The sequence below is a fragment of the Nuphar pumila genome, chromosome 13, assembly GCF_984573655.1.
Source record: "Nuphar pumila chromosome 13, dmNupPumi1.hap1.1, whole genome shotgun sequence".
Taxonomy (NCBI): domain Eukaryota; kingdom Viridiplantae; phylum Streptophyta; class Magnoliopsida; order Nymphaeales; family Nymphaeaceae; genus Nuphar; species Nuphar pumila.
This window is the reverse complement of record NC_143261.1, coordinates 30,199,267-30,271,355: the sequence shown is the minus strand read 5'-3', so window position 1 is coordinate 30,271,355 and position 72,089 is coordinate 30,199,267. Positions and strand designations below refer to the sequence as shown.

Sequence of the window (72,089 nt, the reverse complement as noted above, 5' to 3'; positions counted from 1 at the left end):
CACAAAATCGAGCGAAGATGCCTGAAGCCCATCTACACACAGGTGGATTTAAGACATTTGGAAGCCACCTGAAGAAAATGGTAACTCATCAATATATAATATTAATTTTATAAGTATTGTTGCAAACTTGTGTACTAAATCTTTTATCATTTAACTTCGCAGGAAGCAGAAAAAGAAGGCAGTGTACCATATAAGGATGTGTTTGTTGAAACACATAAACGGAAGACCACAGGAGTCTTCGTATCAGAGAAGGCGAGAACAACAACGGTATGTATTTATTCTATTAATAATCATTGCAATATGCAAGTTATCATAATGTTATCATTAATTATTAATGCATACTTTAAACATTATTTTGTAGGAGGCATATGAGCAATAGATGATAGAGCGATATGGCGATGACGCTACTCAGCATCCATTATTTGATCCTGCAGCATGGGTGACTGCAGCAGGTGAACCCAAAAAAGGTTGCGTGTTCGGGTTTGGGAGTAATCTGAACACTTCACCAGTTATTGCTTCTTCCAGTTACAGCTCAAATGCTACTTTCGCCGACATAAGCTTCAAGCAGCAGCCTATTCTTTCCGGTGATGATGTACGCCAGATCATTAAGGACATATTGGATGACTACTTCCATGACACCGTCGCCCCCTTTCTCCGACATGAGATCAACAATCTTGTGCTGAACAGGGGATCTTCGATTGCAGGTCCCTCTCAGGTATAATCACATATTCAGTTTTTTGACTGCCTTAGCACACATATGAGCATGATAAAATCACATATATAACTTTTTGTCTGCCTTAGAACACATATGAGCATGATAGAAGCACATATAGAGTTTTTTTATTGCCTTAGAGCACATATGAGCATGCTATAATAACATATAGAGTTTTTTTATTGCCTTAGAGCATATATGAGCATGCTATAAGCACATATAAATTTTTTTGCCTGCCTTAGAGCACATATGAGCATGCTATAAGCACATATTCAGTTTTTTGACTGCCTAAGAACACATATGAGTATGATAGAATCACATATAAAGTTTTTTTGACTGCCTTAGAACACATATGAGCATGCTATAATCACATATTCAGTTTTTTGAATGCCTAAGAACACATATGAGCATGTTATAATCACATATTCAGTTTTTTGACTGCCTTAGCACACATATGAGCATGATAGAATCACATATATAATTTTTTGACTGCCTTAGAGCACATATGAGCTTGATAGAATCACATATAAAGTTTTTTATTGTCTTAGAGCATATATGAGCATGCTATAATAACATATAGAGTTTTTTTATTACCTTAGAGCACATATGAGCATGCTATAAGTACATATATAACTTTTTCGCCTGCCTTTGAGCACATATAAGCATGCTATAATCACATATTCAGTTTTTTGACTGCCTAAGAACACATATGAGCATGATAGAATCACATATTAAGTTTTTTTGACTGCCTTAGAACACATATGAGCATGCTATAATCACATATTCAGTTTTTTGACTGCCTAAGAACACATATGAGCATGTTATAATCACATATTCAGTTTTTTGACTGTCTTAGCACACATATGAGCATGATATTTTTTTGCTTTGCCTGCCTTAGAGCACATATGAGCATGCTATAATCACATATTCAAGTTTTTGACTGCCTTAGCACACATACGAGCATGATCGAATCACATATATAGCTTTTTGTCTGCCTTAAAGCACATCTGAGCATGGTAGAATCACATATAGAGTTTTTCTAGCTACCTTAGAACACATATGAACATGCTATAATCACATATTCAATTTTTTCACTGCCTTAGCACACATATGAGCATGATAGAATCACATATATAACTTTTTGCCTGCCTTAGAGCACATATGAGCATGATAGAATCACATATAGAGTTTTTTTATTGTCTTAGAATACACATGAGCACATGATAGAATCACATATAGTGTGTAATTTATTTAATTATATTTTGTTTATCAATATTGACTGTTCTTTTCTTGTGTAGGCTGCTAGCGATAATCAGCGTAGCGGAGCTGAAGGGACAGATAAAGGCAATGAACAAGAAGACGCACAAAATCTTGGCGATGATTAGAGAACTGTGTTGAAGAAGTTCTACTTTTTTATGTTTCCTAATTGTAATTGTTGAATTGTAAATAATTAAACTTGTTGATTTTAAGGTGGAACGATTAATTGTTGTAGATTCTTTTTATATGGAATTTTTTGTGTGGTTTGTTTTTTATTTACATGAAATATAAATTGTACAGGAAATATAAATTGTACCGTTCTCGGTATTTAATTTTCAAATAAATTTTTTAAAATTTTTTTTCGTGTTTGCGACGGATTAGCGACGGAACCATCCGTCGCTATTCATATAAATCTAGCGACGGCCTAGCGACGGACGTAAATCCGTCACCAAGCCGTGGTCGCCGTTTAGTACCGACGGATTGGCGACGGAATACAGCGCTCGTTAGTCCGTCGCACTTAGCGACGGACCTGGCGACGGATTTATTATGTCGCCAGTTAGCGTCGAAAAATTCGCAACGTAAGCATATCGTCGCCTCATCGTCGCTAATCTGTCGCTAACAGTTGTAGCGACGGATTAACGACAGAATGTGGTCGTCGCTAATCTACTGCTTTGTTGTAGTGTTTTTTCCATACTGCCTAACGAAAATGAAGAAGAAGAGAAAACTGTAAAAAGAGATGGCCGATAAATCCTCCTATGACGCCCACCAATGATCGAACCAATCGATCAATTTATAGTGATCTCCACGAGGTAGGAATGAACCCGAGAATGTTTTGTAACACAAGGCAGAAACGAGAAGGCGGTAATGTGTTGTACCACAAGCTAAAAACCAAGGCGATAACCTGGACTCGCGGGAATGTGCAAAGCTATTTACGGGAGGACATTTTCGTCAAACGCATATCTATCTTACGGGAAGACATTTTCGTCAAACGCATATCTATCTTTTTTATATGTTATTTATCTTTTTATATATATTATTTTATTATAAAATCATCATGGGTAACATTGGCATATGAATTATTGCAGGTCTCAAGATATTCCTCCGTACACCCCCGAACACATGAATCTGTCTTCGGGGGAGAACACACAACACCCTCCCAGCTTTTTTGTTCATGATATTCTTCTCTAAGGAGTGCCACCAGCCGGTGGATCTTGACATGTTTCTCATAACTCTCTTCTTTTTGTTTGTGTTTCTATCCTCTTCTGCAAGGTTGTTAAATGCGATGAGGCGAAGTGAGGCGTTGAGCCTGCGCTTCGCCTCTGAGGCGTACGCCTCAGGTACTGAGGCTTACGCCTCTCACAACTGGTATGGAAGTGAAGCGGTGGGAGGGGAGGCAGTAAGAGAAGGACCACGCGCCCAGCTGGTACGGAAGCGAGGGATATGCCGGTCGTCTGGTGGTCGAAGAAGACTGAGCAGCAGCTGCAGCACAGCAACTCCGGTGGTCAGTGGTCACAACTGGTCGGAGGTTGATGAGGGGTGCATCACAGCAACGCCTCAGTACCTTGAGTGTGCGCCTCGCCTCTGAGGCATACGCTTCAGGTACTGAGGCGTACGCCTCTCACAACACTGCTCTTCTGTATCATTTTCATCTTGGAACATGTTTCAGTTAGACTTTAAACGCAAATGATGGCGTGGTTTCTTATGCATGCTTGCATGTCTTGGAATTTTTTAGATTCTGACTAGTAGACCATTTATTGTGGACGATCCCATGATCCCTTTATGAAGGCAATGGATCGAATCATAATCTCATTCTGGCAGACACCATAACCTCTTGAATTGAGCATTGCGCTTTCTGAAAGGGTGGAGCATGTGACCATCATCAGTTCATTCAGGACACAAATCGGGTGGGTCATGGAAGGTACAATTACCTTAGGGTCAAACTGGAGAGGGTGGTGTATGTTCCCCCCCCCCCCCGATGATTCATTGAATCCCACGTCTGTGTTTGGGGCTTTGAATGAGCACCACGTATATAAGCACATGGGGCTCGTATTCCCGTGTATGTTGACATAACTTTGCATCGAACTCTGGTGTTGTCGTAAAGACTTAAGTACCCTTTCTTGTTATTTTTCTCATAAAGTGACGGTTTGAGAAAATGACAAAAATGCCCTTCATTCAAAAAAGAAAAAACAAACAGTTCAAAAAAAGGACAAACATGTCCTCCATCCAGAAAGTCGAGGATGATGTTGACTCTTCAAAGTCTTCTTCTTCTTTCTCCGTAAAACACTGTAAAACCCTCTCTCTCTCTCTAGAGAAGAAATCAAGGGAGGATTCTTGAAAAGACTTAAGTGCCCCAAAGATGATTATTTAAGACCCAGTCTTTGCACTGCAGAATTATCTGAGAAAGAAATCTCCCCTGGAGGAGGCCATGAACATCAACCCTCTCACACACTCTCTCCCTTCTCTTTCTGCTTCTGTGCACATCCAGCAGAAGATCCTACATTGCTCCATCAAGCAAGGACTGACCTGCACATTGACTGTTGTGGAGCCTGATTCAGAGTTTTTACCCTTACAGGAGGAGGGTTTGGGGGCTCCTCCCAGCGTGGGTAGCATCATTCAACTAAATGAGTTGTAGATCCTGATTCAGAGTTTTTACCCTTACAAGAGAGGGGTAAAACCTCATCTCACTCTCTCTCCCTTCTCTTTCTACTTCTATGCACATCCAACAAACGATCCAACATTTCTCCATCAAACACCGACTGACCTGCACACTGACTGCAGCATCGTTCAACTTGATGAGTTGTGGAGCCTGATTTAGAGTTTTTGCCCATACAGGAGGGGGTTTGGGGGCTCCTCCCAGCGTAGGTAGCATCATTCAACTTGAAGAGTTGTGGAGTCTGATTCAAAGTTTTTACCCATTCATATTTTAAGGCATTAGATCTCATGTTTGAACATCCACGCATGTGCAGTTTGCTTTCATCATGTTCAGTTGCTTTCTATATTATACTTTGAATTCTGGTGCATTTTAGATCTATCAATTTGTATGTAACCAGAGCTCATTTTAATCTGAATTTTTTACTGCAACTTCATGCATGTCTTCATGCTCTCCACCAAAAATCAGATCATTCTGAGTTTGTTTGACCTACTTTAAAAATCGAGATTCAAAACCTGTTATTTTGCACCGTCAGGATTTTAGCAGAATCAGGACCAACTTGCGGGAGTGATTTCTCCCTAACCAGAAATGATCTTTCTGATCCGTAAAAAGGGTTGTTTTCTAAATTGAATCTAGTTTGTTTATACCAAATTTCAGTGATTTTTATGGTGTTTTCATACCAGTTTTGGGTCAAAAACCATAACCCTGTCACCCTGTGTCATTTTAACGGCTCAGATTTTGATCCATTTTGTTTGAATTTTATTTCCCTAATGGAATATCATTTTTCAATTCTGTAAAACGGGTTCTCTTCGTTTATGTGTCTAGTTCATCCCTATAAATTTTCAAAATTTTTCATGGTTAATTACTATTTTATTTTGATTAAATATCAGAACCTTGTATCCAGATTTTATAAATGTTCTGATTTTGGCACCCTTATCATGACTGTTGTAGCACTTCAACAAATCGCTATTTGATTGGCAATATTCTTCAGCAAATCGTTGTTATAATTTTTTGGGGTCTCTAATGAGTCCCTACTATGATTTGTAGTATTTTTGGGTCTCCAACGAGCCTCACAATGATTTATAGTGTTGCTCGGTTTTTTAACTATGATTTATAGTGCTTTGGGGTCTCCAACGAGCCCCACAGCGATTTGTAGTGTTTTTCGGTCTTTTAACTATGATTTATAGTGTTTTCGGGTCTCTAACGAGATCCACAGCGATTTATAGTGTTGCTGGACCTCGTTATAGCGATTTGTAGTGTTTCTCGCTAAACACTATAGCGATTTGTGATACAAATCGCTTATCCGAATCAGGACCAACTTGTCAGGGTCATATCTCCCTAACCAGAGATCGAATTTCAAATCCGTAAAAAAATGGTGTCTTTGTTATGAAGTCTAGTTTATTCCTGTAAATTTTCAGCGATTTCTATGGTCATTTTATACGCCATTTGGATCTAAAACCAGACCCCTATCAGTCTACCTTATTTGAGTGACATAGGTTTTTATTTCATTTTGTAAGAGTCATAATTCCCCAACGAAAGATCATTTTCCAAATCCGTGAAAAGGGTTTTCTTCCTCTATGTGTCTAGTTTATATCTGAAAAGTTTTATAACTTTTTATGCTCATTTGATATTTCAAACATGTTAAAAACCGAGACATGTTATTATTCCCTTTTAACTGAGTGGATGGAAGTTAATTATAACTTGTTGGAGACATGTCTCGGTTTTTAATAGGTTTGAAATATCAAATGAGCATAGAAAGTTATAAAACTTTCCAGATATAAACTAGACACATAGAGGAAGAAAACCCCTTTTACAGATTTAGAAAATGATTTTCCGTTGGGGAGATATGACTCTTACAAAATGAAATAAAAACCTATGTCACTCAAATAAGGTAGACTGATAGGGGTCTGGTTTTAGATCTAAATGAGGTATCAAATGACCATAGAAATCGCTAAAAATTTACAGGAATAAACTAGACTTCATAACAAAGACACCACTTTTTACGGATTTGAAATCTGATCTTTGGTTAGAGAGATATGGCCCTGACAAGTTGGTCCTGATTCGGATAGCAATTTGTATCACAAATCGCTGTAGTGTTTAGCGAGAAACACTATAAATCGCTATAGCGAGGTCCAGCAACACTATAAATCGCTGTGGGTCTCGTTAGAGACCCGAAAACACTATAAATCATAGTTAAAAGACCGAAAAATACTACAAATCGTTATGGGGCTCGTTGGAGACCCCAAAGCACTATAAATCATAGTTAAAAGACCGGACAACACTATAAATCATTGTGAGGCTCGTTGGAGACCCAAAAATACTACAAATCATAGTAGGGACTCATTGGAGACCCAAAAAAATCATAACAACGATTTGCTGAAGAATATTGCCAATCAAATAGTGATTTGTTGAAGAAGTGCTACAACAGTCATGATATGGGGGCCAAAATGAGAACATTTATAAAATCTTGATACAAGGTTCTGCTATTTAATCAAAATAAAATAATAATTGACCATGAAAAATTCTGAAAATTTACAGGGATGAACTAGACACATAAACAAAAAAAACCCATTTTACAGAATTGAAAAATGATCTCCCATTAGGAAAATAAAATTCAAACAAAATGGATCAAAATCTGAGCCGTTAAAATGACACAGGGTGGCAGGGTTATGGTTTTTGACCCAAAACTGGTATGAAAGCACCATAAAAATCGCTGAAATTTGGTATGAACAAACTAGATTCAATTTAAAAAACAACCCTTTTTACGGATCGAAAAGATCATCTCTGGTTAGGGAGAAATCACTCCCGTAAGTTGGTCTTGATTCTGCTAAAATCCTGACGATGCAAAATAACAGGTTCTGAATCTCGATTTTTAAAGTGGGTCAAACAAACTCAGAATGATCTGATTTTTGGTGGAGAGAATGAAGACATATGCATGAAGTTGCAGTAAAAAATTTAGATTAAAATGAGCTTTGGTTACATACAAATTGATAGATCTAAAATACACCAGAATTCAAAGTATAATATAGAAAGCAATTGAACATGATGAAAGCAAACTGCACATGCGTGGATGTTCAAACATGAGATCTAAATGCCTTAAAACATGAATGGGTAAAAACTTTGAATCATACTCCACAACTCTTCAAGTTGAATGATGCTACCCACGCTGGGAGGAGCCCCCAAACCCCCCTCCTGTAAGGGCAAAAACTCTAAATCAGGCTCCACAACTCATCAAGTTGAACGATGCTACAGTCAGTGTGCAGGTCAGTCTGTGTTTGATAGAGAAATGTAGGATCGTTTGTTGGATGTGCACAGAAGTAGAGAGAGAAGGGAGAGAGAGTGAGATGGTTGATGTTCATGGCCTTCTCCAGGGGGAACTCTTTGTCTCCCTTGATTTCTTCTCTAGAGAGAGAGAGGGTTTTACAGTGTTTTACGGAGAAGGAAGAAGAACAAGATGACGATGAAAAGTTCAAACAGACATTTTTGATGGCTCAAGTTTGTTTCGTCGGATGACCATCGGGAGGAGCCCCCAAACTCTTCTCCTGTAAGGGCAAAAACTCTGAATCAGGCTCCACAACAAATCAAGTTGAACGATGCTATCCACATTGGGAAGAGCCCCCAAACCCTCCTCCTATAAGGGTAAAAACTGTGAATCAGACTCCACAACTCATCAAGTTGAATGATGCTACCCACGCTAAGAGGAGCCCTCAGACCCCCCTTCTGTAAGGGTAAAAACTCTGAATCAGACTCCACAACTCTTCAAGTTGAATGATGCTACCCACGCTGGGAGGAGCCCTCAGACCCCCCTTTTCTGTAAGGGTAAAAACTTTGAATCAGACTCCACAACTCTTAAGTTGAATGATGCTATCCACGTTGGGAGGAGCCCCCAGACCCCTCTCCTATAAGGGTAAAAACTCTGAATCAGGATCTACAACTCATTTAGTTGAATGATGCTACCCACGCTGGGATGAACCCCCAAACCCTCCTCCTGTAAGGGTAAAAACTCTGAATCAGGCTCCACAGCAGTCAATGTGCAGGTCAGCCGGTTCTTGATGGAGCAATGTAAGATCTTCTGTTGGATGTGCATAGAAGCAGAAATAGAAGGGAGAGAGAGAGTGAGAGGGTTGATGTTCATGGCCATCTCCAGGGGAGATTTTTTTCTCAGATATTCCTGCAGTACAGAGACTGGGTCTTAAATAATCATCTTCGGGGCACTTAAGTCTTTACAACCACTCCTTTTCAAGAATCATCATTTTTTTTTCACCAATGGAGGAGAGGGTACTTAAGTCTTTGCAATCGCATCAAACTCCAATGCTAATTAATGCTGACAAACATGGGGATACAAGACACACATGCTTACATAGGTGGTGCTCTTTGGGACCCCCGAACATGAGATGTAGCTAACTGCCCTGTTCGGGGGGGGAACATATAACCTGCTTTGGTCAAACTGTGATGGAGTCGATCCAGCCTGCCCCAATTATCTACAAGGTGGAGCATGTTAACTGCATAAATCGTGCTCAACTTGCAAAATCATCAAGTCTCTGTTAGGGAGCTGACCGTCGAAGATCACCTGTGTGGGTGTTGTGGAATCCACAGCATCTGAGGGTGTTTGGGAGCGTGGAAAAACAGGCGTTGAGGGTGCTGAGGTGGGAAAACTCGACTCTGATGCCACAAACCGACTACCTTCTCCATAAGGTAAATTCGATGTAACTCTCCGACGACTCTCCTGCTTCCGCGTTAATTCCCTGACATCCCTCCCAACGACTCTTTTCAACTATCGTCTGACTCCTTCAATGACCTCTGCCAAAAACCCTAGAGCCTTTGTCTTCCTCTCTCTCCCTTTCCCGTTTACTTTACCAGCCGGGTCCAAAAAACATAGGTTTATATAACAGTAGGGGACATTCAAAACAAGCCGATTTGTTGTGGTTTGCACCAAGGATATTACTTTCGTATTCTGTTGAGAGGTAAGAGGCACCAGTTCATTCTTTATTTGAATTCACTATTATGTTATGTTAGCTTCTTCTTTTTTTTTGGTATTTTGCAGCTATTTTAAGTTATCTTGACATTTTACTGTTGTTTTAAGTTGCATTTTTGGTATTTTGTTGTTATTTTAGGGTATGTTTGATGGCTTGTTCAGGATTGCACAAAATGAACAAAAAAGACTAAACAGAACATTGATTTTGTTTGTTCTATAACAACGGTTTCAAGTTCAACATTTGTTTGGACCCTACTCAGATGTTATGTTCCAAATGTCCATTGTTTGATGCTGATGTGAAGACAACTTGGAAAATCATGGATAATGGGTTGAATTACTTTGTTTGTTTTGAATCGTATGACCCGATCCGTCCACCATTTTACATGTTTTAACCAGTTTATTATGGTTTTTTGCCCGGATATGAATCCAATTACGAAATGATATATAAAATCATAATTTTTTGCCATGAATATGGATTTGAAATTGGATTTTTGCCCCAAATATGAATTTTTGCCCCGAATATGGATCTTGAATGGCATTTTTGCCATGAATATGGATTTGGAATTGGATTTTTGCCATGAATATGGATATTTTCTCAAATATGGATCTCGAATAGGATTTTTTGCCCCAATATAAATTTGTGCCTCGAATATGGATCTTGAATTGGATATTTGCCCTAAATATGTATTTTTGCCTCAAATATAGATCTCAAATTAGATTTTTGCCCCGAATATGAATCTCAAATTGGATTTTTGCCCAGAATATGGATCTCTAATTGGATTTTACCTCAAATATGTATGTTTTTACCCAAGCCACATCCGAATAATCGTAATAGCTTGCTTTACTAAAAAATGTTTTATAGCAAAAAATAGAACACGAGAATTTGCATGGATTTTAAGTAATACGTCTGGTTGTATGTCAGCAACAAAATCAGATACAAAAACTCCATAAGTAAATATTAGAATTACAAAGGCAACTTCAATTTGAGAACAAAAATAGAAACCAATAAAGAATGCCTATTTTTGTTTAACAGCAATATGAAACCTTCATCAGGTAGCACCTTCGGATCCATTTGCCTATAAAAAGTTTTAGGCCTTCACAGAGATTATGCAAAGTCATATGTTCGTCTATGTAGAATGCAAATCACCAAAATCATGCAAAGATAGATAGTATATGGGTTTGCAATATTTAACTATCATGTATGAATAGCGCAGTGATGAATGATCTTTACTTGTGACAACCACCACGAAGAGCGATCACAAGACGAAGAACAGAACCATCCTCAATGTTGTATTCACGAGCCGTCTTGTCATTAGCCAATTGTTTGCCAGCATAAATCAGCCTGTGCATGCAGCAAGTTTGACGATGCAACAGAATCAAAGAAGCAAGTTCATAGACATTATGCTAATTTGTGGACTCATCATTAAAATGCAAATAGGACTCAGCAAATGCGAGTTACAAGCATTGATTGACAAGGTTTATACTTTGAGATAATGTCAGTGCAATCTGTGAAACTGTACCATAATCCACCATACATCCATATGATGCCAATTAAATCATGTTGAAAAACTAAATAACGCACAAGCACATACTATGGTTGTGACTTGCTTCCAAGGAGAGCAGATCAGGTCATATTGTATATAACCCATTTGTCAATTACATTCAAAAATCAATAACGAAAATGCAATAAAAATTACAACTTGCAATGTCACTGAATCTCTTGAAAGTGCATGTTTTTTCTTTTTAAGCAGCAAAGAAAATTTTCCTTCCAAAAATGAAAAATCTTAATATAACGATTAAATTAATCACGTAGACCAGGGAAAATAGAACATCCATTAGTAAATGCATTTGACCTGGCTTTTGGAAGATTCACACTCATGAACAGGATAATTTTAACAGTGGAAGAATTCACATCATGTTTCATGCATGCAACATTTCAATAAGTTTACGACATCAAAAAGCCCATTAAAAGTAACAAAAATACTAAACAAAGATAACAAAAACTTTAAAACTCAAGTGGAGTATGCAAGCCAGCAGCCCCATCTATTTTTGTATGCCTGAATTTAAAGCTAGATATGTTATGCGACATAGTAGGTTCCAAGAGAATCCAACAGCTCCAGTTTCATGTAGTGCCAGCCTATTAAGGCTGCTATTGCAACAAGTTTTCCCATGCCAGTTAAGTACCGATATGTTACTATTTCCAACAGATATGTAGTCTTAAATTTCATAATAGCAAAATGTACAACTACTGCAATGTGAATGGTGGCGTAAAAATGTGTTGGTAAAAATAAACAGGAAACTGGGGAGTGGCAGGGGAAAAGCAAAAATTGTAACATGTGCCTTAAAATTTTACAAAAATAGAAACTTTCATTTTATATCAATTGCCTGCTTTTCATTTACCCGTTCCCCCAAAACCCACCGACCAAAGTCTTTCTTCTCCATCATCATCAATTGTAGCCATCCAAGAAACCAACTAACATACCCAGCAAAGTTTTATTATCTCTCAAATAACCCCCAAGCCAATTGCCAATTATTGTTCAATACATATGTCAATATTTCCAATTTACTCTCACAAAAGTAACTAAACACCATTTTACTTTCAACAGTTGATGCATTCTTGTCATGTCTCTCTTCATCTCAAACAACAAAGCCCACCAACAAATAAAAACCTTGTCTTAATCTGGTAATCTTCATCACTCAACAACAATGAACAATTGGTATGTCTTAAGGCTAAAAAACAAATTTTATATTGAGCATAGAAAGAGAAAATTCAACACGTCAAGAAAAATGTGAAACTATAACAGTTAATCAATCTTGATATGAAGTTTGGTGAATATTTGAAAAAAAAATTACAATATGCATAGTTTTGCATCAGCTTAGGACATGATAGTTATCTTCCCAGGTATCTCCCTCTTTTAAGGTTTTGTGCCAAGGTTTCGCCGAAAAGTGTAAGCCCTACTCAAGACACACAAGCTTACTGCTTAACAAGGCCACAAAGATGGCCATACTAAAGCTCCACGTTTATAATACTATGACTAAGACTCCACCATCCAATGTGTTTCACAAACATAGAGACACACTCACAACATTCTTTGCAGTCAACTCCATTCCTAAACTATAGATTTCAAGCATAACTCTAGTTTTTCAAATTATAAGCAAATCACAAGGTACGTTGCATGGATACAAATGCAGAAACAGGGATACAAGTATTCACATGGAATTTCCCATTACTAGTACCATGTAAAGGGCTATGGTATGGGAGTAAAAGTGGAGTACCCATGTGACATAGATCAAAACCAAACAATTTCATACCACCAGAAAAAGCTTTCAAAAGGAATCACCAATCAATCACTCTTCTTGCAACTATTTGTCAAGCAGCACCTGCAGTTTGCTTCCTAGAAGTCTCAAGATTATTGACCAACGTCCCAAATGCTACCTAATTATCGATCAATAGTGATCTTGGCCAATTAGATTAAATTAACCATCAAAAGCCTCCAGAATCATGATCAAACCATGTTTGAAATAATTGAGCTTAGTATAACAAATAGAGTGAAGAAAACAGTTAATTCCAATTGCAGCAACCAATGACATTAGTCTAATATGCGATCAATGCAAAACAACCATTCATGCAGTGAAATTAATAGCAGTGAACGCTATGCAAAAGACACTTTCGAAACCAAAACACTAACCCCATAAAATAAGATGTCTTAACATAACGTGAAAGACTCAAAATTAAAATCCATTACAAAAATTTGATAATCCTAACATAATCAATGACTCAAATAACCTGCCCACCTTCATATTTTGTCTATAAATGTAAAGAGAAAAGCACAAAAAAGAAATACAAAATGAGAATAACATCACGGATTTCTGCTGTTTCTCAAACAAAATCGATCCGCTCTAAGACGATGTTGTGTTTTCCCTCTTCCTTGGTTCTGCTTGGGTTCCTAAATCAACAAACGAAAGTGGAATCTAATCAGAAAAATTGCATTTCGCATGTAAAAACACAAAACAACAACAATTCATACGATGCCATAGAGTTTACCTTCTCTAAAATTGCTCTTGAACCGACGAGGCATGTGGCGCAGGTAATGCATACGCCCCATCCTGGTAGTCTTCCTCCTAATCGCCTTCACGCTCTAGTTATCTGCCCAACCCAACACGTCAAATTCCACATAGAATCCCAAAACCTCAACACCCCAAAAACTCAGCAGCTACTCGGAGCCACCGCCCGACGCCGATGATAAACCGCCACAGCCATCGTGGCCTCCGCCCGCTGCACAGAGAGAGGGTCAGGTGCGCCCGTCGAGAATGTTTTTCTTTTTTTAATTTGTTCCTCTCGTCCTTGTTATTTTCGTAACAAGGGTGGGGGTGGAACGATTTTAACATGCTTTTATGGAAGCGGCGGATGGCGTTCCACGCTTCCAATGCGTCCAATGTTTGCCAAAAAAAAATAGTCTTTTTGGCCTTTTCTTCCTTCGCGACGCGCGGGACGCGCCATCAAACATACCCTTAGGTTGTGTTTCCGTCTCTAACTGTCCTATAGCTATACTATGTTTTTCAGTGTTTGCTTTGCAAGTGTATGAAAAAATGTCCCCTGGTGTTGCCAAACAAGTGGGAAGTACCAAATCCATAGAACTTGTGGATTTCATACTTCCCCCGGACTGCGAGCTCCCAAACTTTATTAATTTAGGAACTTGCAAAGTGTTGATCTTTTGGGGGCAGAGAGAGAGAGAGATTGGCAAACCACAAAGAATTACAAGTTTTCAGTTCTCATCATATTGCTCGAAAATGTTAATCACTGAACCCAATTGAAAGATACCAGAGCCAGCTTAAGCAAATTGAAGTGGCAACCCTCTTCGCTATTGCCAGATACAACTCAAAGGTAAGACCTGAAATAATAAATTGACTTGAAGTTCAATTAGAATTGCAGCAGGGGAATGCATACCATATGATCGTCCACAGCCAATTACATTGGTTACACGAAGAATTTACAAGGCAGTTGTTGGTGAAATGATTTTTACAAAAGTAGATCAATTGTATACCTAGATACTCATCTCTTTTGATTTCCTTAATTCTTTGTTAGTTCCCGAAAATTGTACGGAAACATCATCTTCTGTAGTTTCATTATTGTGGAATTCTCTTATTGTATGGGCTCTATTTTTCTAAATCACTCATCTTTTGTTTTCTTTTTCTTGCATCGTCTCGGACTTTTACTTGCTTACTTTTCATCTTAGGTTTCTTTTGTCTCATGCTTTCCTGAAAATCTGTTTTTCTTATTTCTTTTTTCATGAAATTTGTTTTGCATGTTTCATAGCTTAATGTATTGTTCCTTTGTTTTGCCAGTTGTCATTTGACAAATTGTTGCTTACTTAGGACATAATGATACTGATAAATTCCAGTTACTTAGAAATTGGACAAAATAACTTATTAGATCGAAAAAAAGATGAGTCGAATTCCAATAAGCAAACCGAAGAATTTTAGAGTTACTTTCTTGAGGATACAGATTCAACCATTCACCTGAACTGATGCAAAAAGAAAAAGTAAAGACTAAAAAAAAGAAAAAGAAAAATCCTTGTTGATTACGAGTTGTTCTCATATTTGGTGTATATTTTTTCTATTTATTTGTATTTGTTGCATATATTCGGAGGGAATATATTCGGAGGGAGGTACCAAATGTGGATGGAACCCTTTTTTGCTTGCTGAAGGCCTCTCTTTCCTAACCCTAAGATCACCATTGGTATCAAAGCCATCAGGGGTAGGGTTGAGTTGGCCAACTAAATATGCAATCTCTAAATCTAAATGAATGATGCTAGGATTCTTAATGACATATGAATGTGGATATCAAAATCAGCCCTATCGCGCACTCGTAAGAGGAACAAAAGAGGGGAGATGTGGCCGCAAACCCCGATGGTCCTCCCCTTTCTACAACGGTATGAATGAGAGCAAAATCAGTCGGTTTGTGGGGTAGGGGGTATAAAAAATGTTGCAAGAAGATGCAGAACAAACAATGGAGAGGAACAAAGATATAATGTGGTTCAGTTCAAATGTTGAACCTACATCCACGGTTAAAAGGAGCACTGAGGCTCTCTGATTGTCATCTTGTTTCTTAGAACATTATTCAGAGAATATATATATATATATATATATATATATATATATATATATATATATATACAGAATTTACATTAACAAAAAATGGCAACAGCCAATCACCAATAAATCTCATTGAGAGATATGAGGTGAACAAGCTGTGGTCATCTCGTATCTTTGATGTAATTCTGTTATTGCCTTTATCTGTAGCTCCAAAGTTATCTTTTGTTCTATCATTGCCTTTATTTGCACTGGTATTACTTTTATCTGGTCCTTGATTCACGCCTAGAATGTTGCCATATCATTACCCCTCCTCAAACATAGCCGAGTGTGGAGGCTAAGTTTGTGTAAAAAAGAAGCAAGTTGAGCCTTCCCAATAGGCCTGGTGAAGAGGTCAGCAAGTTGGAGATGTGATGAAACATATTTGGTGAGAAGTAATCGTTGAGCAACTTTTTCTCTCACGTAATGATAATCAAATCAATTTGTATATGCTTGGATTTACTGTTAAATATTATCATGGTTAAGTGAAGGGCACTGATATTGTCATAGTAAACAGTAGGAGGCGAGATTTGAGCAATTCCAAGATCCCAAAAAATGGAGATCCAAGTTTATTCAATTGCAGTGGATGCTAGAGCTCGATATTCTGCTTTAGTGCAGGAGAGAGCAACAGTGGGTTGCTTTTTTGTGCTTCATGAAATACAATTGCTGCCAAGAAAAGTGATAAATTCAGTAGTGGGGTGACGAGTAAGAAGACATCTGGCCCAGTCTGCATCTAAGACGGCATAAAGATTAAGATCACTGAGAGTGAATTTGCATCCCAAGATCCAATGTGCCTTTGATATATCGCAATATCCTTTTTACTAAGGGAAAATGACCCACGGTCGGTTTGTGCATGAATTGACTAACGAAGGTAACACTGAAGGCGAGCTTTGGTTGCGTGATGGTAAGATATTGGAGTGCCCCAACAGGACTGCGGTACTGAGTGACATTAGAGAATGGCATGAAATTACTTTCTGCAACAGAAATTTTTTGATGAAGCAAAGTTCTCATTAGTTTGGAGTCAAGCATGTGAGCTTTGTCAAGAATATCATGTGCATGCTTTTGTTGACTTAAGAAAAGACCCATGTGATTCTGACATACTTCTTTGTCCAGAAAATAATGAAGTCGCCTGAGATCTTTCATGGCAAATTGACTCTGAAGAGAGGAAATAAAAGATCGAAGTAATTTTGGATCATTTCCAGTCAATATAATATCATCAACGTAAAGTAATAAAATGATGATATTTGAGTCAACATGTTGAACAAACATGGATGGATCTGTTGTACTGCAAAAAGAACCCATTTGAAATTAAAAAGGAGCTCAACTTGTCAAACCATGCTCGTGAGGCTTGCCGAAGACTGTATAAGGCCTTATTGAGACGACACACCTTATTTGGATGGATTTTATCCTCATATCCAAGTAGTTGAGACATGTAAACATTCTCATGAAGTGTCCCATGAAGAAAAGTGTTTTTTACATCAAGTTGTCGTATGTCCCAATTTTTAAGGGTACCTAGATTGAGAACAATGTGAATGGTACTTGGTCAAATCATTGGGACAAATGTTTCACGAAAGTCAACACCTTCGACTTGTGTGAATCCCCGAGCCACGAGCTTAGCTTTAAGACGATCTAAAGTCCCATCAGCTTTTAGTTTGGACTTGAAAACCCACTTCGATCCAACAATATTGACATGAGGAGGTTTGTCGACTAAGTCCCAAGTGTGATTTTGTTGTAAGGCATAAATCTCATCATTTATGGCATGCCGCCAGCCAGAATGTGCAAGAGCTTGTTTGACATTAGAGGGTTCCTTGGGAATCGACAAATCGAGAGTAGTAAGAGCATACTTAGGGTTTGGTTTGTGCATGTCATGCATACTCCGAGTGACAATGGAATGATGAACACTTTGGTGTTGGGATGTCTGATCCTCGTGTTGCATGTGATCCTCAAGTAGTTCATTAGAAGGAGCATTATCTTGTTCATGAGATTGTGATGCCTCAAAATTGGTATTGTCATGAGGAGTATCAGCTGAAGCGTGATGAAGTGCAGTCTCCATTTTAGGTTGACAATGCATATCAGCAGACGATAACTCAGCATTTTTTCCCTCTTTATTTGACTCAAATGGTTCACTAGTCACAGACTTGGGAGAGTCCTGAAATTTTTGTATCTCATCAAAAGAAGTTGAGTCATTGCAATAAGAATAGCATTTAAACAATGAATTGCGATTGAGATAAGGTAAGGTATTCTCATCGAATATGACATGATGAGAGATGTACACTCGGTCTGTAGGTGGATACAAGCGTTTGTATCTCTTGTGCTCAGTGTTGTAGCCAATAAAAATGCAAGGCAATGACTTCAGCTGAAATTTGTTATTGTTGTAGTCATGCAAAAAATGAAAGCACCTGCAGGCAAGAACTCGAAAACTAGTATAATCTGGTTGTTTTCGATATAATCGGTGATATGGATTATCCATTTGTAAAGAAGTAGATGACAGTCTATTTATGAGAAAAATAGCAGTAGAGAAAATATCAACCCACAATCCTTTTGGTAGAGAGGCATGGTGCATTATAGTTAAACCCAATTCAGTGATGTTTTTGTGTTTTCGTTTGAAAACACTATTTTTCTCATGTGTGTGCAGACATGAGACTTGCCTCTTGATTTCATGCTCTCCAAGATATTTCAAAAAAATCATGCTAGAATACTCTCCACCTCCATCACATTGAAAAAATTTTATTTTCTTCTCAAATTGTCATTCAACAAATTTATGAAAATGTTGAAAAACTCCAAAAAAATCTGCCTTTCGTTTAAGAGGATAGAACCAAGTGAACCTGTTATAGTCGTCTATAAAAATAGCATAGAAACTAAAGTTTTTCTTTGAAGCAACTGGGGTTGGCCCCCATAGATCTGAATGGATCTTGAAAAGAGGTTCATGACAAACTTCATTATTTGAAATGAAAGGAAGGCGACATGTCTTTCCCATTTGACAACTAGAACAAACAATGTTTTTTATTTCAACTCTAAAAACATCAATCATCTTATTTGAATGCAAAAAAGAGTTCGTGCTTGATTGTGGGTGGCCCAAGCGAGTGTGCAATTGTGCAAATAAAGCTTGCTTATTGCGATTTGAGAAAAATGCTATTGGGCCTTGATCCATCGAGTAGAGATAGCCCTTCTTACTTCCCATCGCCATCACTTTCCCTGATCTTCTGTCCTTAACAACACAACTAGCATCAATAAATTCAAAAGAACGAGGTAAATTTGATGTGAGTTGACTGACAGAGAGCAAATCATGTTTCATTTTTGGCACACATAAGACATCCTTTAAAACAATAGGAGCATTAGTTGAGATAGACTGCAAAGTAGCATCTCCAATATGCGATATATGTAATTTTTTTCCATCTCCTATCATAACAAAATCTTGACCTTTACTAGGTTTAAGATTAGATAGCTTACCAGCATGGTTCACGAGATTCTTAGAACATTATTCAGAACGAAGTTATTCATGGAGAGGAACAAACAATGGAGAGGAACAAAGATATAAGGTGGTTCAGTTCAATAGTTGAACCCACATGCACGGTTAAAAGGAGCATTGAGGCTCTCTGATTGTTGTCTCATTTCTTAGAACATTATTCAGAGAATATATATACAGAATTTACATTAACAGAAATGGCAACAACCAATCACCAATAAATCTCATTGAGAGATATGAGGTTAACGAGATTCTCTTCTATGGCCATCCTGTATCTTTGTTGTAATTCTGTTATTGCCTTTATCAGCAGCTCCAACGTTATCTTCTGTTATGTCATTGCCTTTATCTGCACCGGTATTACTTTTAACAGGTCCTTGATTCATGCCTAGAATGTTGCCATCGTCATTAGACGGCGTATGAAAGAAGGAATTCACCACCAAATTTTACAAGAGAAACGTGATTCTTTTCTTTCTAGCTAGCCTAATACGAGAGATGAAAACCCTCCCCAGGCAAAGGGAAAAACCTGCTTCAGAGATGGGAGAGTTATATTTAGGGTTTATAGGCAAGAGGTGAACCCCATATTGGTAGAGTCGATAGCCCTACTATTGTTCGAACAAATTCCCTCCCCCATCCTTCTATCGACCAGCCCTTCTTCTTCTTCCTTTGTTTTTATATATATATAAAAAGTAATGTGTCCATGTATCTGGTTTTCTTTAATTATGACCATACGGATGTATTTGATTTCAAGCTTTAAAGTGTTTGATTGGGACATGGGTGGGTTTTTATAACGTTAAAAAAATCAACGGTTCAAAATCTTTGTAAATTTGTAAGACTTTAAATATTATTTTTTAATCAAAAACATGATATCCAAGTGTGAATTCCTCTTAAATAATACATTTATGAGGTCGATACCTAAAGAACACAAAAACCTATTTAGCAGATAAATGTGTGATTGGTTTCTTTGACCATAATATTTTCTTGTATGCTCTAGATGCTCATCATAGAGACCATCAATGGCTGTGGGAAAACTTGTGGGACCCATTTAAGATCAAAAGAACACATCTGTGGAAGACCGTTCATCCTATGGAGGAAGAGTATAAGCACTCAAAAAAACAAAAAAGTATTTTAAACAAAGTTCAACCTCTGACACAAGGAAGAAGATGACTAAGTATGTGAAGGTTCTACTCAAACCAATCAGATCAAAGGGTACATTTGGATCACAAAGAGTGTCACCACCCTTATGATACCATAGAGTATTGTTGATGTCACTTTTTTCTTGTTTTTATTCTACACTTTGCCTCCTCGTGCACGGGACGCCGTTGTCATCAAACAAAGGATGCGGCGAACATGAGAAACATGTCCACCGCCGCATTCGTTTTTCACTATAATTTTTGTTTGACCCCTTGTTACGGTGAGAAAAGGGATGTGAGAACCCTTTAGAAGAAATCGAAGGGAGAGGGGTCCAACTCTCATTTTTGTTTCATCTCTCTCTCTCTCTCTCTCTCTCTCTCTCTCTCTCTCTCTCTCTCTCTCTCTTGTAGCCAGGCCGTGAGGCCAGTGGCGAGGGGCAAGGCCTACAGGGGTGAGGCAGTGCTCGAGGTCACTGACGCCTGCGCTCGAGGTCATCGACGCCGACGCTTGAGGTCATCGACGCCGACGCTTGAGCCTCATCTTCTTTATTCTTCATTCCTCTCTCTGTCTTTCTCCCTTCTTCTTCGTTTCTCTCTTTGTCTCTCTCCTTTTTTCGTTCTTCATTCTTTTTCTTCTTCTTAGGGTATTTTTAGTTTTTTTTCATTAATTAGTAATTTTTCTTTGATTTTCTTTGATTAAAAGTTTTTCTTTTGATTTTCATTGATTAGGGTTTTTATTTTAATTTTTATTGATTAGGAATTTGAATCAAATTTCTTAAATTAAGGCTTTTTATAGTTAATTTGATTCAGGTTTTTTTATTTAAATTTCTTTGATAAGGACTTTGAATCAAATTTTTTAAATTAAGGTTTTTATAGTTAATTTATTAGAGTTTTCTTTGATTTGATTAGACTTTTTTTCCCTGATTAAGGCTTTGAATCGATTTTTTTTTTAATTAAGACTTTATAGTTATTTTGATTAGGGCCTTTTTTGTATTTGTTAGGGTTGGGTTTTTTTAATTTTCTTTGATTAGGGTTTGAATTAAGCCTTTTTTATTTAATTTTATGGATTATTTTTTCTTATAGTTTAGGGTTTTTTGGTTTACTTATGATTTTTTTTTTGCATTTTAAGATTTTGTGATTTAACAGGGTTTGATAATTTGATTTTAGGGTTTGATATTTTTATGATAAACTTTCATAATTAGATGTAATATGACATTGATTAAATAATTTATATATTAATTCTTATTTTCCTATAATTACTCAAATTTTAAATATTTTTTAGTTTTTAGATTCAATATGAGATCCATGTCGGGGGCTAAAATCCTATTAAAACACTCATATGGTTGGATGGATACAAAATAAAGTTATCCGACCCATTATTCGTGTGTGTTCATGTTGTCCGCATAAAACATAAAACAAATATTGGACACAAGGAGTTCAATTTCTTGTACATTCGAAACAGACGTTGGTCTTAGTACAATTGTTACGTAACAGATAAAACATATTCATTCTATCTAATCTTGGATGAGCCATCGTACAAGCTTGTAAGAGATATTCCCCAACAGGGGCTCTGCGTGGTTGGTAGGAACTATCAGTGCCTGTCTCCCTGTGGTGGAACGTTGAGGGTTCAAAACCCAGTGGTAGTTAGGGGTGGCAAAATCTGACACGATCCGCCAAGCCGCTTCTTAGCTGGGTTCGGGTTTGGCTTAAACGGGTTCATTTCGTAAATGGGTCAACCCGCCTAACCCGTTTATTAAACGGGTCGGGTTCGTGTTAGGGGTATGCCAACCCGCCTGACCCGTTTAATAAACGGGTTAGGCGGGTGGGTCAACCCGTTTACCCAAACCCGACCCACCAACCCGTTTACCCAACCCAACCCGGTCGGGTTTGTGTTTGCCACAGCCAACCCGTTTAATAAACGAGTCGGGTTCGTGTTGAGGTATGCTGACCCGCCGACCCAACCCCCCAACCCCACCCGATTGCCACCCCTAGTGGTAGTTGAATAATAACTGGTGGGGTCTGCCTAACGCAGCATGCCTTTCAAAAAAATAAAAAACTGTGAGACATTTACCAACAGGGGGCTCTGCTTGGTTGCTAGGAGCTGTCAGTGCCAGTCTCCCTGTGGTGGAACGTTGCAGGTTCAAAACCCAGTGGTAGTTGAATAATAACTGGTGGGGTCTGCCTAACCCAGCATGCCTTTCAAAAAAATAAAAAACTGTAAGAGACATTCCAAAGCGTCTGTCCTCTCTGCTTTCAAAGCGTGAAACTGCAAAGTTTCGTGTTTATACATAAACCGGTATGATTTAAAATAGTTGTTCTTAATCAAGGAAAACCACCATGCTCACTAGCATGCTCGTTGATATAAAAACCCCTTGCCCTCTTTTGGATCGTATTTTTCAACGTGTAAATTTGAATAATACTAAAAAAAACTATCTAAAAGTGGTTAAAATTTTATGTTTTTTAGCCGTTGATTTTTTAATAGCCCAAAATTCCAGCACACAAGCCTGATTCCAGCCATTCAAATGTCGATTTTCACAAAAATGGACGGTATAGATTATATCTGTAAAGTCCAGTTTGTTCGAAACAACTTTCAGGAATGAGATTCATTGTGGGGAGAAAGGAGGGGTATGACGATAGGCCCGAATTGAAGAATAGTTGCTACCACCCCCACAAGAAGTCAAAAAGGTTGGTGGGTGGGACAGCGAGACGAGACTCCCCACTTCTCAAAATGAAAGGAATTTCTTTTCCACAGCCAGTAGTCAGAAGTTGTGTTTTGGTGGTTGGTCGGGTGAGCTCGTTCGAGCCGTCGCCATGCCGTCTTCCTCCGACTCCGACGCCCCTCGAATCCTCAGATGCAAAGGTGATTTCCTATCTGCCACTCCTCCTCCTCTTCTTTTCTTTCTTTGGCTACTTCTTCCGGGTGACTGATCACGCCCCATTTCGTTGGTGTGATGCAGCTGCGGTTGCGTGGGGATCAGGGGAGGCTCTGGTGATGGAAGAGGTGGAGGTGGACCCGCCCAGGCCCTTGGAGCTTCGCATCAGGGTTGTCTGCACCTCGCTGTGCCGGAGCGATGTCACCCACTGGGAATCTCAGGCACCAACCACCCACGTTTCTCTTCTCTTGCATTCCTACGTCTCCTTTCTTTTCTCACCCTATCAACGTTTTTCTTTATAATCAGTAGAAATGTAGATGGGAGAACAAGGAGACGCTTTTTGTCCATCATGGTTCAACTTCTTTTCTTCTTCTTTTTTAATGTGGTGGTTGAAGGATGCTCTTAGTTTTTGTTATTCTAGAGGAATTTTGCTTTGAGAGATTTTTACGAGTGTTAGTTGCATGGTCTTGGTGATGGTGGTAACGTTGGATCTTGGAATGGATTCATGGGTCTCACATGGAATCCGATGACTCATTTTGAGTCATTAGATATGAACCACCATGATACTCGTGGGCTCACTTCACATTGGATTCTCAGCATGTTTGAGAATCCAATGAATCGATTATGACTTACGGCTACCCGAAGAAGAATACTCGATGCAGAGGAAGGTAGAGTTGCCGGAAGCCGGTGTCCCTGTCAGCATAGGGACAATAGAGCACCGCATCATCGAGGCCGCCGGCGGCGACGTGTGCCTCGTGCTGGAGTACATGGACGACGATGCCCTCGAGGGCCTCTTGAAGACGGAGGGAACCTTTTTTTCGAGTGATCGATCGTTGAAATCGCTCGTTGGGTGCTAGAGGGGCTCAGAGAGCCAGATTAATCGAGTGACTCTAGACAAAGCAGGGGAGGAGGGTGTTATTGCCTTCGCCTTCTCTCTCTCTCTCTCTCTCGATCTCGATCTCGACGGCGATGAAGCAGACGGGGATGGAGATGACCTGACGCGATTCACGGTGATGGAGTTGACGGGAAATCGTGTACCCGTCGAGATGCCATCGGTGAAACCCTAGACGAGCCGGAGGACGGAGATAGAAGCAGTGTCGAAGGCATGATCGTGAAAAACCTAGAAGATAAAGATCGAAAAAACCCACGACGCGATCTGCGATCGGCCGCTCGATCGGGAGGAGGAAGGAAATCGTCGGTTGGCCGTTTTCGGTGATCGAGGAGATAGGGAATGCCGAGAAGCTGATGAACCAAATCTTGCAGAGACAGGCAAGAAGGACAGTCCTGGGAGGTCGGTCTTCGTGCTGAGTATCTGGCGGAAGGATAAGGCAGGCGCCGGCCTGTCGAAGCCTTCTGGTCGACCGAAGGCTCTGCTGGGGAAGCGCTGCCCGTGGCGACGACACTGGGCACGAGGTCCTCGAGATTCTCAGTGGAGGATTGGTCGAGGAGGTAGGCCTCGTCCAGGGAGTCGCGCGAAGCGACGCCGGGGGACCATAGCGGGGCTCTGGCCGGCTGACCGTTGGGAGGTGGTGGTGTTTTCCCCTCTTTTTGTCGAGTTGCCAGAATTCGCGACAAAGGCAGAGGTGAGGGCGACGGCCATCGCCCTCGTTCCATTTCCCTTTCTCGGAAAAGGGAAAAACCCTAATCGGGCTCCTTGTACGAGTGAAGGTGAAAAGAAAAATAAAATTGGGGGTTTTGAAAAGGGGGAAGCTGTAATCTCATAGTTAATCTCATATGTGATCTTATTCTTTAGTTTAATTAGAATTAGACTATTAGAATTAGACTAGTTAGAATAACTTTTATTTTTTGTTTTAGGACATTGAAATAGGCTTATGCCTTTATTGACTGAAAGCATAAAGAGTTGTTGGACTCCCAACAGCTCTAATTAGAGCGGTTGGGAGCCCAACAACTTCTCCTCTCTAAGCTCCTTTTCAACCTTATAAATATGGGCTTTTACTTCTTGTTTACATAATTTCTTGTGTAAGTTATCCCATTTTAATGAGATATATTTTTTCTCTCTTGGTGTGTACACTCTTTTAAATATTTCGGTTCTTGTGAGTGTGTTGAATGAACCTTTGTGTTCATTAAGAAAGATCTTTTATGAGTTTCTTTTTGAAGTTACGTTTGGGGTTCTATTTTCTTACATGGTATCAGAGCGACGATTGTGATCAAGCTACTTATCTCGGTGCATTGAGAAGCATGCTACTCAAGTTTTGAAGGAGAAGATGTGTTCTTCTTCAAGTATATATAAAAGAGTGATCAACAAGCTTGGAGGTGTGTTCGTATCTACCATTCGTGGTAGAGTACGTCTTTCTTCTCTACTCTCATTGAGTTTCTTTCTTCTTCTCCTTATTAAGCCTTGTAAAATGGATGACAATGATAATGTCACCATTAAACTCATTAAGCTCAATGATTCAAACTATGTCAGATGGGCTTCAATTATGAAGTACTTTATATGGGGAAAGGAATTATGGAGATTAGTAGACAGAGCCGATATGGAACCTACATTAATCCTCACCAAGGATGAAGGAGAGAAAGAAATACCTCTCACGGAGGTAGAAAGGATCAAGGTCATTTCCACTTATAAAAAAAAATGGAAGGAATGGCAAATGGGTCATGCCAAAATTATGTCTTGGTTTATTACAAGTGTTGACATAAAGAAATGCTCGAGTCTTGCAAAATTCGAGTATGTTAATGATGCATGGGATTACCTTAAGAAAATGTATTCTCTTACGGATATTGCATATATGTGCAATTTACAAATTAAAGTTCGGAATATAGTTCAAGGAGACAAGAGCATTAGAGAATACTACAATGGCTTGTCTGAATTGTGGGAAGAGTTAGCTCTTCTTGAACCAAAGTGACATTGTTCATAAGATATTGAACTCCACCAAAACCAAATAAATGCAAAACTTTTTTTTCATTTTATTAGTGGATTACGATCGAAATTTGAATCCACTAAGTCTATTCTTCTCCATCGTGGAAAAGTGTCGTCAATAGAAGATACAATAGAGGAGTTGAGTATGAAAGAAAATAGACTAAAAAGTAGAATTTCCAAAAGCGATGATGACTCAGTTCTAGTGGTCTCGAAACCTGAAAACTTTGTTCGGACTTACAAGTCTCTCAACTATGGAATTGAAAATGATGATTTTGATAAAAAGAAAATTATTTGCTACTATTGCCGTGAACCTGGACATGTGAAAACTCAATGTCCAAAATTAAAGAGACCTTATGAGAAAAATGTTGCTTCCGTCGGACCACCACAAGAATCAAGCGAAACTTCTATTGGGAGTATGTCTCTTGCATAATTGGTGGAAGCACTCAGACTACTACTCAAAGGAGCATCTTTATCTACGGGAGTTGTTGTCTCTTCTGTGAGCACCTCCGATCCAAGTAAAACTCTATGGCTTCTTGACTCAAGTGCTTCTTTTCATATGACTCTGAATGTTAAAATACTATCGGAATGTCATAACTCAAATGGATTTAATATTTTTACTGCCGATGGAACATCACTAGAAATCGAAGCAATAGGGAATTTTGAAAAAAAAATCTCAAAACTTAAAAGGATTTCATATTCCACAAATTAGATATATTCCCAAATTAAATCTCAATCTCTTGTCTGTTTCTCAACTATCTGACCATGGATATAACATTTCCTTCTCCTCTCGTGGTTGTCGAGTGCAGGATCACCAGTCAAGGAAGCTGATTGGGGAAGACCATAGAGAATGAGGCTTATACTACATGGACTTTTTAGAAATTCCCAAGAATATACTTTGTTGTAATGTTCAAAAAATGAACATGAATCTATGGCACAGGAGACTTGGTCATTCTAGCATATCCAAGATTCATTTTTTTCCAAATATGGAAAACTTTGTCTGAAACATTTAAATGTGAAAAATGTATTCTGGGAAAAATGAATAAATTACCCTTTCAAGAAAGAAATTTTGTCTCCTCTCGGCCTTTTGAGTTAGTGCATTCGGATGTATGGGGTCTTGCACCTGTTATATCCGAAGGGTTTTTTTCATATTATGTCATTTTTGTAGATGATTTTACAAGACATACTTGGATTTATTTTTTAAAATATAAATCTGAATTATTTTTTCATTTTCAAATATTTCATAAACTGGTTAAGAATCAATTTAAGAATGATATCTTCATTTTTCGCACTTATTCAGGGAGAGAGTTTTTGTCAAAAGAATTTAACGATTACTTAAATGTACATGGTATTTCACATCAAAGATCATGCCCATATACCCCACAGCAAAATGACCTAGCAGAAATAAAACATAGGCATATTATAGAAACAACAAGAACCCTACTCGTCACTCATCTAGTTCTAAATTTTTTTTGGGCCGAAGCCACTTTAACCGCGGTATATCTCATTAATAGAATGCCATCCTCTATTTTAAGCAATATTTCACCTGTTGAAAAACTCTTCAAACAAATCCTAGATTATTCAAGGTTAAGGGTATTTGGTTGTAAATGTTTTGTTTTTTTCAACAAAAATGACAAACTCTCACATCGTGCTATTCCATATGTGTTTCTTGGTTATGCAAGCAATCAAAAAGGTTATAGATACCTTGATCTTAAAACTAGAAAGTTATATGTGTCACGAAATGTATCTTTCTTAGAAAATGAAAGTTTCTTTGCAATTAAAAACTCTACAGAAATCGATGAATATTCTTTTTTACTAGACTTAGTTCCAGAGATTGATAAGGAAGATGTTGATCAAGAAGATCAAAATGTGATAAGTACTGAATCATCTCATCCAGAATGTATTCAATACTTCAGACGGGGTAACGTAGAGCAACCTTGTGCTCTAAAAAAATATACTAAAACACACGATCATATAGAAGCAAGAAGATCATCTAGGGTGTCAAAAGTACCTAAAAAATTTGTATCCTATGAGTCTTTTTCGCCAAAGTACCAAGCATATATTGCCCTGTTACATTCCTACATAGAACCTTCTAATTATGATACTGCAAAAGAACATCTCAAATGGGTTGAAGCCATGTCAGCAGAGTTAAGTGCCTTAGAAAAGGCGAATACGTGGACTATTCAAGATATTCCATCAGGAAAGAAACCTATAGGATGTCGTTGGGTATATAAAGTCAAAACTAAGAGTGATGCCCCTCTTGAACATTTTAAGGCCCGGCTAGTTACTAAAAGTTATTCCCAAGAATATAGAATAGACTATGAGAAAACTTTTGCACAAGTCGTTAGAATGACTATTGTAAGAACTTTGATTGCTCTTGCCTCTATAAAGAAATGACATATCTTTCAGATGGATGTCAAGAATGTGTTCCTTAATGGTAGTCTAGCTGAAGAAGTTTATATGAAACCTCCACCTGGTATTAAGATTCCCAAGGAAAAGCTCAAGGCCTTGTATGGACTTAAACAAGCCCCAAAGGCTTGGTATGACAAATTTAGTCAAGTTATGCTTGCTTTTGGTTTTCAATTTCGTCTTACTGACACAACTTTGTTTATTAAGAAATCTAATGCAGGTATTATTATTATTCTACTTTATGTGGACGACATGATCATCACAGAAAGTGATAAACAGGGAGTTGACAACATAAAAAAAAATTCAAAAACAAGTTTGAAATGAGTGACTTGGGTTTCTTAAAAAATTTCCTTGGAATCGAAGTAGCCTATTATCCTAGAGGTTATTTACTAACTCAATCGAAATTTGCTATTGATATTATTGACAGATCCGGAATCACAGATAAAAAGCATGTTGACACTTCTGAAGTCGTAAATGCCAAAATGAAGATGATGATGGAGAATCACTTGAGAACCCAACACCTTACAGACAACTTGTTTGGGGCATTGTCTTGCCTTTCCATCACACGACTGGATATCGCACATGCTGTCCACACAGCAAGTCAATTCCAGCATGCTCTCACTATTGTTCATATGGGAGCAGTATTACGAATTATCAGATATCTTAAAACCTCCGTTTATAGAGGACTTTTTTTGTCTGCTTCTTCATTACAATTAACTTCTTATATTGATGCAGATTGAGGGGTGATCCTAATGATCGACACTCAATTACTGGTCTTTGTGTGTTTTTAAGAGAATCTTTGATTTCTTGGCGGTGCAAGAAGCAACAAAAAATTTCTCTTTCATCAACTGAAGCTGAGTACAGAGCCATGGCTACAACCGCTATGGAAGTAGTATGGTTAAGAAGACTGCTTCAAGACATGGGTGTTATGACTACGAGACCATCACAACTATGCTGCGACAACAAAAGCTCTATTTACATTGCCAACAACCGGACATTCCACGAACGAACGAAGCATTTCGAGATGGATTGCAACTATGTACGATAGGAATTTCTACACGACACTATTGATCTCCCATATGTCTCCTCAGAATATCAGCTGACTGACTTCTTTACCAAACCCCTTGCTGCTCCCTGGTTCCATTTTCTCTTAGGCAAACTTTAGGTTGTCCAACCATAAGTTTGAGGGGGAATGTTAAAATTGTAATCTCATAGTTAATCTCATATGTGAGATTAACTCTATCATATGTAATCTTATCCTTTAGTTTAGCTTCTTAGTTTAGTTAGAATTTGGCTAGTTAGAATAACTTTTATATTTTGTTTTAGAACATTGAAATAGGCTTATGCTTTTATTGACTGAAAAGTCAATAAAGCATAAAGCATTGTTTGTTTTAGGACACTCAAACAGGCTTATGCCTTTATTGACTGAAAAGTCAATAAAGCATACAACATTAATTGGAGTTGTTGGACTCCCAACAACTCTAATTAGAGTCGTTGGGAGCCCAACGACTCCCCCTCTCTAAGCTCATTTTCAGCCCTATAAATATGGGCTTTTACTTCTTGTTTACATAATTTTTTGTGTGGGTTTATCCCATTTTAATGAGATATATTTTTCTCTCTTGGTGTGTGCACTCTTTTGAATATTTCGTGAGTGTGTTGAATGAACCTTTGTGTTATATAAGCCTATATAACAAGAAACGGTAACGTGCTTTTAATACCATAAACGATCATCTCTTTCTCGACATTGTACTAAATTAATACATGGCACATGACACTCCAACTTCTAACTATAAAAAACTACAGCAGTACCTGAAGGAATACGGATCTGGGTGTGCGCAGTGAAGTTTAGAGAAGTGAAAAGGGTTGAGATTAACGACTTGCTTCAAAGGGGATCCCTCGATGAAATCATCGAGTTCTCAGTGTATTCCTGCAAAGGCAGGAGCTGGGATATTTATCCTCCTCTGGGTAGCCGTTACCCAGCCATAACCGGCTCATTGGATTCCAAAACATGCTAGGAATCCAATGTGAAGTGAGCCCACCACTATCCTGGTGGTTCATATCTCAATGGCCCACTACTCAAGTGAGTCATTGGATTTCACGTGAGACCCATTGGCCACACTGGATCCGTACCAGGATCCAACATCTCCCACTTGGCCATATAGGGCAAACACCCACATTGTATCATAACCAGTGCATTATGTATTGCATTCATGACATTATGAGGTTTTATATACGCTAATTGGATTTCTTTTTCATGATATATCCCTGTCACGTAGCTATTTACAAACTAAGTTGTTTTTCCATCATGTCAAATTTTATCATAACCTTTAATGTGTAACAATCTATTTCAAGTTCATTGCATACTAAGTCATGCAGTCCATAGATAAAAAACGAATACATCATAATGTGGGTCTCACATAGTTATGGGGTTCTTATGGTTCTTCCATGACCATACCATAGGGCATCATCATGTCCACATGTATACTAGTCTACTATGAATTTTATTGATTCATAAATCCATGATTTGCCAAACATAGCAAATACTCCCACATTTTAAATTTTCATCATAGTTTATACTCTCACTATCCATGTGTACTATCACATGTTGGTCGCCACCTGATCATTTTAGATCAGTATATTCAGATAGTCGTATATGTGACTAACCATGTTGCATTTTATGAAAAACTTTAAAAACATGAAAAATATCCTTTCATGTATTCATATAAGCATACTATACACCATAGTGAGCATTATTTATAATGATTATTTATCATCATATACAAATAAATATCCTCATATGCATGTGTAAAATTATAATTCAGCTCCCACTTTTCCAATGCATTGCATTTAAGTAATATTTGCATTTAGTCATGACATCACGAGGTTTTGCATACACTAGCTGGACTTTTCCTTCATGATATATCTGTTAAATAATGTAACATAATTCAATATGTAATCTCATAGTTTTAGTTTACTTTTAAGTTTAGTTAGGATTAGGTTAGTTTATTTAACTAGGTTAGGTTTCTTTTTCTTTTTTAGTTTAGTTTTTGGACTTATTTGACTTTATGCTTTTTTGACCAAAGTCAAAAAGCATAAAGTAGAGAGAGCTGTTGGACTCCCAACAGCTCTATTTAGAGCCGTTGGGAGCCCAACACTCCCTCGTTCCCTCTCTCCCTTGTATTATAAATATGGGGTGTTACCCCCTTGTAACTTACACTTTTGTAAAGCCCTCTTTTGGGACCCAACATATTGAAGTTGATATTTTTTTTACGTTTGTGCATTTGTATCCGTGCCTTTGTGCACTTGTGAGAGTTCTCCTTTTATGCCTTTGTGCATTTGTATCCGTGCCTTTGTGCACTTGTGAGAGTTCTCCTTTTTTGCCTTTGTGCACACTTTGTGTTTCTAACTTTCTAGTATTGTGTTTATACACAAAATCCTTTTTTATAGAGATTTTCACATGGTATCAGAGCAAGGTTGCTTGAGAAGGAAAGTCTTGTGATTCTTCACAATATTGAGTGCCTCGAAAAGCGTGCCTTCAATTTTTTCGAGATTGGCGTGAAGACTTCTCTTCATCAAATATTTTGGAAGATTACTACAACAAGTAAGAGTTAAAATCTTTTTGTGGTACGTATTTTTCTCCTTCATCTTATCTCTCTAATGGTTGAAAAAGACTCTCATTTCTCTCTTGGCTTTAAGCTCAATGGTTCCAATTATCATGTATGGGCCGGAAATATGGAAGCTCATATTAAAGAAAAGGGGCTTTGGGGATATGTTCAAGGTTCCATAACGGAACCCGAACCAAAAATTACGATGGTTGAAAGAGGAGAAATCAAAATTCTTGAAGGAGAAGAAAGACAAAAAGCTCTTGAAGAATATTCAAAGAAACATGAGGAATGGGAAATGAGAAACTTTAAGATCCTATCTTGGATCTTCTCATCCGTTGAAACCAAGATCAATGCCAATATCATCAAATTCAAGAAAACCTCCGAAGCTTGGCATTATCTTGAAAAGATGTATACTTCACTAGACTTATCTCACAAGTACTATCTTCAAAAGAGGGCCTTGACCCTACAACAAAATGAGATGTCTATTCGTGAGTACTTTGCTGAATTATCCTCTATTTGGGATGAGCTTGCCATGCTTGAGCCCAAGTGGAGTGGCGAAGCTATTGAACTTAGATACAAGCAATTAGAGGAAGATCACTTCTTTAACTTCCTAAATGGTCTTCGACCCGAATTTGAACAAATTCGGTCCTCTCTTCTATCTTCTTTCACATCTCCTTCCATTGAAGATGTTATTACCAAGTTAAGTGGAGAGGAAACTCGTATGGGCATTAGCAAGCAAAATCCAAGTGTTCTTGCAATGCCCACAAATCAAGATGAATGTGATGGAGCTAATGCCGTGTCTAGGCCTGGCAACAACTTGAGGACATATAAACCTCCTCACTTTAAAAACCAAAATCAAGGATACAATGGTGGTCAAGGCGGAAGAAGGGACAATAGCAAAATTGTGTGCTACTTTTGCAAGGAACCCGGTCACATCAAACCGGTTTGTCCTAAATGGAAGAAACTACTTGCAATGGCAACCGCATCTCAATCACAAAAAGAGGAATCTACAAGTGGAGCTCTCTCTTTAAATCAAATTATGGAAGCTCTTCAACCTCTTCTTAAGAGAGCTATTTCCGGTGCCGCCGTATCCACTCATTCTCCTCCAGGTAAAACTTCTTGGCTTTTAGATTCGGGTGCATCTTTTCATATGTCTCCAAACATCTCTTCTCTTTCTGAATATTCTAAAAGTTTATCACCATCTTTTGTTTCAACTGCGGATGGCACTTCTCTTGAAATTAAGGGGATTGGAAACTTTGAAACTCAAAATTTTTTTATTCCCAAAATTAGATTTATACCTAAATTGAATTTGAACTTACTTTCCGTCTCTCAACTCTCGGACCTTGGATGTGACATTCAATTTTCATCTAATAAGTGTTTAATACAGGATCACCGGTCTGGGAAGTTGATTGGGGAAGGCTCTAGGAAGGGAGACTTGTACTATGTGGATTCTCTCCAAATCCCTAAAACCCCTTTTTGTAATGTGGCCCAACATAAAGACATAAATGTTTGGCACAAAAGACTTGGTCATCCCAACATCACCAAGTTATCCTATTTGCATTTTATTAAAAGTCTTTGTAAAAATACTTTCTCTTGTAATGATTGTATTCTTGGAAAAATGAGAAGTATGCCTTTTGAACAAAGATCTATGTTTACCACAAAACCTTTTGAAATTGTTCATTCGGATGTTTGGGGACCGGCACCCGTCATATCCAAGGGAGGCTTTGCCTATTATGTGATTTTTGTAGATGATTTTTCTCGATATTGTTGGATATATTTCCTTAAACATAAGCACGAAGTGTTTTCATGTTTTAAATCATATCATATGATAATTAAGAATCAATTTAATAGTAATTTAAAGATTTTTAGGACCGATTCTGGAGGCGAATATCTTTCCAATGAATTTAAGAAATATCTTGAAGACTATGGTATTGTCCATCAAAGATCGTGTCCTAAGACCCCACAACAAAATGGGTTAGCCGAAAGGAAGCATAGGCATATCATTGAAACCACTAGAACCCTTCTTATTTCCCAAAGTATTCCAAAAAATTTTTGGGCCGAAGCGGCTCTTGCTTCAGTTTATCTTATTAATCGTCTTCCATCCAAAAATTTAGATAAAATCTCTCCTTTCGAAACTCTATATGAAAAAGAACCCGATTATAATAGATTGGGAGTTTTTGGTTGTAAGTGCTTTGTCCTTACAGATAAGAATGATAAACTCTCACCTAAAGCCATTCCTTGTGCTTTTCTTGGCTACTCCGAAACCCAAAAAGGGTTTCGATGTTATGATACTAAAAATGATAAGTTATATGTCTCAAGGAATGTAACATTTTTAGAAAATGATAGTGGTTTTGAAAAGAATGAATCTCATTTAGAAATTGCTGACTATTCCTTTCTCTTTGATCTTTTATCTAAAGATGATGATATCTCTAGTGATGATGAATCAACATATAACAGTGACAATGAAGTGGTTGAAATCAACAATAACTCTAACCCTACTACCTCTCAAGAAGAAAATATAACTAGAGACCCTATCACCTATACTCATAGAGATAGACTCCCCTTTAGAAGTGCTATTGAGCAATATAGTGAACCTAGCGAATCTATCCCCTCACATGATTCAAACCCTAGAAGAACCGAGAGAACTAGAAGAACTCCCTCTAGATTCGTATCTTTTGATTCTTTCTCTCCTAAATATCGGGCTTGCTTAAGTGCCATTCACTCATATTTTGAACCAAATTTTTTTGAAGATGCCAAACGATGTATTGAATGGAGAGAAGCCATGGAGAATGAACTCAAAGCGCTTAGGAAAGCCAACACTTGGGAATTTCAAACGCTTCCCAGTGGAAAAAAAACTATAGGATGCCGATGGGTGTTCAAAGTCAAAACAAAGAGTGATGGATCTCTTGAGAGGTATAAAGCTCGTCTTGTAGCTAAAGGGTATAGTCAAGAATACAGGATTGACTATGAAGAGACATTTGCTCCAGTAGCTCGTATGGTTACTGTTAGATGTCTCGTCACCATTGCTTCCATTAGAAAATGGAATATTTACCAAATGGATGTCAAAAATGTCTTTCTAAATGGTGATCTTAATGAAGAAGTCTACATGGATGCTCCACCTGGTATGGAAATTCCTAAAAATAAAGTTCTTTGTCTTCGTAAAGCTCTTTATGGCTTGAAACAAGCTCCCAAGGCTTGGCACGATAGGTTTAACAATGTAATGACTGAAAATGGTTTTACTTCATGCTATACTGACACTGCATTGTTTGTTAAGAAATCTGATGCAGGGATTGTTATATTACTGTTATATGTTGATGATATGTTAATAACAGGTGATGATGTCAAAGGAATCAAGAGCATTAAATCTATCCTGACTTCAAGATTTGAAATGTCAGACTTAGGATTTCTGACATATTTTTTGGGAATTGAGGTTGCCTATTCTCACAGAGGCTATTTTTTTGTCTCAAACTAAACTTGCTTGTGACATTCTTGACAGATCAGGAATCACAGATGACAAGGTCTGTGAAACTCCTGAAATAGTAGGTTCAAAGATGAAGATTGATGATGGGATTCTCCTAAAAGATCCCACACCTTACCGACAACTGGTTGGATCTTTAACGTATCTCAGCATTACGAGGCCTGATATTTCTCATGCTGTACATGTTGCTAGTCAGTTTCAACATGCACCTACTTCAGTTCATATGAGTGCCATTCTCCGCATCATCAGATACATAAAGGGTACAATAAACAATGGGGTATTTCTATCTTCTTCTTCTAAATTGAATTTAATTGCTTATACTGACTCTGATTGGGGAGGTGACCCAAATAACCGTCACTTCACCACTAGTTTTTGTATTTTTTTAGGGGAATCTTTAATTTCTTGGAGATGCAAGAAACAACATAAGGTCTCACTTTCATCCACATAAGCCGAATATAGTGCCATGGCATCTACTACCATGGAGATTGTTTGGATTCGCAACTTGCTGGAAGATATGAATATTCAAGTTCAAGGGCCCACAAAACTATGTTGTGATAATAAAAGTGCAATTTATATTGCCAAAAATCACACATTTCATGAGCGCAGGAAGCACATTGAGATGGACTGCCACTATGTTCGTGAAGAATACTTAAGAAGAACTATAGACCTTCCATATGTTACATCAGAATACCAACTAGCAGACTTCTTCACCAAAGCGTTGTGCTCTCCAAGATTTAACTTCCTTCTTGGCAAACTTTCGGTTATGTCACCCTAAGTTTGAGGGGGGGTGTTAAATAATGTAACATAATTCAATATGTAATCTCATAGTTTTAGTTTACTTTTAAGTTTAGTTAGGATTAGGTTAGTTTATTTAACTAGGTTAGGTTTCTTTTTCTTTTTTAGTTTAGTTTTTGGACTTATTTGGCTTTATGCTTTTTTGACCAAAGTCAAAAAGCATAAAGTAGAGAGAGTTGTTGGACTCCCAACAGCTCTATTTAGAGCCGTTGGGAGCCCAACACTCCCTCATTCCCTCTCTCCCTTGTATTATAAATATGGGGTGTTACCCCCTTGTAACTTACACTTTTGTAAAGCCCTCTTTTGGGACCCAACATATTGAAGTTGATATTTTTTTTACGTTTGTGCATTTGTATCCGTGCCTTTGTGCACTTGTGAGAGTTCTCCTTTTATGCCTTTGTGCATTTGTATCTGTGCCTTTGTGCACTTGTGAGAGTTCTCCTTTTATGCCTTTGTGCACACTTTGTGTTTCTAGTATTGTGTTTATGCACAAAATCCTTTTTTATAGAGATTTTCACAATATCATCATCATGAGGATACTCACAGACTAGGTTAATTTTTCATTATAAAGTAAAGTATAAATCTCTATATCCAAAATCAATTTTGGATATACACCAGATCCATACCCAATGAAAGTTATTTCATTTATCACTTGGATATGCCAAATATGATAAGCCAATTCTAAAGCTTTGATCACAAGTTTGAACATTTAAGCTCAAATCCTTTATTGGATCCATAAAATATATATATTAGGGGTGGCAATTTCTGACACGACCTGCCAACCCGACCCGCCAACCCGCCTCTTAGGCGGGTTCGGGTTGGGCTTAAGCCAACCCGTTTAATAAACGGGTCGACCCGCGTAACCCATTTATTAAAGAGGTCGGGTTCGGGTTGGGGGTATGAAAACCCGCCAACCCGGCTGACCCGTTTAATAAACGGGTTAGGCAGGTGGGTCAACCCGCCAACCCGACCCGTCAACCCGTCTGCCGACCCGTCAACCTGACCCGCCAACCTGCCTACCCGACCCGCCAACCTGACCCGCGAACCTGAAAACCCGTTTACCCGACCCAACCCATTTATTAAATGGGTTGGCGGGTCGTGTCGGGTTACCCGTTTATTAAACGGGTCGGGTTCGTGTTTGCCACAGCCGACCCGTTTAATAAACGGGTCGGGTTAGGGTTGAGGTATGCTGACGCGCCAACCCGACCCGATTGCCACCCCTAATATATATATATATATATATATATCCAAATTTATTAGATTTGTAGGAGTCCATATCCAAATCCGACTTGAGATGTTATCTATCAAGTACAACACGATCCATATTAAAATGAATGTCTATACAAGCTTAAATAAAACCATGGATCACACAGGATTTGACCATAATCCATATCCAAAACCATATATTTCAAAAGAAAATAGATCCATATTACACATCCATCATTCTACTTATCTGGATCTCACCGTGTCAAACCCGGACCCATACAAAAATATATATCATTATTAGGTCTAAATATTTGGCCTGATACTGTCTAGATTTAACATAAAACTTGGATCAAATCTAGATCTATACAATTTGACAATATGTATATATATATTATCAAATCTGGATCCATATCCCCATATCCGAGCCCAAGACTAGATCCGTTCAATAAGAGAATTCAATAGCATAGCCTGGATCTAAACTCATTCAATTTGATCTATACTCAATCAGCTTGATCTTATTTTAGATCCATACAAATTTAACTATATCCATAATATTTTCCTGGATCAAAATTAAGGTCTCTGTCACCTTACTAGATCCCAACATTTGATCTAATACCGATCAGATTCAATCTTGACCCAAACATTGTATTTAATAGATCTTATAATTAAACTTGATCTATATAAAAAATTGGATCGATACAAACCATACTGGATCCAGATATTAACATGAACAAAATATTAATGCATATATAAAAACATATGCAGACACAATATTTCTGGATCCAAAAATATCAGGGTAGAGATATAAAGCAAATCATAACTGGGTCCAAAAAAAGTTTTACCAGATCCAACCAAGTTTATAAGAAGCTACTTGAAGAGTTTGGCTCAATCCAGATCCAAACATGTCTCAGGTATTCCGCTAACCAGAAGCATTTTTCTGCAAAATCAGAAAAATCAAAAAAATTCTGGGTAAAATCAACAAACCAGAACATTAGAAAGATTTTTAGAGCTTTCTGAGTTAAACAGAAAACTCTAGGTGGTTTTTTATAATTTTACAAAAAAACTAGGGATGTTCTGAAAAAACTAGACATAACAACTCTTTCTCGGATAATATCCAGAGAATAGGCTTGTTTCTGGATTTACCAAAAAATAGAGGCCTCTATTTTGTAAAACAGAGGGTCAAAGGCAGAATAAATTAGAAAGATGAGGGGCAGATCCATAAAATTGCTCAAAAAAAAAATTAACCCTCCTTAAAAGGGAGCCCGATTAGGGTTTTCCCCTTTTACGAGAGAGAAGAGAGGGGCAGCAACTGTAAGGAAATAGAACTCCAAACAGAACTTCAAAAAGAAACTCACAAAAGATCTTTCTCAATGAACACAAAGGTTCATTCATCACACTCACAAGAACCGAAATATTCAAAAGAGTGTGCACACCAAGAGAGAAAAATATATCTCATTAAAATGGGATAAACCCACGCAAAAAACTATGTAAACAAGAAGTAAAAGCTCATATTTATAGGGGTGAAAATGAGCTTAGAGAGGGGGAGTCGTTGGGCTCCCAACGGCTCTAATTAGAGTTGTTGGGAGTCCAACAACTCCAATTAATGTTGTATGCTTTATTGACTTTTCAGTCAATAAAGGCATAAGCCTGTTTGAGTGTCCTAAAACAAACAATGCTTTATGCTTTATTGACTTTATACCGTTTCTTGTTATATGATTTGTAGTACCATCAGAAAGTTGCTCAGACGACATGTCTGTGGTCAATGATCGTGGCTTTGTTGATCTATATAGGTGTAGATGTGTTTGCGTCATCATCCTTTTGTGACAGGCATGGTGATTATGACTAAAAAGATATCTGCTGCATCATGGGGAAACAACGAATGTTCATTCAGTAAGATGGAGTTACATGTCAACGACACAAAAATCATAAATCTATGATCTTATAACCACAATACCAAACTCCAAAATATCTTTGTTGTCGTGATGCACCAGCCATGCATCTTAGCATTTTTTTAGAGGCCATACTCATGAAGATAATTGTGGTGACAAAACGAAGTTACATGTTATTTAGTCTTCAAAAATCTCCACTATGCTTAATCGTGTTCTAACGGTAGAAAGAATCACCAGAAATTTAATTTAATCTAACTGAAGGTACAATTAATTAAGTATATCCAGGTGGCATGTGAAGAAAACCTCTTATTCCAATACCTTTTTTTATTGTACAGCATTCTATACTTTTCACATGCATCTCATTGTTGATAATTGTGGTGACAAAACGAAGTTACATATTATTTAGTCTTCAAAAATCTCCACTATGCTTAATCGTGTTCTAACGTTAGAAAGAATCACCAGAAATTTAATTTAATCTAACTGAAGGTACAATTAATTAAGTATATCCAGGTGGCATGTGAAGAAACCCTCTTATTCCAATACCTTTTTTTATTGTACAGCATTCTATACTTTTCACATGCATCTCATTGTTAGCGACTGTACTTGAGTTGGTAATCATATATATGCGTAGTTATCTTTTTTCACTTTAAAAGCCATGTCGCTTATGCCAACCGGAAGAAAGTAGGTGCATCATTCATGCTCCTTGAATATTCTGAGTGCCATAGACGAAAACCAACATCCTTTTGAAAAGAATTCACAAATCTATGCCCTTCACCAGAGCATCACACTTAAAAGAAAGAGGAAGGGAAAACTTGCACTTGAAAGTACAAATTTCAAATACAGATGCACTATACCATGGCATGTCAATTTTTTTTCCGTGTGAAGATATTTTTGTTTCTTTTGACATCTAAAGAGATGGTATACACACATGCACAGAAAGCAAAAAGGTTATCCACCAAGAAGCTCCTGTTTTTTCCAGCAGATGCATGTAAGACCAGAAGTTTCTGTAGGCTTACATAGCATAAAGGATTCCTTAGCAAATTGATACACACTAGTGACTTCATGCATGATTTGTTCAAGTTGAATGGCTACAATGAAAGTACTTTTGCCCCTATAGATAGATTGGATCCAATTCCATGGCCAAGAGCAGTTTAAGTTTGTTGATGTAGTTGCGCTTTGGAAAAATGCAGTCTAAGGATGAGATTTTATGCAATCATTACTGCATTTGTCATTGTGAATTTACTGACTGATTACTTAAGGCAACTCACCATTGTTATGTTGCTATTGTGCTGATGAGCCAGCGATGATGAATTATTTCATGTAGTTTCTTTCTGCTACGCTGGAAACTTCTTACTGTTGATTATATGGGTTCAACCATTAGAATATCTCATGTCAGTTCGTGCTTTTTCTAATTTAGGTTACTTTGTGCAGACTGCAGTTCCTATTTTTCCTCGAATATATGGACATGAAGCAGCAGGGTTGGTGCTTATTCTTTATTTATGCTTGTGATGTTAGACGTCTTATCATTTCCATATAACCAAGAATTTATGTCAAACTTTACAATGAGTATTTTGCAGAATTGTTGAAAGTGTTGGCGAAGGAGTAGATGAGTTTGAGGAGGGAGATCATGTACTTACTACATTCATAGGAGAATGTGGTAGGTGTAGACATTGTGTTTCTGTTAAAAGCAACATGTGCCAGCAGTTGGGATTGGAAAGGAAAGGTCTAATGCATAGTGATCAGAAAACTCGGTTTTCCATAAATGGGAAGCCTGTGTACCATTATTGTGGAGTATCAAGCTTTAGTGAGTACACTGTAGTTCACTCTGGATGTGCTGTTAAAATCCCTATGACAGCTCCTATGGACAAATTGTGTCTTCTCAGCTGTGGAGTAGCTGCAGGTAAATATGTGGAAAAAAAATGGAAAAGTATAGATATTTTTTGAAAGTGATAGTTTGTTTCTTTTCCTGTTGAGTTTTATTTCCAGTGGGAATTATGTCTAATGTCAAGATATAAATATCTTCCTTGCATATGTTATTTCTCTTTTCTTTGACATCAATATTCTCCCTTGCTTTTTCAATCTGTTCATAATATTATTTTGCCTTGGATCATTTTGTCATTCTATCTTACGTATTATCAGTTGTATATATTACATGATCTTGGACTGCATTCAATTTATTAAAGCAAATATTTTTTTCTTCTTGATGTTTGGATTGGTGAATATGCTTTGAAACACTATGGACTTTTGTGCTATATAGTAATTAAGGCAATGCCACATGTATTGCTTATATGCAGTATGGTGATGGGTTTGACTATCCTTATAGGTCTTATTTAAATTTTGAATGTCATAAGGCTATTCTTTCAAAGCAGTATCTTTTTGTAAAATACCTGGCATTCTTAGAGTGATAAAGAAGTGCAGAATCTTAAGCATTTAGACGACAGGAATTTGCATCAAGAGCTACAATTTGACTGGCATTGATGGTTAGATTTCTTAGTTCACTTCTTCAGTTGATTGATGTATGAATTGGATTGACAAATTCTCGTGTAGTAACACCAAGATGGAAATAATATCCAAAAAAGGTTGATAATTTAAAATTATACTGGTCATAGTCTAATTGGTGTTGCATATTGTGCTTAAACTTTGTGAAATGCTATATTTCATTGAACCAGGTTAATGGGATTCTAGTGCATGGCTATTTTGTGTTGGGTTCAAGGGTAATAAGTAAACTAAAGAATACAATACTCTTGTTTTATTGGTAAAAACAAGATTCTTTTGTTTGTTAGTCAATCATATTTTTGTGTTTCCCTTTTATATAAAGGTTTGTGCATGTCTGTGAATCCAGGACAGACTACCTTATATTTACGAGAGAGAATCCCCGTTTTGGACCTGAGCTGATCTATTTTTGGTTGGCAACATCTTCTTAGGTCTTGGTGCAGCTTGGAAAGTTGCAAATGTATTGGAAGGATCCACTGTGGCCATTTTTGGCCTTGGAACGGTTGGTCTTTCTGTAAGTATTAGCATTCAGATCTCTTATAATGTTCTGCCCAAGCGCACTACTTTGAGCTTTAAATGCAATTTGTCATTTTCCTCTGTTTGTTGAGTAGGTAGCACAAGGTGCCAAATTAAGAGGGGCATCTCGTGTAATTGGTATAGATACAAATCCTGAAAAGTTTGAGAAAGGTGGGTTAAGTTGGGCTTCTATTTTTTTCCTTGAATGATTGTTCCTACAGCTTGTCTTACTGAAGTTGTTCTAATGGGACAGGCATAGCTTTTGGGATTACAGATTTTATAAATCCAAATGATAGTGATGGACCAGTTGAGCAGGTACTTGGTTTCTCCCAGCCATTTGAGTGGTTTAATGTTTACATAAAAAATTACATTGTTTGTACTTTTTCCCTTGATTTTTTATTTTATCTTGTACCTAGAGTAGTAATTTGGTGGTTTTCAGAACAATCGTCCAAAGCATCAAAAGAATTGGTAGCCATATTTTAGGGAAATGATTCACTTTGAATTAGGACTGGCTGGTTGTTTCATACTTCCGTATGACATTTGCTGGATATTTATTTTTGCAATTGTTCAACGATTTAGGGTCATTGAAGATTCTTTAGTTATCTGGGGTTCTGTCTTTGATGTCAACATACATTTGGAATTTTTTTGTTTTATGTATGTGTTGGACCTCATATTTAGGGATGATCAGAGGCACTTTAGCTTCAGGGTTCTGTCTTTTTTTTCCTGAAAGACCAAAAATCATTTGGTGCAGATCTAGTGGAATCAATTAGTATATACAACAACAACAACAACTACGCCTTCATCCCAAAACAATTGGGGTCGGCGATATGAACCAAAAAAGAAAATCATTCTGGGTCTTCCACATGAATCCTTCTCCTCCAATCATTTCTATCCAATGTCATGTCCTCGGTGAGGTTCAAAGCATTCATATCCTTTCCTATCATCTCCATCCATGTCTTCCCAGGCATACTCCGACCTCTTTTAACTAATATATTTTCTCATTTCTCCATCCTTCTAACTGGAGCATCATTAGGCCTTCGCCGAATATGTCCAAACCACCGTAAACGATTCTCTCTCATCTTATTTTCAATGGGTGCAACGCCTACCCTCTTACGTATCTCCTTGTTCTGAATCTTATCTTTTATTGTATTTCCACACATCCATCTAAGCATACACATCTCAGTTACACTCATTTTTTGAATATGATGTCTCTTGGCAGCCCAACATTTCGTACCATATAGTAAAGCGGGTCTAATAGTCGTCCTATAAAACTTTCCCTTCAACCGCAATGGCATTCTACGATCGCACAACACTCCAGTTGCACTTTTCCATTTCATCCACCCAACCTTTATCCTATGATTTACATCTCCATCAATTTCTCCATGCTTTTGAATGATAGATCCCAAATATTTGAAACAATCATCCACCGGTATTTCTTGCTCACCAAGCTTCACTACACTCCCATCACTACTTCGTTGCTTACTAAACCGACATTCCATATATTCTGTCTTACTCTTACTCAACTTAAAACCTCTTGCTTCCGATGCCCGTCTCCATAATTCTAACTTAGCATTAACCCCAGCTCTAGACTCATCAATCAAAACAATATCATCAGCAAACAACATACACCACGGCACATTTTCTTGAATTGATCTCGTAAGCTCATCCATCACTATAGCAAATAGGAAAGGGCAAGTCATGATTCATCTCATTTAAAGGAATGGAGAAGTCTCCAAGATCCTGAGCATGACTTCCATTAAATAGCTTATCAAAATAATCTTTTCATCTCTCCTTAATCTCCTCATCTTTGACTAAAACCCTTTGCGTTTCATCTTTGATACATCTAACCATACCCAGATCCCTTGATTTCCTATCTCTCATCTTTGCAAGCCTATAAATATCCTTCTTACCCTCTTTGGTATCCAACTTGTCATAAACCTCCTTATATACCTTATCCCTCGCGTTTCGAACTACTTTTTTAGCTTTCTTCTTTGCTATCATATACTTCTCCAAATTCTCATTATCACGACTCTTACTTAGATTTCTATAACACTCTCTTTTAACCTTAATAGCTAATTTGACGTCCTCGTTCCACCATGATGTATCCTTACCTAGCGGTGCACCGCCTTTAGACTCACTCAATACCTCCTTTAGCCACCTTTCTCATGCCACCCGCTATCTTATTCCACAATGATTCTGAATCCTCCTCGAGACACCAATCAACTTCCTTAACTACCTGCTCTACAAACATTCCTTGTTTAGCTCCTTTCAGTGCCCACCACTTAATTCTAGGATTTATCCTATGTCTATCCCTTTTGCGGCATTGTCTAATTCTAAGATCTAAAATTAAGACTCTATGTTGTGTAGCTATACTTTCTCTCGGTATAACCTTACAATCGATGCAACAACCCCTATCTCTCTTTCTAAGTAGGAAAAAATCTATCTGACTCGTATTAACCCCACTTTTAAATGTTACTAGGTGAGACTCCCTCTTCCTAAACCAAGTGTTTGCTAAGATCATATCATAGGACAAACCAAAATCTAAAATCTTTTCTCCACTTTCGTTTCTTTCTCCTATACCATGGCCTCCATGGATACTCTCAAATCCTCTGAACTATCACCAGGCAGCACTTGATAATCGCTGGAAGCTGGCTATGCAAGAAGAAATGACAGATTTGGTCTCTCAGCATACCTGGGATCTAGTTGATTCCCCAGCAGATGCTGACATTGTTGGATGTAAATGGGTATATACAATAAAGTACAAATCTGATGGTTCTATTGACAGGTACAAGGCCAGATTAGTCGCGAAAGGGTATACTCAGACATATGGAATTGACTTCTTTGAAACTTTTTCTCCTGTGGCACGGATGGGTACCATCCGTCTTGTTCTCTCAGTAGCTGTTCAGCATGGTTGGAGCTTGTGTCAATTAGATGTGAAAAATGCATTTCTTTATGGGGATCTATCTGAGACCGTTTACATGCAACAACCTCCAGGTTTTGAGGTTGAGGGGGAGTGTCAGAAGGTGTGCAGATTGAGAAAGGTGATTTATGGCTTGAAACAAAGTCCTCGTGCATGGTTTCAAAAGTTATTTGAAGTGATGTCAAGCTTTGGCTTTAATAGATCGGCAGCAGATCATACACTTTTTATAAAGAAAACTAGCTCTGGCATAGTTGTTATGGTGGTATATGTGGATGACATCATTCTTACAGGAGATGATGTGAAAGCTATTGAAGCCACAAAGGCTCATCTTCAAAAACACTTTGCTACAAAAGACCTTGGTTCACTCAGGTATTTTCTGGGTATAGAAGTTGCTAGAAGCCGTGAAGGGATGGTTTTGTCTCAACGGAAGTATGTTCTTGACTTATTAAAGGAAACAGGCATGTTGGGAGCTAAACCAACAAATATTCCCATGGACCATAAAGTTCAGTTGTTTGAAGAAGGGTCAAAACCTGTTGATAGCAAAAGCTATCGCTCCCTAGTAGGGAAGTTATTATATGTAACTGTGACCAGACCAGATATTGCTTTAGCAGTAAGCAAAGTTAGCCAGTTCATGGACAAACCAACTGAGGTACACTGGAATGCAGCCATAATGATTCTCAGATATCTAAAATCCTCTCCTGGAAAGGGGTTACTGTTCAGGAAAGGTGGAACTCTAGAGATAGTAGCCTATTCTGATGCTGACTATGCTGGATCTGTAGTAGATAGAAAGTCTACCACAGGATTCTGTGTGTTTTTGGGAGACAACTTGATTTCATGGAGAAGTAAGAAACAAAATGTGGTTTCCAGGTCGAGTGCAGAATCAGAATATCGGGCTATGGCCCAAACAGCTGCTGAATTGATATGGGTTCGCACTGTTCTTAATGATCTCCAGGTGAAGGTTTCCTCTCCAATGACCATGATGTGCGATAACAAAGCGGCAACATATATAGCAAACAATCCTGTCTTTCATGAGAGAACAAAGCACATTGAGGTTGATTGCCACTATGTAAGAGATATGATTCAAGCTGGTCATATCACTACAAAATACCTAAAGTCTGAAGACCAAGTTGCAAATATGTTTACAAAGCCTCTTGCTAGGCCAAATTTCTCCAGATGTTGTGACAAGTTGAGCATGATAGATATCTATGCTCCAGCTTGAGGGGGAGTGTTGAGAATAGGTGGTTTTTAGGTTAAGTTCTCCTATATTAGAGGTTTTCTGAAATATTATTTTCATAAGGACTTAGATGTAATTTTTCTATTTTGCCTCTCTCTATTTAATATAGAGAGAAGCCCTAATCTTAATGAACGAGTTCTATTGTGCAGTCGTCTCTCTCTCTCTCTCTCTCTACACTCACAGGTGGTTGTACCCCCCATCTCATTCTACACCTACTAATGCCTACATGTCCATTAAGGTCACCGCCGATGAAAAGCTTTTCTCCATAAGATATCCCTTGTACTACTCCATCTAAAGCTTCCCAAAATTGACGCCTAATGGAATCATCTAAACCTATTTGAGGTGCATAAACACGGAATCAGTTAGTATATGAACTACGAAAAATGAATCTCAGTTTCTCCTGCATATTTATGTTAATATTCATTCTACAAGATTCTTTTTCTTGTTAAAAGATGATATTTTATTAAAAAGAAAAACCAACAACAACAACAACAACCGTTATGTATCTGTTGGATTGATTTTGTAACGCCCCAAAATTTTAACCCAGATTTTTCAGGATTTTTTTTTTAAACCAACAAATGATTCTATGGTTAAGCATTTCAGAACGATACAGGAAGGTAAAAGCAACCATACCATTTATTTTTATTTCAATAATAATAGAATCCAAACAGAGTTTATCACATCATCAGTCTTAAAACAAAAATTTCAATCAAAAAGCCATTAGGACCGCCAGGGAACAAATAGATCCAGTTATGGTCAGCGCCGCATCCTGTTTCGCTCATGGACTACTCTGTGTCTGAAAATTATAGGAATTAGACTACCACGTCTAAGTAGGAAAACTGTAATTATTCTTGCAAGTAGATCATGTGTCAGGTGTGTGATGTGGGTGTCGTGTTTGATTTTCAGTCTAAACATAAACACATAAGGAATTCGATGCAACAGCAATAACAGACATATATCTAAATAAAAAGGTGGGTTATGTAACAATTATACTTAATCACAAAAAGCACGTTATGCAACTACAACAATTAAGCAAGGTATTAAGCAATTAAAGCAGAACTTACACTAACATGAATAACATCTATATAACATTCATAATATAAATTTAATTAACTAATATATGCACAGTTTAGAAAGTTGTTTCATCATAAGCACCAAATATAAAGCATGATGAAAGAGTATGCAAATGTCTTTTTAATGACTCCAACACAGTGATACCTAACTGTTCTAGTTGATGTTTATCTTTTCTTATCCCGCGGGTACACACGGGCCAAGGCAACCATCACAGAAGAGAACGTTCGGGGGTATATTATTCAAAGTTGTTTTATTAACCCGAACATTCTAACTGTGACTGAAATCCCAAGGGAGCGGCCAGTGACCGAGAGAATCTCCCAAAAGCCAAAACCAAAACAGGATGCATCCCTAACTTCTGCAGAAGAATATGGAACTACCACCTATGACACATTTGGTAGTCTGGGTCCCCCGACTCTGAGGACTGGGACCAACGAGTCGCTTTACGCTCGAAACTAAACACATGTCCCCAGAGTTTTGTACCACCTACCCTCTCCAAGGTAAGCCTGAAACTGAGTGGGTTACTCTTTTTATTTAAATTTATTTCCCGAAGTGCAGGGCATTTCCTCAACTTCCTTCTACTACCACGGCAGTAGAATTCTCATCCTTAGTTTATTTACCAAGGTGAATAAATCATCCAAATCCCTTTTCCATATTGATTGCTTAAACCCACTCAAAGTGCTCCGGTGCCTTTAAACCAGTCAAGCACAGAAATTAAATTTAAGTTTCTTACCAGTGTTTTGATCATTATTCATAATGTTTCGGTGTCTTTAAACCGTCAAGCACCAAGGCCCCGGTACCTTTAAACCAGTCGGGCGCACAACCTTTAATATTAAGTTTTTCATCAGTTTTATTGCCACAGCATACAAGCTAATAGTCTAGTACCCGTACCAGGTATTCAACCCATATTGCCCATTAGGCTGGGTTTCCCAAATGACACTAGTTATAGTTCATCCAATCCATTTTGTGTTATGTTCCAATATAATGGGTATAGTCCCTTTTTGATGATTGAGCATGGTACATATACACAACAGCTAATGGAGTACTGCTGAAACAACTCACCCAGCCTATCTAGGCCTATAAATTTTGAATCCCACATGTGCAAGAATTAAGTCTTAATATTTTCCTCCAACAGGTACAAGGGGTTTTGGATTGATTAGGTCACAGTCCAGCTACAGTAAATTGGGCCTGTTGGTTATCACAATTCAGCATGCAAATTTGCCATGAGCATAAAATTGGGGTAAAGCAAACAATGTATAGGTATCCATTACAAGAAATTTTCTTCAAAATAATAAGTTGCTCACTTAAGGCTACTCTTCATATGCTACATTCTATTGAACAACAACATATTGCAATATCCACCTAACATAAGTTAACCAAATTAATGTGCACAGGTCCTAGGCATGCCTCACATCAACATTTCATATAATAAAGAAAAAAAAAACAATTCATGAGATCTTCAAAAATATGCACAGAACTGATTCGTGAGATTTCAAGTATTTTGCATTCAAATATCAGGTCCTTATGAAGTCGAAACTACAGCCCTTCAGTTGATAACAGAGTGCACGAAGGACCAAGCAGCACCTAATCCCCATACTAGAGTTAGTCCTGTATTTAAGTGTGTAAGTTGTGTGTGACCTAGTTAAATACGGATCTATGTGTGTGAGAATCCGTATACTATATTCAGTTATAATAATTGTATTTATACCACAAGTTATTCACAAATTAGAAACCTTAATGGTGGTGCTAAACAATCCTTAATAGTAACCTGTGAAACCCTACCTTAATCTTTATGGATTGAGAGATAGAATATGTTAGCATAAGGTATAAGCAGAACCAGAATTATCTTAAAAGATAAGCAGAGTCTTATATATGAGATTAACATGTATCCAGGTCTGATAACAGTCATCAACAGATAACCAGATTTGCTCACAGACAGTGAAATCACAGGTAATCCGATTTTATAGTAATTGTCAAGTGATATGAAAGCAGCGTTGGCAACAGGCTACCTATGATACTTTTAGTCACGTAGGCAAACCGAATCAACCTATCAAATCCTAAACTGTTAACAGGCATACCAATCGTCCATATCCAGATAGGGTAAGAGTCAACTAAACAAACCCAACAAACAAAACAAAAGCGACGATTCAACATTATCAATTTAATATGAAATCACACCCACTAATTAATAGAATTTCATATATCCGACACACACACAAGTTGTCATATTGTTCTGGTACCAACAGTGTACCCATCAATGCCCCAGTCGGCAGGAATCGAAGGTTGTCCCTTGAACAACCCAGAAAATTCATAGGTTATTAGGGATTCGAGAAGCCCCTAACCGAACTCAGCAAAATTCCATCAACATTCAAAGCCCCTCGTTTTATTACACGAATACCCCATCACTTATTTGGATTTTTCACCGTAGCCGAAATTGAAATTCCCTTTTTACAGAAATGTGAAACCAATAACCCCCTTTACGATAACAATCCTAAACAAACCCTATCGATTTGGGTTGTAGACAACCCACACTCCACCAACACATGATTAACCTGAAAAAAAAACAATCACAGAAAACCTACCATTATCCGGCGAGGGTGTTGCGGCATCCACGAGAGGGGTCGATCGGCCTGGACAGCACCACCACCGGCGAGGTCGGCTCTTCACTGCAAGGCCTCGAGCTGCAGCCCGAGATCGGAGGTGATTCGAGGTTTAGAGAGGTAGAAGAGAGTGAGAGAGAGAATGGGACAGCGAGAGAGAGAAGGAAGGGTTCGGGGTCCTCCCTTTGTAGGTGGATGCCCCCCCCCCCGAAAAGGAAGGGAAAAATACCCTCCCGGCGGCTGCGGCTTCCCCCTTCCCCATTTTAAAAAATGTTAGGGTTCAAAAGAACCCTAACCTGCGGCTTATCGGGGAAGAGGGTTTCCTCCCTCTTCATTTTTATCGGGCGGCCCTCTTATCGCCCCCCCCCCCCCCCCTTTTGTATTTTTTTTTTCCTTTACAGTGTGTGGGCCGGGTCCGAGTCCGACCCACGACCCGCACTCGGGGTCCAACCACATGTTGGATCCGGGTCTTATTTAAAAAAATATGGGTTCATAATTGGATCTGAAACCCCTCCTATGTATTTATTTTATTTATTTTCCTATTTACATATTTTAATATTTAAATAGGTTTATCTCGTATAATATGGGTTCTGGATCTTAAACTTGGATCCGTGCCCAGATTCGCCCATTTTATGCCTAAAATACTAAAAACTTTAAATGTAAACATTGCGGTTATTACATCCTTTCCCCCTAAAAGAAATTTCGTCCTTGAAATTTACCTGTGGTTACTCACTCGAAAAGGTTGGGGTACTTCTCCCGCATATTTGCCTCTGGTTCCCACGTGCTTTCGTCAATGCCATGGTGTTGCCATCTCACTTTAACGAGAGGAATGGTCTTTGATCTCAAGACTCGCTCACTTCGTTCCAATATCTCCACTGGTTTTTCTTCCATTGTTAGGTCTTTCCTTATATCTACGTCCTCATATTGGATGACATGTGACGATCCTGAAGATATTTTCTTAACATAGATACATGGAATACGTTATGTATCTGAGCATACTGAGGAGGTAGGGCTATACGATAGGCCGTTTCTCCAATCCGTTCCAAAATCTCAAAAGGTCCGACATATCTGGGACTCAATTTTCCTTTCTTACCAAAACGAAACACACTTTTGGTGGGTGATACTTTCACAAAGACCCGATCCCCCACATCAAAAGTGAGCTCCCTGCGCCTTTGATCTGCATAACTCTTTTGTCGACTCTGGGCTGTAAGCAGTCTATCTCTTATCATCTTGATCTGTTGGGTGTAATGTTGTAACACGATTGGTGATTCTACCGACCGTTCTCCAATTTCGTCCCAATACACAGGTGATCTACATGGTCTTCCATACAGGGCTTCAAAAGGAGCCATGCCGATACTCGCATGGTAACTATTATTGTAGGCATATTCGGCTAAAACAACATGCTTGTCCCACTCACCTTTCCAATCCAGCATACATGCTCGTAACATATCTTCTAATGTCTGGATAGTCCTCTCTGATTGTCCGTCAGTCTGAGGGTGAAAAACAGTACTCAGCTTCAGTTTCGTACCCAAGGCTTGTTGTAACTGACCCCAAAATCGAGAAGTAAATCGAGGGTCTCGATCTGATATAATAGAAACTGGTACTCCATGCAGTCGAACAACCTCTCTGATGTATAAGTCTGCTAAGCTCTCGAGGGATTGATTTATTCGTATGGGTAGAAAGTGAGCCGATTTAGTCAGTCGATCCACTATTACCCATATCACGTCATGTTGTTTCCGTGTTTTCGGCAAACCCACCACGAAGTCCATGGTGATTTCTTCCCATTTCCACTGTGGAATCTCCATTTGCTGCATCATTCCACCAGGCTTCTGATGTTTCACCTTGACTTGCTGACAAGTCAAACACTTTGAGACATAACTTGCGACCTCACGCTTCATTCCATTCCACCAATACCCTCGTTGTAAATCTTTAAACATCTTCGTGCCTCCTGGGTGTATGGTGTACTTGGACTTATGTGCTTCACCCAATAGTTCTTCTTTCAACTTGGGGTTACTAGGGACCCAAAGTCGATTTTGCATCCATATACTGCCATCTTCTTTGAGTGAGACGTGTGAATTATCTTGTTGGGCTAGTGACTTTAGTTTCTCATACTGAGGATCCTCTTTCTGACCTTCAATAATCTTTGTAAGGATCTCCGGACGGGCAGATAAATTAGATAATTTGATATTTCCCACGACATCTGAGAACGGTTTCCAATCAATGAATTCTTCCACCAAATTCCACCCTTTTGTCAAAAGACTAGACAAACTGCAACCGGCTTTGCGGCTGAGGGAGTCAGCTACCACATTTGCCTTTCCTGGGTGATAGGAAATGGTGAAATCGTAATCCTTTATAAACTCCAACCATCGTCGTTGTCGCATGTTCAACTCTTTCTGGGAAAACAGGTACTTGAGACTTTTGTGATCAGTAAATACCTCGAATTGTTCCCCATACAGGTAATGTCGTCATATTTTCAAAGCGAACACTACGGCTGCCAATTCGAGATCATGAGTTGGATAGTTTCGTTCATGAATCTTTAATTGGCGAGAGGCATATGCTATCACCTTACCATTTTGCATTAAAACACATCCCAACCCAGTACCTGATGCGTCTGAGTAGACCACAAAACCACCATGACCTGAAGGTAAAGCCAACACTGGTGCGGTGGTAAGCTTCTTCTTTAAGATTTGGAAACTCTCCTCGCACTTATCCGTCCATTCGAACTTGATTCCTTTCCTCAGGAGCTTGGTCATGGGCATAGCAATCCGTGAAAAGTCCTGAATGAATCTTCTATAATAGCCTGCTAATCCTAGAAAACTCCTGATATCGCTGATATTCTTCGGTTGACCCCAATTTAATACAACTTCAACTTTAGCCGGGTCCATAGCGACTCCATCTCGCGATATGACATGACCCAAGAACATGACCTTCTCGAGCCAGAATTCGCACTTGGAGAATTTGGCGAACAACTGGTGTTCCTTGAGAGTCCCCAATACGATCCTCAAATGTTCACGATGTTGTTCTATACTTTCAGAGTATATAAGTATATCATCAATAAAAACAATCACAAAAGTATCCAAGTATGCTCTGAATACCCTATTCATCAAATCCATGAATGCGGCGGGAGCATTTGTCAGTCCGAATGGCATAACTACGAACTCGTAGTGACCGTACCTTGTTCTAAAGGCTGTCTTGGGAATATTCTCGTCCTTGATCCGAAGTTGGTGATATCCAGATCTAAGATCGATTTTTGAAAACACCTTAGCCTTTTGCAATTGGTCGAACAAGTCTTCAATGCGAGGTATGGGATACTTATTTTTGACTGTTGCTTGATTCAACATCCGATAGTCTATACACAGCCTCATAGAACCATCCTTCTTCTTTACAAAAAGAACTGATGCTCCCCATGGTGACACACTTGGTCTAATGAAACCTTGTTCCATCAACTCTTGGAGTTGTTTCTTCAGCTCCTCCAACTCTACTGGAGCCATACGATAAGGCGCTTTCGAGATCGGTGCCGTCCCAGGCACCAACTCGATATGAAAATCCACCTCACGCTGTGGAGGTAGTCCAGGCAACTCATCCGGAAACACTTCTGGGAATTCACGAACTACTTCAAGTTCTTCTAATGGTGTGACCTTCGACTCGCAGGAGAATACGTTTACTAGGAATGCCCGGCACCCCTGTCGCATATACTTCTGAGCCTTTAATATAGATACAATTCGACCCTTCACTGTAGGTCTAGAAAGCCGAAACTCAACCTTTGGCAATCCTGGTCGGGACAAAACCACTTTTCCTTGGCGGCAGAGAACATTGGCATAATGTTCATATAACCAATCCATCCCCAATATGACATCATATTCAGTCATATCGAGCAAGATTAGGTCAGCAGGTAAGTTCTGCCCTTCCAGTACAATTACGACATCAGGGATGTAGTTTACACATATCGAATTGTATCCTATCGGATTATACACATATAATTCATGTTTCAGAGATTCAGTATGTTCACCAAGTAATTTTGCAAACTCTACGGATATAAACGAATGTGTAGCACCACAGTCAAATAGAACAAGTGCAGCACAGCCATTGACACATACAGTACCTTGTACCAGATTTCCTTTCTCCAACTCTTCCGCAGTGGTGGCATATACTCGTCTCAGCACCCTCTTCTGTGCATTTTGCTGTGGTGTTTGCTGCGGCTGAGATGGTTGATGTTGCTGTCCTCCTCCGGCATTACGTTTCTGCATATCCGCCATCTTCTTGTGGCACTGACGGGCATAATGACCCATCTTTCCACAGTAGAGACATGCTTCGGTGTCTCTAGGGCAAGGTTGTCCGTAGTGGGACCGGTTGCACTTCTGGCACACCCGATTTTGTCCTTGTTGTTGCGGAGGACGATTTCCACCATTGTACTTTTGCTTCTTGTAAGGTAGCTGGTACTTCTTGCCACCGTGGTGCTGCGGCGGACCGGCTCCCCATTTTCCCGGTGTGTCCTTTTGACTCTTCCTTGATCGCTCCCATTCTTCATTCAGCATAGTAGCCACTTCAATGGCTTGTGCGAGGGTGGACGGCAGATTAATCATCACTCGTGGTCGTAATCCGTCCTTGAGTCCGCGGACATACCTAGTTGCTCTGGCTTTATCATTCGCGAACAAATTTGGGCAATAACGCTCCAAGGTCCGAAATTTGGTAGTGTATTCCACCAAATTCATATTTCCTTGAGTAAGCTCCAAAAACTCCTGATGCTTCTGATCACGAGCGTACTGGGGGAAATATGTCTCTAAAAATGTTCGTTTGAAATCTTCCCATGGAATAGTATCCACTCCGGCAAAGTGGATGGTTCGGGTTGTGTCCCACCATTTCTGTGCATCTTCCGTCAAGCGGTAGGTGCCGAAGTCCGTTTGCTTATCATCGGGAACAGACAGAACCCGAAAAGCTCGTTCTGTCTCGGCAATCCAACTCTCGGCTAGTTCCGGATCAGCCTTGCCTGAGAAGGTAGGCGGGTTCAACTTCAAGAACTTCTCATACGTGATTGTGCTCGTATTATGCCTTTCACTTATGGCTGCGGCTAACTCCGCCTGGTGGCGCATTTGAGTGTCCATGGTTTGAGCCAGATTACCGAGAGTTTCCATCACGAAACCCCTTTGGTCCTGCCATTCATTTGCCGTGCTCGAACTAGCTTGGGATCGACGGTACATCTAATAATCATTTCAATACACACAGTTTTACTATCTTTGCATTATAGTGTTTCAAAAATCATTACAGGTATATATTTATACTTATATAGGAGAAACAATTTAATTATCATGACTACTAAAGTAAAATAAATAAAATATACTCACAGAGCGATCTCAGGATGTGGCATGACCGTGAACTTTGATTTATTGTTCCCAGGCTCTGATACCATAACTGTAACGCCCCAAAATTTTAACCCAGATTTTTCAGGATTTTTTTTTTTGAAACCAACAAATGATTCTAGGGTTAAGCATTTCAGAACGATACAGGAAGGTAAAAGCAACCATACCATTTATTTTTATTTCAATAATAATAGAATCCAAAAAGAGTTTATCACATCATCAGTCTTAAAACAAAAATTTCAATCAAAAAGCCATTAGGACCGCCAGGGAACAAATAGATCCAGTTCTGGTCAGCTCCGCATCCTGCTTCGCTCATGGACTACTCTGTGCCTGAAAATTATAGGAATTAGACTACCACGTCTAAGTAGGAAAACTGTAATTATTCTTGCAAGTAGATCATGTGTCAGGTGTGTGATGTGGGTGTCGTGTTTGATTTTCAGTCTAAACATAAACACATAAGGAATTCGATGCAACAGCAATAACAGACATATATCTAAATAAAAAGGTGGGTTATGTAACAGTTATACTTAATCACAAAAAGCACGTTACGCAACTACAACAATTAAGCAAGGTATTAAGCAATTAAAGCAGAACTTACACTAACATGAATAACATCTATATAACATTCATAATATAAATTCAATTAACTAATATATGCACAGTTTAGAAAGTTGTTTCATCATAAGCACCAAATATAAAGCATGATGAAAGAGTATGCAAATGTCTTTTTAATGACTCCAACACAGTGATACCTAACTGTTCTAGTTGATGTTTATCTTTTCTTATCCCGCGGGTACACACGGGCCAAGGCAACCATCACAGAAGAGAACGTTCGGGGGTATATTATTCAAAGTTGTTTTATTAACCCGAACATTCTAACTGTGACTGAAATCCCAAGGGAGCGGCCAGTGACCGAGAGAATCTCCCAAAGGCCAAAACCAAAACAGGATGCATCCCTAACTTCTGCAGAAGAATATGGAACTACCACCTATGACACATTTGGTAGTCTGGGTCCCCCGACTCTGAGGACTGGGACCAACGAGTCGCTTTACGCTCGAAACTAAACACATGTCCCCAGAGTTTTGTACCACCTACCCTCTCCAAGGTAAGCCTGAAACTGAGTGGGTTACTCTTTTTATTTAAATTTATTTCCCGAAGTGCAGGGCATTTCCCCAACTTCCTTCTACTACCACGGCAGTAGAATTCTCATCCTTAGTTTATTTACCAAGGTGAATAAATCATCCAAATCCCTTTTCCATATTGATTGCTTAAACCCACTCAAAGTGCTTCGGTGCCTTTAAACCAGTCAAGCACAGAAATTAAATTTAAGTTTCTTACCAGTGTTTTGATCATTATTCATAATGTTTCGGTGTCTTTAAACCGTCAAGCACCAAGGCCCCGGTACCTTTAAACCAGTCGGGCGCACAACCTTTAATATTAAGTTTTTCATCAGTTTTATTGCCACAGCATAAAAGCTAATAGTCTAGTACCCGTACCAGGTATTCAACCCATATTGCCCATTAGGCTGGGTTTCCCAAATGACACTAGTTATAGTTCATCCAATCCATTTTGTGTTATGTTCCAATATAATGGGTATAGTCCCTTTTTGATGATTGAGCATGGTACATATACACAACAGCTAATGGAGTACTGCTGAAACAACTCACCCAGCCTATCTAGGCCTATAAATTTTGAATCCCACATGTGCAAGAATTAAGTCTTAACATTTTCCTCCAACAGGTACAAGGGGTTTTGGATTTGATTAGGTCACAGTCCAGCTACAGTAATTGGGCCTGTTGGTTATCACAATTCAGCATGCAAATTTGCCATGAGCATAAAATTGGGGTAAAGCAAACAATGTATAGGTATCCATTACAAGAAATTTTCTTCAAAATAATAAGTTGCTCACTTAAGGCTACTCTTCATATGCTACATTCTATTGAACAACAACATATTGCAATATCCACCTAACATAAGTTAACCAAATTAATGTGCACAGGTCCTAGGCATGCCTCACATCAACATTTCATATAATAAAGAAAAAAAAAACAATTCATGAGATCTTCAAAAATATGCACAGAACTGATTCGTGAGATTTCAAGTATTTTGCATTCAAATATCAGGTCCTTATGAAGTCGAAACTACAGCCCTTCAGTTGATAACAGAGTGCACGAAGGACCAAGCAGCACCTAATCCCCATACTAGAGTTAGTCCTGTATTTAAGTGTGTAAGTTGTGTGTGACCTAGTTAAATACGGATCTATGTGTGTGAGAATCCGTATACTATATTCAGTTATAATAATTGTATTTATACCACAAGTTATTCACAAATTAGAAACCTTAATGGTGGTGCTAAACAATCCTTAATAGTAACCTGTGAAACCCTACCTTAATCTTTATGGATTGAGAGATAGAATATGTTAGCATAAGGTATAAGCAGAACCAGAATTATCTTAAAAGATAAGCAGAGTCTGATATATGAGATTAACATGTATCCAGGTCTGATAACAGTCATCAACAGATAACCAGATTTGCTCACAGACAGTGAAATCACAGGTAATCCGATTTTATAGTAATTGTCAAGTGATATGAAAGCAGCGTTGGCAACAGGCTACCTATGATACTTTTAGTCACGTAGGCAAACCGAATCAACCTATCAAATCCTAAACTGTTAACAGGCATACCAATCGTCCATATCCAGATAGGGTAAGAGTCAACTAAACAAACCCAACAAACAAAACAAAAGCGACGATTCAACATTATCAATTTAATATGAAATCACACCCACTAATTAATAGAATTTCATATATCCGACACACACACAAGTTGTCATATTGTTCTGGTACCAACAGTGTACCCATCAATGCCCCAGTCGGCAGGAATCGAAGGTTGTCCCTTGAACAACCCAGAAAATTCATAGGTTATTAGGGATTCGAGAAGCCCCTAACCGAACTCAGCAAAATTCCATCAACATTCAAAGCCCCTCGTTTTATTACACGAATACCCCATCACTTATTTGGATTTTTCACCGTAGCCGAAATTGAAATTCCCTTTTTACAGAAATGTGAAACCAATAACCCCCTTTACGATAACAATCCTAAACAAACCCTATCGATTTGGGTTGTAGACAACCCACACTCCACCAACACATGATTAACCTGAAAAAAAAACAATCACAGAAAACCTACCATTATCCGGCGAGGGTGTTGCGGCATCCACGAGAGGGGTCGATCGGCCTGGACAGCACCACCACCGGCGAGGTCGGCTCTTCACTGCAAGGCCTCGAGCTGCAGCCCGAGATCGGAGGTGATTCGAGGTTTAGAGAGGTAGAAGAGAGTGAGAGAGAGAATGGGACAGCGAGAGAGAGAAGGAAGGGTTCGGGGTCCTCCCTTTGTAGGTGGATGCCCCCCCCCCCCCCCCCGAAAAGGAAGGGAAAAATACCCTCCCGGCGGCTGCGGCTTTCCCCCTTCCCCATTTTAAAAAATGTTAGGGTTCAAAAGAACCCTAACCTGCGGCTTATCGGGGAAGAGGGTTTCCTCCCTCTTCATTTTTATCGGGCGGCCCTCTTATCACCCCCCCCCCCCCCCCCTTTTGTATTTTTTTTTTCCTTTACAGTGTGTGGGCCGGGTCCGAGTCCGACCCACGACCCGCACTCGGGGTCCAACCACATGTTGGATCCGGGTCTTATTTAAAAAAATATGGGTTCATAATTGGATCTGAAACCCCTCCTATGTATTTATTTTATTTATTTTCCTATTTACATATTTTAATATTTAAATAGGTTTATCTCGTATAATATGGGTTCTGGATCTTAAACTTGGATCCGTGCCCAGATTCGCCCATTTTATGCCTAAAATACTAAAAACTTTAAATGTAAACATTGCGGTTATTACAGATTTTGTATATAAGCAGTGAGAGAGAAATCCCCATCTCGTGGCTATTATGTGTTTGTTTGTGCTTCGAATAAAGCGTGTGTTGTGTTTGGTAGGTACATATTTATGCATGAGCATTGGAAGTCATGGATGTTTTTTCATGTGATGAGACAAATGAGAATTGAACTTGTAAGGGACATCAATGAGTAATTCTTTCCACGACCCTGAAGTTGTTTGTCAGACATAGGGAAGCTTCTTGTAGCCTTTCCTTGGTACCAACTCGATATAACCATGTTTCTTCTGGATCTTACTCTGGTTAGAAAACAGTTGATTTATCATTATCCTCAATGAGGAATGAAGTGATTGTATGAATTAAAGAAATGCATGTACTAAAGTTCAATTTAGTTTCCTTTTCATGTTTATCATATGTGAACATAAAGGTAACAACATAGAATTTACTAGTGGGTTTATTTCTCTGTAAAGTGACCTTTTGTTTCATGTTTGATGGGGTTTTTTTTCATGTAGTATGATGCCTAAGTTTTGGACGGTGTTGTCTTTTCTATGCATCAATACGAGCACTGTCTGCTTACAATTACGTAATCAAGTTTTATTTTCCAGGTTATTAAAGGTATTACTGATGGAGGAGTAGACTATTCATTTGAATGTGTTGGTGATACTGGAGCCATCTCAACTGCCTTACAGTCTTGCTGTCATGTTAATAACATTCTCCCTGCTATTTACTCATACCACATTTGAACCGATGTCAATTTCACTTCACATTGTTCATATTCCATTCAGGGTTGGGGCCTAACTGTGACTCTTGGAGTTCCAAAAGTAAAACCTGAAGTTTCAGCCCACTATGGACTACTACTATCCGGCAGAACCTTGAAGGGCTCTCTGTTCGGTGGATGGAAGCCCAAATCTGAGTTGCCCATGCTTGTGGACATGTATTTAAAGAAGGTTGTTTCCCATATCCCTATCTTTCATCATCTGGTATGTCTTGAATTGCTGGTAGGCATAGACTTAGGGTGCTTGTAACACCCTTTGATTCTTGGATTTTCGCAAGATCTTGTGATTGCAAATCGCAAGCACACCTCTTTCTCAAGTTTATTGAAACATAAAAGGGTATGCGGCTGTGATTGTAATTCTTGAGAATGCTCATCCCTTGAAGCCCGTGATTCTTGATCTCGAGATTAACCTTGTGACCAACAATCATAGCTTCTACTTTCTCAGTTGTGGTTGCTCATCCCCACCTATGATGAAAGCAAATGTTGCCTTGGTAAAACAGATAAGAGAAGGCGGAACCTGAACTTTGCAACGAAATAAGGTGTTCACAAACACAATGACACTAAAGGGCTACAAGATACACAATCACAAAAGCCACTTATGGGCAAAATACAAAAGCCACAAAGGGCCGACACACAAAAGATAAAAAATATAATCATTATTAAGATTAAATGCACACAAAATGCATAGAATACAAGGGACTTAAAGTCCCATATTTATACACAAGGTGGGGAGTGAGGAGCTCCCAATATAGCTGTTGGGAGCTCCCAACGGTTATATTGTCAAGGACAATAATGACCTTGACAATATAACAAAGGACAACAATAATAAAAATGAAGAGAAATAAAAATAATAAAAACAGCTTAGCCCTTTATGGGTTGTTCCTATTACAAGGATCAAACAAAATACCTATAGAGGGTACAACAACAAAAAAATATACCTATATATATAAAGGTAATTTCTCGACGAGGGCATTTCTCAGAGAGATTTTCAAAAGTTGATAAACCTCGAGAATATCTCGGGAGTTTAAAAAAATTTAAAAATATATAAATAACAAAAAAAAACTAAGAAAATAATAAGTTTTGCATTATTTTTCTTTCAAAAATATAAAGAAACATGTTTTAAAATATAAATGAAACAAAAAATAGAAAATGCAAACTTAAAATAAAAAAGAGTTTTTTTCAAAAAATATTGCGATATTTTGAAAATATCGCAAGAGATATTGGTGTTTCTCGCATTATTTTTAAAATATCACCGATATCAATGACAATGATATATATATATATATACAAATGAACACTCATATCATATTCTAACACCCCCCTAAAACTCATAGAGTGACAACCAAGAGTTTGCCTAGGAAAAAGTGGAATCTGAGAGAGGGCAGTGCCTTAGTGAAGAAATCCATCAGTTGATACTCAGATGGTACATATGGTAAAGTGATGGTCTTCTTCAGGATTTCTTCATGGATATAATGGCAATCTATTTCAATATGTTTTGTTCACTCATGAAATGTATGATTGCTAGACGATGCTCTTGTTATCACGACATAATCTTGAGTGTTCATTTATATAGACTCTCAAGTCTTCTAGTAATTGTCACAACCACACTAATTCAAAAGTCGTAGTGGTCATGACACAATAATTAGCTTCTGTAGAGGACATGAACATTTTTTGTTGCTTTTTGCATCTTTAAGATATCAAGGATTCACCTATAAAAATACAAAAACCTATGGTTGAGCGACAATCATTTACATCTCCTACTCAATCAAAGTCAGAATATGCAATAATATCTATTAAGGATGAAGATGATAAAAAATAAATCATGATTAATAGTATTTTTAACATATCTAACTATCATCATTACAACACTCATGTATTGTAGTGGGAGAATGTTGGAATTGACTAGCAATATGAATAACATGGGCAATATCATGACGAGCAATAAAAATGTAAGTTAGAGCGCCAATCATTTGGCAATATGGAGTTAGATCTTTCAGAGGTTCTTCATCATCTTTCTTCATTTTTGAATTGATGATCTCTAATGTGTAAACTCTCTTTTCATCAGTAAGACCAGACCTTTCAATTATCTCAGCTGCATACTTAGTATGAGACAAAAAATACCCACGGGGTGAATAAGCAACTTCAATTCCAAGAAAATATCGAAGAAAACCAAGATCTGTTATATCAAAATTGTTTTTTAGAGCATCTTTGATCTGACTATCTCTCTGTTTATCACCTCTTGTGATAATCATATCATCCACATAAAGGAATAAGATGACTATACCTGCATCAGAAGATTTAACAAACAATGCAGTATCAGTATAACAAAAGTTTTATCGGTAGTTGAAACATAAGAATGATTTGGGTTAATATAGCATTCATATAGTATGGACTCATTTGGAGTCATATGAAAGGAAGCACTGAAATTAAGAATCCAAGAAGTCTTATTAAGATCAATGCACGTAGATACGACCACACCAAAGGGGAAAGAGGCTTGATTTTTTAACATTGGTTGTAGTGCATCTATGAGTTGTGCTAGTGACATTGAGCCAACGCTTTTGGAGCTTTCATCTACACAATTTCTTTCAAAAGATGACCCTATGGAGGCCACTTTTTTTCATCTCTTCGATCTTTTCTTCTCCTCTTTGAGCAAAATGGCTTGATGTGGCCCGGCTCGTTGCAAAAATTGCATATTATTTTACCACTCTTCTTGTTTTCATAGTCATTTGAGTTTCTTCCAAAGTGAGGAGGCTTGTAAGTTCTTGTATGGTTTTCGGGTTTTGACATAGAAAAAACCGACTATTCATCCTTGGAAGTGGTGGGTTTCTCTAACCTATTTTCTTTCATAGTCAATTCTTCTAGAGTTTCAATTATGGTAGGAATACCCTCTCTATGGAGGAGCAGATTTGGTCTCCTCAAACTCGGGTCTAAGTGTAATGAAGTGCCGGATGAAGTCTCCAAGAGCAAAACAAGAGAGCACGCACATACACAAATAGCCACTAATGGGCAAAAGAACAACACAACCACTTAAAGTGGTAAGGCACCCAAAAGAAGAGGAAAAATATATATTCCACTCAAAAGGCTTCAAAGAAGCATGCTTTACAATGGGGAGAAACCCCTTTATTTATAGACAAAAGAGGAGGCCTTGGAAGGGCTCCTAGAGGGACGTTGGAGCCCTTCCAACGGTCATAAATATGACAGTTGGATGCTCCAACGTCCCCCTAGGTGGGGCCCATTCCAAGGAGGAAAAGGAAAAGAATAAAGAAAATAAAAAAGAAAGAAAAAATACAATATGCGATAAGAAGTAAAAAGACTGTTTTACCCCTATATGGGTCTATTTACAAAAGATATAAATATATATATATTTATATATGTAGATAGACACATAGACATATATATAATTAATATATATATGTGTATGTGTCGTGATCTATATATATAAATATATATATGTACAACATATTTTAACACCCCCCCTCAAACACACGGTGAGATCACCGAGAGTTTGCTAAGGAGAAAGAAGAAACGAGGCGATGGCAAAGCTTTGGTGAAGAAGTCCGCCAACTGGTACTCGGTTGGAACATAAGGCAATTGAATGGTGCCTCGTAGGAACTCATCACGAACATAATGGCAATCCATCTCAATGTGCTTTGTTCTTTCATGAAAGGTGTCATTGCTGGCAATGTAGATAGAGCTCTTGTTGTCGCAGCACAGCTTTGAGGGAGTTGAGAATGAGACTCCCATATCTTTAAGCAAGCTTCTTAACCATACGATCTCCGTGGTGGTAGTGGCCATCGCACGATACTCTGCTTCAGTAGAAGAGAGTGAAACTTTCTGTTGCTTCTTACACCTCCAAGAGATAAGTGACTCTCCAAGAAACACACAATACCCTGTGGTAGAAATACGATCATCGGGGTTACCACCCCAATCAGAGTCAGTATAAGCAAGTAAAGTAAGAGGTGAAGAAGAGGGTAAGAATAATCCTTTTGTTATGGTGCCTTTCAGATATCTGATAATTCTCATGACAGCAGCCATGTGAATGGTGGAGGGAGCAGTCTGAAATTGACTTGCACTATGAACTGCATGAGAAATATCGGGCCTAGTGATGGATAAGTATGTGAGCGACCCAATCAATTGACGATAAGGTGTGGGATCAGCTAAAGGAGTGCCATCACTAGCTCTCATCTTGGCATTGATTATTTCTGGCGTCTCCACCTTCTTGTCATCAGTCAGTCCAGATCTGTCAATAATGTCGGAGGCAAGCTTCATCTGAGAGAGGACATACCCTTTGGGAGAGTATGCAACTTCAATACCTAAAAAATATCTTAGATAACCAAGATCAGACATATCAAAATTTTCTTTGAGAATATTCTTAATAAGGTTAATACCTCTCTTATCATTACCTGTGATAATCATGTCATCAACATATAATAACAGAATTGTAATGTGATCATTAGAATTTTTAACAAACAAAGCAGTATCAGTATAACATGAGGAGAAACCATTATCAAGAACTACTTTGCTAAAAAGATCATACCAAGCTTTAGGTGCTTGTTTAAGACCATAGAGAGCTTTATTTAACTTTAGAATATTTCCTTTACCAATTTCAAGACCTGGCGGAGGATCCATAAGCACTTCTTCATATAAATTTCCATTTAAAAAAGCGTTTTTAACGTCAAGTTGATATATAGGCCATTGTTTAATGGAGGCTAAGGCAATTAAAGTTCTTACACTAGTCATCCTAGCTACGGGAGCAAAGGTTTCCTCATAATCAATTACATATTCTTGGGCATAGCCTTTTGCAACCAAACGAGCCTTGTATCTCTCAAGAGATCCATCACACTTGGTTTTAACTTTATATACCCATCTACACCCAATTGCCTTTTTTCCTGATGGTTGGGGAATAATACTCCAAGTTTTAGCTTTGTTAAGAGCCTCTAATTCAACTTTCATTGCTTCAATCCAATGTGGATGATCTTTAGCTTCTTTAAAGGAAGTAGGCTCATGATATGAATGAATTAACATGAGACAAGCCCTATAATTAGGTGAGAAAGATTCATAAGATACAAATTTTTGTGGAGGTCTACTATTACGAGAAGATCTCCTAGGTGCATTAATAGGTTCTTCTAATGAGAGATCTTGAGAATATCTTTCAAGAGCAGGTTGATGTTCAATTCCTGACCGCCGGGTATATACATTCATTTCATTAAGATTCTCAACTTGAGAATCATTACCATGCTGAAGTATATCATTATGATGGGAGATGCCATCACAAGTATTATCGCAAGTACTTGCATCTGGTGTTTCAATTCTAGGAGCAAGATCAAATAGGAAGGAATAGTCAAGGTTTTCTCTAGATGTGTGAACATCAAATCCATTTTGTTCTTCAAGAAAATTTACATTTCTTGATTTATAGAGTTTATTATTTCGAGTGTCATAGCATCTATAACCTTTTTGATTTTCACCATATCCAATGAATGCACATTCAATAGCTTTAGGTGATAGTTTATCTTGTCCTTGAACAAGCACAAAACATTTACATCCAAATATCCTTAATCTATTAAAATCTGGAGTAATTTTGAATAATTTTTCAAAAGGTGATACATTTTTTAAAGAAGCAGAGGGCATACAATTGATTAAATATGTTGCGGTAAGAAGAGCTTCGGCCCAAAAGTTTTTAGGAACATTTTTAGAAACAAAAAGTGTTCTTGTAGTTTCAATTAAATGTCTATGTTTTCTTTCCGCAAGACCATTTTGTTGTGGGGTTTTAGGACAAGATCGTTGATGTAAAATTCCATTTGTTTTGAAATAATTTTGAAAATCTTTAGACATGTATTCTCCTCCAGAGTCGGATCTAAATATAGCTATATTGTTTTGAAATTGGTTTTGAATAAGAATATGAAATTCTTTAAAATTATTAAAGACATCGGATTTATTTTTAATAATGTATACCCATGTATATCTAGTAAAGTCATCAACAAAACTAACATAGTAAGAGTAGCCTCCCTTGGACAGAACGGGTGCCGGTCCCCATACATCGGAATGCACAAGTTCAAAAGGTCTTTTTGACACAAAATTACTATGAGAATACGGAAGCGAATGAATTTTTCCAAGGATACAATCATTGCATGTGAATGTATTTGTATTACAAAATTTTTCCAAAAAAGGAAAGAGATACAATTTAGAAACACTAGGATGTCCAAGTCTTTTATGCCAAGTCTCAATATCTTTGGATTGAACATGATTACAAAATGATTTGGTTGGCAATGACAAAAAATCCATATAATAAAGATCCCCTCTTCTATGGCCTTGCCCAATCCGCTTCCCGGACCGGAGATCCTGCACATAGCAATGGGTAGGTGAAAAAGTGACATTACATTCAAAATCGGTAATTTGGGAAACGGAAAATAGATTTAAATTAAGTTTTGGAATAATTCGAATTTTGGGAACAAAAAATTCTTTGTTTTCATTATAAGTTTTCTCAAGATTCCCAATGCCTTCAACATCCAAGGATGTTCCATCGGCAGTGGAGACAAAAGATTTAAATTTGTTGAGACTTGTTTTTGATAAGAGTGATGCATTCGGAGTCATATGAAAGGAGGCACCCGAATCAAGAATCCAAGAGGTCATACCTGGGAAGGAGGAGATAGCGGCGCCGGAAGTGGATGGTGTAGAAGAAAACTGAGAGGAGCTCATCTTCATGAATTGTTGAAGAGTTTCGGTAAGATGAGCAAGAGACTCTTTTATGTCACCATCTTTCTTTGAGTCTTCATTTGGAGGAGCTTCACCAACGGAGGCCACCTTCTTTTTAAATCTTGGGCAATCCGGACGAATATGGCCCGGTTCATTACAATTATGGCAAATGATTTTCCTTCCTCCACCACCATTATTTTTGAAGAAATGAGGTGGTTTGTATGGCCTTACATTGTTGCCGGGTCTAGATACGGCATGAACTTCATCAACATCTCGTTTTAATGCCAAACGAGTCTCTTCTTGACATAAGTCGGCCAAAATATCACTTAGAGGAGTAGAAGCCCTATGGAGAAGGGATCCTCTAAGTTGCTCAAATTCGGGGCGAAGCCCATGAATAAATTGGAAAAATCTTTCTTTTTCCATTTGCTCTTGCCTCATAGCAATAGCACTACCCTCCCATTGGGGTTCGAGAAGGACAAGTTCATCCCATAAAGAGGATAGGGCACTATAGTAGTCCCTAATACTCATATCACCTTGTTTAGTAGCTCTTACCTTTTCTTGTAGGAAGAAATGCCTAGCAAGGTCTCTTTGAGTGTACATGCCTTTCATAAAGAACCAAGCTTCATTAGCCTTCTTGAATTTGGCGAGATTTGCACAAATCTTTAATTCAACATTGTTCATGAACCATGCTAAAATTTTAGCATGCTCACTTTCCCAATCTTCTAATTTAGAAAAGTAATCAAGAATAGCCTTCTCTTTTTCCTCTTCGTTCAAAGCTTTTTCCTCATTACCTTCAAACTTAGTCAACTTCAATTGTGGTTCCGGAATGGTTCCACATACATAACCCCAAAGTTTTTTACCTTTGAGATTGTTTTCCATGGCGGCCGCCCACATGCGATAATTGGTCCCATCCAATTTGAATGAGAGGTCGATTTTTGCATCCTTGTTGGCCATTTGTAGAAGAGGAATATAAATGCACGAAAGAGAAGGATATTATTACTTGTCAAAAGAAGATCCGATGAAGCTTTATCAACCAAGGCTCTGATACCATGTAATGAAGTGCCGGATGAAGTCTCCAAGAGCAAAACAAGAGAGCACGCACATACACAAATAGCCACTAATGGGCAAAAGAACAACACAACCACTTAAAGTGGTAAGGCACCCAAAAGAAGAGGAAAAATATATATTCCACTCAAAAGGCTTCAAAGAAGCATGCTTTACAATGGGGAGAAACCCCTTTATTTATAGACAAAAGAGGAGGCCTTGGAAGGGCTCCTAGAGGGACGTTGGAGCCCTTCCAACGGTCATAAATATGACCGTTGGATGCTCCAACGTCCCCCTAGGTGGGGCCCATTCCAAGGAGGAAAAGGAAAAGAATAAAGAAAATAAAAAAGAAAGAAAAAAAGGAAATAAAAGAAAAGGAGAAAAAATATAATATGCGATAAGAAGTAAAAAGACTGTTTTACCCCTATATGGGTCTATTTACAAAAGATATAAATATATATATATATATATATATATATATATATATATATATATATATATATATATAATTAATATATATATGTGTATGTGTCGTGATCTATATATATAAATATATATATGTACAACATATTTTAACACTAAGCCCATTAACAAATTGAAGAAATGCACAGAGCTTTATGTCATTGGGACAATGTCACTTAGGCTCTAAAACGGCTAATATATCACAAAGAAGAAAAAGAGCATTATAATATTCTCTTATGCTCATGTCTCTTTGGGTCATGATCCTCACTTTATTTTGGGGGTTACAAACATAGGCTATGTCTTTAACACAATACATATCTTGGAGATTCTTCCAAGCATCACTAGAAAAATCAAATTTTGTCAAACTAGAACATTTATTGATGTCAACACTATTAATGAGTCATCCCATGATTTTGGAATGACCTATTTTCTACTCTTTTCATCTCCTTTCGTAATTAACAACTTTATTCATTCCTTCTCTTTGAAGCATCACCTATTTGCCATTTTCATTCTTTGAGAGAACCAGTTTTGGTTCTTTCTTGGAGCCATCAACCAAACCCCATAGACCCTTTTGCCAAATTTTATGTTTTACTATGGATGCCTACGTCACATTATTAGTGTCATTGAGTCTTCCAAGAAGAGAAACGACGACTTTTCATTCATCATCTATTGATACAATAAAATAAGAGAGGGAGATAGAGAGAAAAAGAAAAAAATAATATAAGCAAGGTTCTTTAGAACACCATGAGTTCTTGATCATACGATCATCGATCTCACGTCCACACAAACAAGCTTCACACGATCGTCAATATCGATGACTTTTCATACCATATAGTCAAATAAGGTGTGAATAAATACAATGCCACTAAAGGGCTACAAGATCCACAATTACAAAAGCCACTTATGGGCAAAATACACCGTCACAAAGGGCTAACACACAAAAGATAAAAAATATAATCTTTATTAAGATTAAATGCACACAAAATGCATAGAATACAAGGAACTTAAAGTCCTATATTTATACACAAAGTGGGGAGTGAGGAGCTCCCAACGACTAGAATTCTAGCCATTGGGGAGCCCCCAACGGTTATATTGTCAAGGACAATAATGCCCTTGACAATATAACAAAGGACAACAATAATAAAAATAAAGAAAAATAAAAGTAAGAAAAACAATTTAGCTCCTAATGGGCTGTTCCTATTATTAGGGTCAAAAGACCAAAAATACCCCTAGAGGGTACAACAAATTACAGCAACAAAAAATATACCTATATATATGGACATATATATACATACAAAAATATATATACATCAATACATGTATGTATATGAACACACACACACACACACATATATATATATATATATATATATATATATATATATATATTTACAAAGGAACACTCGCATCATATTCTAACAAACTTGTCTCAACAAACTTGGTAAGAAGTGGCAAAGCAAGTAGAGAGGACAGTTCACTTGGTCACAGTTCTATTCATTTTACTGATTCCTTGCTGGTTATACAGTTTGCAAAAAATGTATGCAACAGCTTGTAGTGGTCAATAAGCACTAGGAAAGTTCATTGCAAAAAAAAATCCTGAGGAACGTGTGCAATAACACGTGATACTGATTGTTTCTCGTATATTCCTCTTTTAATTCTTATGCATCTGTGTAGTAATGTTTGATTGCAGGAAATTCAGATCGATGAGCTGATCACGAATAACTTCTCATTTGCTGATATAAACAAAGCATTTGACTTGATGAAAGAAGGCAACTGCTTGCGTTGTGTTATCCACGTATCAAATTAAATGTTTTCCTGGTGTACTACTTACTGCTTCATTTATCATGCACCGGCACTTGCCCAAGTGCATGTTTTTTTTTTTTAGTTTCTTTGATTTGTCATTTTCATCTCAATGGCTGTTCATCCTGCCGTGCCTGTGCACAAGCTTGCTTTGTGTAACGTGTGTTTCTTCCATTCCAAACTCTTCATTATGTACAAATCATGAGTTATGTTTTGGTTTCTTTCACTCTTTTAAGTGCGGTTACAAAAGTGAAGCTACATCGATCATGCGTCCAACTCCTTCAGAAAAACGTTCACGTGTGCAAATTCTACATAAAATGTTGTTTCTACCCAGATAGGCTAGACAGCCTACGGTAAGAACCATGAAGATAGAGCCGCCAATGGGTTGGCTTTGTGTCGGGTACCCAATGCAACCCAAACCTGCATTCTCGAGTATCGTCATAAAAAATTCCATCTGATGTATTATTCAGGTTACCAAAACCCGAGCCGAGTAGTATGAGAGTCGAATTTGGATTATGATTTTTGTTGGATATCCAACATGACCTGGCTTGACCCGAGTATTTTAATGCGTATTTTTCCAACAATTTTAAAGTGATAGTTTTGCAACATATTTGAGCTTGAAACCAAAACCTAAAACCTAACAACTCTTGAACTTAGTTTTACATCCAAGTTATTTCTTACCCTCTAAGATTATTTTGTCTCGATGGTGATTGGTCATGGTATCCATAGTGTTGCCTCCTTTTTGGCCAACCTGGTCATCAAGCATGCTTGACTCGACAGTTTCCCCTGCCTCCTGGCCTCTCACTTCATTTTGTTATTCCTCTGTACCGTTGCTTGAATCAAGACACCTGATCGGCCTGACTTTCCCAAAAGCCCACCACTACCCATTGATATGAATATGTTAGTTCATTAATTTTTGTTTAATCCAATAGTTTTATATTGTCGAAGAATTATGTGTTTGGAGGCAAGTGTTTACTTGCTAGTTTTTAATCAATTTGAACCTAGCCAATAAAACTAATGGTACTTTGCAATATGTTTTGATTGTTCTACATTGCTAATATAATATGCTAATTTTAAATGCATGAGTTTTCTTAGATTATTAGCAAATGTAACTTCTTAACATTTTATCCTAATTATAAAATAAATTGAGACACCCTATACCAAGATAATGGATACTTGGTTGTTATTAGTTTAGTTATTTGGTTAAATTCTATTTTAAACTTGATAATGATTTTGTCATATCTGATCATTAGGACTTAATTAAAGTTGAAAGTATGTTAAAATAAAATATTGTTAAAATGATTTATTGAGATCATAATTTTTTTTCCATTTTGGGTGATAAAAATTTATTTAAAATAAAATTTTGTAATGAAATAATATTTTGAAAATGCAAAAACTCATGAGGTACCCATGAATTTTGAAATTTGCCATGTTTAAATTTTCTTTTATTGAAAAGAGAATCCTATCATAGTAGTAATGAGTTGGCAAGTTGTAGAAATTCAAGGCAATACATTTTAACTTTGAAGAAAAATAGTTTACTTAAAAATCTATTATTTTTACATAGTGATAAAAATCTAAGTTGGATTTTTTATGAGCCAAGTTTTGGAAGAATGTTTGACTTGATAAAGTCCTTATGACTGGCATAATTTTTAAAGTTATTTTCAAAGTTTTATTAAAATTAAAGAAGGGGTTGACTTAAGACTCAAATTAAAATCTTGAGCGCATATATTTTGTGAAGTCTCAATACATTAAAAAAAATAGAAAATGACTGTAATGTACAGACAATTT

At 38.0% G+C, this 72,089-nt stretch overlaps 1 protein-coding gene and 1 long non-coding RNA gene across 3 annotated transcripts; one reads left to right on the top strand and one right to left on the bottom strand.

Annotated features, from left to right (window-relative positions):
* Positions 1–13,262: 13,262 nt before the first annotated feature.
* LOC149818240 (uncharacterized) lies at positions 13,263–13,940 on the bottom strand. The gene is made up of 2 exons (XR_016427419.1): positions 13,640–13,940; positions 13,263–13,541 (listed from the first exon to the last, which is right to left on the bottom strand). It is a non-coding gene; the product is annotated as an uncharacterized LOC149818240 (long non-coding RNA).
* A 9,074-nt stretch (positions 13,941–23,014) lies between these two features.
* LOC149818239 (GroES-like zinc-binding dehydrogenase family protein) lies at positions 23,015–70,536 on the top strand. Of its 2 annotated transcripts, XM_089986013.1 has the most exons (10): positions 23,024–23,182; positions 23,280–23,416; positions 40,884–40,930; positions 41,030–41,352; positions 42,377–42,459; positions 42,557–42,632; positions 42,715–42,776; positions 60,133–60,228; positions 60,313–60,474; positions 70,192–70,536. In XM_089986013.1, exons 1-10 carry the CDS (start codon positions 23,134–23,136, stop codon positions 70,306–70,308), a joined length of 1,152 nt encoding a protein of 383 aa, XP_089842139.1. In that variant the 5' UTR covers positions 23,024–23,133; the 3' UTR covers positions 70,309–70,536. The 2 variants fall into 2 exon arrangements, with proteins under 2 accessions (XP_089842140.1, XP_089842139.1); XM_089986014.1 differs by lacking the exons at positions 60,133–60,228; positions 60,313–60,474 and having other exon boundaries at positions 23,015–23,182.
* Positions 70,537–72,089: the final 1,553 nt, after the last annotated feature.

Excerpts from the sequence above, each read along its gene's own strand:
- LOC149818239 (XM_089986013.1), top strand. The coding sequence starts at position 23,134 with ATGCCGTCTTCCTCCGACTCCGACGCCCCTCGAATCCTCAGATGCAAA. Across the intron at positions 60,229-60,312 it reads CCTTACAGTCTTGCTGTCAT|GGTTGGGGCCTAACTGTGAC; the intron begins GTTAATAACATT and ends TATTCCATTCAG. Across the intron at positions 60,475-70,191 it reads TGGACATGTATTTAAAGAAG|GAAATTCAGATCGATGAGCT; the intron begins GTTGTTTCCCAT and ends GTTTGATTGCAG.